General features: G+C 48.2%; 8 non-coding genes and 2 pseudogenes across 8 annotated transcripts; 2 read left to right on the plus strand and 8 right to left on the minus strand.

The window, feature by feature from the left end:
* Positions 1-2,004: 2,004 nt before the first annotated feature.
* On the minus strand, positions 2,005-2,167 carry LOC143405283 (U1 spliceosomal RNA). The gene has a single exon (XR_013092005.1). It is a non-coding gene; the product is annotated as a U1 spliceosomal RNA (small nuclear RNA).
* Positions 2,168-12,784: 10,617 nt separating this feature from the next.
* LOC143405352 (U1 spliceosomal RNA) lies at positions 12,785-12,925 on the minus strand (annotated as a pseudogene).
* An 11,775-nt stretch (positions 12,926-24,700) lies between these two features.
* On the minus strand, positions 24,701-24,774 carry Trnan-guu (transfer RNA asparagine (anticodon GUU)). The gene has a single exon. It is a non-coding gene; the product is annotated as a tRNA-Asn (tRNA).
* A 5,160-nt stretch (positions 24,775-29,934) lies between these two features.
* On the plus strand, positions 29,935-30,005 carry Trnag-ccc (transfer RNA glycine (anticodon CCC)). The gene has a single exon. It is a non-coding gene; the product is annotated as a tRNA-Gly (tRNA).
* A 4,731-nt stretch (positions 30,006-34,736) lies between these two features.
* On the plus strand, positions 34,737-34,808 carry Trnaq-cug (transfer RNA glutamine (anticodon CUG)). The gene has a single exon. It is a non-coding gene; the product is annotated as a tRNA-Gln (tRNA).
* Positions 34,809-39,412: 4,604 nt separating this feature from the next.
* On the minus strand, positions 39,413-39,486 carry Trnan-guu (transfer RNA asparagine (anticodon GUU)). Its single transcript has one exon. It is a non-coding gene; the product is annotated as a tRNA-Asn (tRNA).
* Positions 39,487-43,265: 3,779 nt separating this feature from the next.
* LOC143405294 (U1 spliceosomal RNA) lies at positions 43,266-43,428 on the minus strand. The gene has a single exon (XR_013092014.1). It is a non-coding gene; the product is annotated as a U1 spliceosomal RNA (small nuclear RNA).
* Positions 43,429-56,591: 13,163 nt separating this feature from the next.
* On the minus strand, positions 56,592-56,732 carry LOC143405363 (U1 spliceosomal RNA; annotated as a pseudogene).
* Positions 56,733-57,264: 532 nt separating this feature from the next.
* Positions 57,265-57,336, minus strand: Trnae-uuc (transfer RNA glutamic acid (anticodon UUC)). The gene has a single exon. It is a non-coding gene; the product is annotated as a tRNA-Glu (tRNA).
* Positions 57,337-68,185: 10,849 nt separating this feature from the next.
* Positions 68,186-68,348, minus strand: LOC143405317 (U1 spliceosomal RNA). The gene has a single exon (XR_013092030.1). It is a non-coding gene; the product is annotated as a U1 spliceosomal RNA (small nuclear RNA).
* Between the last annotated feature and the right edge of the window lie 2,447 nt (positions 68,349-70,795).

Consider the following 70,795-nt stretch of genomic DNA (forward strand, 5'->3'; position numbering starts at 1 on the left):
GCAGGGGTCAGATGTGGATTTCCATTGCACCAGACGGGTGGGAGCTGAGTGTTCACCCCTGAGTGGGGCTGAGTGCTCACCCCTGAGTGGAGCTGAGTGCTCACCCCTGAGTGGAGCTGAGTGTTCACCCTTGAGTGGAGCTGAGTGTTCACCCTTGAGTGGAGCTGAGTGTTCAGCTCTGAGTGGGGTAGAGCGTGCAGCCTTGAGGCAAACAAGTGATAAGGAAACAGGAGGGTGGGGGTCCAGTGTCCAGCCTACTCTACAGCTAACAAGAAGCCTATGCACTTTTCTTTTGTATTTCATAATTAAGGGGAGAGAACTTAGCTTGGAGGTTCTTTCCTTCCAGCCTAGGTTTAATGCAGGCTACACTAGATTATCACATTTGAGTCATGCAATAAATCCACGAAGTACTTCATATTGTTTTTTCATAAGACATTTGCAAAATTGAGGCATAGTACATTCATAGAGCCAGCCCACGGTCAACTGATGGATCCAGGACCGAAAGAATGAGCTTCCCAAAGGGAGAGAAAACCTAATGCTTTTGTAGTAATGTCAGTTTGTCTGAGAGTATCCAAGTGAGGCAGGAGAAAGGGTTAAAATGGGCAGGTAGGAGAGTTGGACTCCTTCAGGTCAGGTTTTTATTCAGCAGGGCTGAGAAACTACAGACACAAGACAGGCTTCATCCAGGCCAGGCCTACTTCTGGGTTAGCAGAGAAAAATGAAACAAAAACAAACTAACTGGTAAGATACCTGCTGTCTGGTTCTTAGACCCCCAACACAAAGGGACACAGAGTAACCAGACTGGATCAAAGAACAGGTGAGGAGGCCATGGACATGAATGCCTTCCTCAGGATTGGGTGGGGGCTAGCTCAAATAGCTCGTGTAGATTCATATAAATCACTAGATAATAGCCATTTTCTGGCATGTCTCTCCCTTTGTGAGCCCCATCTTCTTTCTACTACTCGAATGAATCCTGTTACTTCTCTCTCTCTCTCTCTCTCTCTCTCTCTCTCTCTCTCTCTCTCTCTCTCACACACACACACACACACACCCCATGTCAGTGTATTTCATTCTTCAAATTCCTAAGACTCTAGGGAACCCAATCCCACACTCTGTGCTACTCACACCATTTCCAGCGGCTGCATTGGAAGGCTGCTTTTGTTCAGAAGCTCCTCCATCAAGGATCTAGAGCCTTGGTAGTGAAAACAGCTTTGAGAAAAGGAAATTCCTAGACTCTTTAAAATTCAAGTATTCTCAGTAAGGCGCTAAAAGTTGACCTGTCCTGGACCACGATCTTATATGAGGAAGGAAACCTCCACGCTGTTGGAAAGGAGTAGAGAAGGCTTTTCATCAAGCTAGATCCGTCTGTAGAACTCCAGACCTGTACTTGCAGCGTTCTGAATTCTCGGCTGGTAACCTCGTGCACCTAGGTTTTGGGTGGTGGTGGTGTTATTTTTTGAGGGGGAGGGGGGATGTGGAGAGAGAGCCGCGCTGCCAGCTTATGCCACTTAAGTATCCTATCAGGACTATCTGGGAGCTTGAAGGTCTTGGAATTGGTCCCGGAGGTACCAACAGAGGGGGCCAGTGTGGTAGAGAACGCGCCTTAGAAGAGTATCCTCCATTGGGCCAGGTAATTCGTATTCGATAGAAATACAGAAGTCAAAACGAGAATGGGATCATCAGCCGTTTACAAGACAGAACGACCAACCGACAGCAAGCAGCATAAACCACTGGTGATTTTCTTGAGAAAGGTTGACCAACCCAGACGCATCCCCATCTTGAGTAAATGGAAGGAAAGGTGACAAGTGTAATTACTTGCGGGCAGACAGGTATTTGTTTGGGTAGGAAAAACTCCTTTGAAAACCAAAGCAAAAGCTCTCCTTAGCTTACGGAAAAACCATTACCACTCTTAACAAACACCTTCATTTGATAAGAAAGATGTCGAAAGAGAGTGCTGCAATATATGCAAGAAGAGTTGAGACCTGCTTTTCACCAGTAAACGTGTCAGGGAGAGCGCGAACGCAGTCCCCACTACCACAAATTATGCAGTCGAGTTTCCCACATTTGGGGAAATCGCAGGGGTCAGCACCTCCGCAGTGCAATGGAGAAGCCTCGCCCTGGGAAAACCACCTTCGTGATCATGGTATCTCCCCTGCCAGGTAAGTATGACTTGCCCGCCCGCCCGCCAAGCACAGCCTCATTGCCCTCCACTGTACACACACGGTCACTTCTCACCCGCAATCCCGGGCCTCCTTAGTCCTCACGCACAGCGAGTGTACCCTGTTTAGAGTCGTGCGCTTGCTCCCAGGCACAGCAAAAGGATCGCCTTTCTGCTGCAGGTGCCCGCTCAGCAGCCCCCGCGCCCCCTTATCTACATACGACCGCCCCTGCGATGACGTCACGGAAGTAGCCCCGCCCCGGACCTGCGCCTGGCCTTCGGTCGGTCCACCGCTCCCTGCCCGAAGCGGTCCACTCGGCCGAAGTGCGCCCCCGCAGCCGCTGCGGGAAGTGCGCGGCCGCTCCCTCCTTCACTCGCGTCCCGTCTGGGACTCGGACGGTGCGCGGCGCCCCTTCTCCCGGAACGTGGGTTCGTTGTAATAGAACTTCTCTCCCCAACCCCGACCTGCGCCCGAGGATGTGAAGGAGAACCGGCTCCCTGGCACCGCCCCTCCTCGGTGACCCTTTGTCTCTTCCCGGCGGGCCCGGGTCCTGTGGCCCAGGACCCAGGAAGTCCACTCGTGTCGGACAGGACTTCCCCTGGCCAGTGGAAACGCGGAAAGGCCACGAAGGAAAACGAGCGGTGCAGCAATCCCCGCTCAGCAGGGGAACTGGCCACCGAGGCAGGGACCGCGGCCTAGAGGGAGATCGGAGGCCCCCCCGAGGGACCCCACAAAGGACCCCGGCACCAGCCCTGTCGGCGGACCCTCCTGCGCTGAGAAGGCGGCGGCCACCACCCCCGAGAAAGCCCGGGGCGCTGTCGGCACGACGCCTCAGCTCCGCCGGGGGAGCGCCTCGCACTCGGAGGGTGGACGGCTGGGCCTTTGCTCCAGGGCTGTGCTTTATCCAGAGGCTGCTTTTATTCCAGGCGGTCACTGGTCGGCACTGGTGTCCCCGTGGATACCGAAGGTCGCGGTGACAGCCGCTGTGGAGTTGACTTCGGGAAATCTCACTCCGGGTCCGAGCTGGGCACAAAGCCCGACCCCTCCGGCGAGCGGTGTCGTGGACGTCCTCGCCCGCGGTCTGCAGGCCTCTGTGCGCAGCCGCTGGGCTCCAGCGAGAGGATGCGTCCGGCCACCGCAGGGTGGGAAGGCGACTTCCTTCTCGCTGGCAGAGGAGCCTGGAGCCTGGCGGAGCCCATCACTGCGCAGAGCGTTCTCCAGGAGCGAGACACGTGGTTTCTAGGGCTGGCAATCTGCAGCTCCCTTGAGGAGCCAGCCTACCCTACGTTGAGGGGTTTCCTGCAAGTAGATCCCTGCTGCGCGGAGAGGAGGACTGTTCTCTCCCTTTGAAATCCCCTGCCTTAGAAAAGTGATGAAACTTAAACAAAATCATCAGGTTAGTCAGCTTTTAGGATCTGTGATGGTTTCAGTCCGTGGTCAGTGGATTTTTTTTTTTTTTAACCTGAAGAAGGCAGAAACATTGCTGCAGAAAGGTGAGGCAGAGAGAAGTTGCTCACCCTCTGGCAAACAGAAACAGGAAATTGTCAAGGACATGGTCCCCAAGGGCATGCCATCAAGGACTCTCTCCTTTCTACTAGGTGCCACCTTCTACACGTTCCGCCACCTCCCAATAATGCCATTAAGTGATGAATCCATCAATGGATCCCTCCACTGAAGTTAGAGCCCTCGCAATGCAGTCACTTCCCCCAAATTGGTTCACCTCTGAACACCACTGCTTTGGGGGGCCAAGCCTTCAACACATGAGCCTTTGGGGCTGTTCCAGATGCCAAGTAACCATCGGTTTTCATCACTTCCTATGTTCTTGCGCTGTTCCACCCACAGAGCCAGAGCTGAGGCCCAGTGCCTAGGTGCAGAGGACCTTGTCGCGGCCACAGCCCACGAACTGTACACCAGAGCCCATCGTTTGACCCCTACAACAGGTCAGTGGCCTCAGAGTCCTCATCTTACATATGAGAAAACAGACAAAGACGTTAAGTAACCTATCCAGGCCACTCAGACGGTGAGTCCAGAATTCAAACTAGGAATTTGAACCTGAGGCAGCCTGCTCCAAAAGACATGTTCAGAACCACTGTGTGGGTACTGCTCTGAAGAAAAGAGAAATTATCTTGAAAACAAATGTAACTATACATGTTATTCCCTTTGTATAAACACCAAAGAAGAATCATAAGACAGGAATAAAATTTCCCAAATATGCTCAAGGTCCACCTTCCTCCCTACAATGGCTTTCTTATCCTGGTTACTGCTCCTCAAAAGTCTTCAACCTGGGGCTGCGGTGGTGGCTCAGCGGAGAGCGCTCACCTCACACGGGTGGGCGAGACCCTGGGTTCCATCCTCAGCACCACATGAAAATAAATGAGTGAAATAAAGGTATGGTGTCCAACTACAATTTTTAAAAAATTAAAATCTTAAAATTCTTTCCAGAACTGTTTTCCCTCCTCTTTACACATTCTGCTCACCTGCAACACTCCTCCCATAACTATTCTGTTCTTTCATTTATGGGTCATTCATATTTTTTTTAACTTTTTTTTAGTTGTAGATGGACCCAATATCTTTATTTATTTTTATGTGGTGCTGAGGTTCAAACCCAGTGCCTCGGGTTTGTGAGGCAACTGCTCTACCACTGAGCTACAACCCCAGCCCTATGGATCATTCATTTTTAAATTTTAAAAATATGTAAATTTATTAAAGAAGACAACAATGTAAGCTGGGGTTGTGGCTCAGTGGTGGAGCACTTGCTTAGCATGTGTGAGGCCCTGGGTTCAATCCTCAGCACCACATAAAAGGAAAGAAATAAAATAAAGGTATTGTGTCCATCTACACCTAATATGTGTGTGTGTGTGTGTGTGTGTGTATGTGTGTGTATAATAACCACATATCCGTATCCCCACCAGTAACTACTGTTATGTTAACATCTTTATATGTTTCTCTTTAGCTTCCAATCTTTTTTTTTTTTTTTTTAAGTTCTGGGGTTTGAACTCAGGGACACTCAACCACTGACCCACATCCCCAGCCCTTTTTTGCATTATATTTAGGGACAGTGTTGCCTAGTACCTGGCTAAGTTGCTGAGGCTGCCTTTGAACTTGCAATCCTCCTGCCTCACCCTACCCAGACACTGGGATTACAGGCCTGCATTACTGCACCCAGAATTCATTCACTTTTTTTTCTTTTTTTTTTCTTTTGCCTTTCCTCCTCCTCCTCCTCCTCCTCCTCCTCCTCCTCCTCCTCCTCCTCCTCCCCCTCCTCCCACTCCTCCCCCTCCTTCTCCTCCTCCTCCTCTTGACAGGTCTTTATTTATATGTGCTGCTGAGAATGGAACCCAGTGCCTCACACATGCCAGGCAAGTGTGCTATGGCTGAGCCCCAGCCCGGCCCCTTATTCACTTCTTGAAGAACATTTGAATTGCTTCCAGTATGGGGACTATCACAAAGAAAGCTATTAACAAGAAATCCTTTTTGTGGACACGTTTTTTAAATACCATTTTAAATTTCTTTTTAATGCAAACTTAGTTTGTGAATGGATATTTTATTCATAAACACAAAATTCATGTGAATATTATGAAACCCCAAGGTGAAAGTCTATTCACTTTTTTTTCTTTTTGCTTTCTAAATTTTGTTCATTTTAGTTATGCTTGTCAGTATTTGTCAGTATGCATTTTGATATATCCTGCATACATGGAGTATAACTTTCCATTCTTGTGGTCGCATGAGATGTGGGGTTTCACTGGTCCTGTATTCATATATGAACATAGGAAAGTTATGACCCATTCATTCTGCTCTCTTTCCTATTCCTATTCCCCCTTCACTTCCCCCACCTACCCCTGTCCAACCCAGTGAACCTCCACTCCTCTCCCAACCCACCCTGCCTATTGTGAGTCAGCATCTGCATATAAGATGTTTTTGGGGGGTTGGCTTATTTCACTTAGCATGATAGCCTCCAGTTTTATCAGCAAATGCCATAATTTCATTCTTCTTTAAAACTGAGTAATATTCCGTTGTGTATATGTATCGCATTTTCTTTATGGATTCATCTCTTTAAAGGCACCTAGGTTGGTTCCATAGCTGTTGTGAATTGAGGGGCTATGAAGATTGATGTGGCTGCATTACTATAATAGGCTGATTTTACGTCCTTTGGGTATATGCAGAGGAGTGGGATAACAATGTCAAATGGTGATTCCTTTCCATGTTTTCTGAGGAATCTCCATACTGCTTTCCAGAGCCATTGAACCAATTTGCAGTCCCACCAGCAGTGTATGAATGTACCTTTTCCCCCACATCCTCGCCAACACTTATTGTTACTTGCATTCTTGATAATTGCCATTGTGACTACAGCAAGATGGAATCTCAGTGTCATTTTAATTTTCATTTCTCTAATCATGACCATTTTTCATATATTTATCACCCATTTGTATGTCTTCTTATGGGAAGTGTCTGTGAACAGACACTTTGCCCATTTATTGATTGGGTTATTCATTTTTAATGTTGTTTTTTATATATATCCTGGAGATTAATGCTCTATCTGAGGTGCATATGGCCCATTCTATAGGCTCTCTCTTCGTGTTCTTAATTTTTCCTTTGCTGTGAGAAAGTTCTTTAGTTTGATACCATCCCATGTATTGATACTTGATTTTACTTTTTGTGCTTTAGGAGTCTTGTTGAAGAAGTTGGTTCCTAAGCTGATACGATGGAAACTTGGGTCTACATTTTCTTCTAGCACATGCAGGGTGACTGGTCTAATACCTAGGTCCTTGATCCACTTGGGTTGAGTTTTGTGCAGGGTGAGAGATAGGGGTCTCATTTCATTGTATTACATATGGATTTCCAGTTTTCCCAGCACCGTTTGTTGAGGAGGCTGTCTTTTCTCCAATGTATGTTTATGGTGCCTTTGTCTAGTGTGAGATAACTGTATTTACGTGGTTTCTCCCTGTGTCTTCTATTCTGCACCATTGGTCTTCAGTTCTGTTTGGGTTCCAATACCATGCTGTTTTTGTTACTATAGCTCTGTGGTATGATTTCCTAATGTCTCTTTCAGTCAATTCATCGATTGATGTATTGCTTTACTTTTCTTGATGAGGATTGCTTTGGCTATTCTGGGCCTATTATTTTTCCAAATGAATTTCATGACTAGTTTTTCTATTTCTGTTAAGAACATCATTGGAATTTTAATAGGAATTGCATTAAATCTGTCATGCTTTTGATAGTGTGGCCATTTTGAAAATATTAATTCTGCCTATCTGAGGGCCTGGGAGATCTTTCCATCTTCTAAAGTGCTCAATGTATTTCTCTAGTGTTCTGTGGTTTTCATTGTAGAGTTCTTTCACCTCTTTTGTTGATGTGGCTGCATTACTATAATAGTAATATCTAATATTATTCCCAAATATTTTATTTTCTTTGAGGCTACTGGCAATGGGATAGTTTTCCTAATGTCTCTTTCAGTCAATTCATTGACTGATGCACAGGAATACAGTTGATTTATGGGTGTTCATTTTATATCCTGCTACTTTGCTGAATTCATTCATGAGTTCTAGAAGTTTTCTGGTGGAGATTATTTTGTCTTCTAAATATACAATCATGTCATCAACAAATAGGGCTAGTTTTGTTTTTCTTTTTCTATTTGTATCCCTTTAATTTCTTTCTTTGGTCTAATTGCTCCAGATAGAGTTTCCAGGATTATGTTAAGCAGAGGCCTTGAAAACGGCAGTCCTGTCTTGTTCCAGGTTTTAGAGCAAATGCTTTCAATTTCTCTCCATTTAGAATGATGTTGACATTGAGTTTAGCATGGATAGCTTTTACAATGTTGAGGTGTGTTCCTACTATCCCTAGTTTTTCTAGTGTTATGAACATGAATGGATGCTGTATTCTTTAAATGCTTTTTCTGCATCTATTGAGATAACCATGTGATTCTTGTATTTAAGTCTATTGATGTGATGAATTATGCTTATTGTTTTCCATAAGTTGAATCAACCTTGCAACCCTGGGATGAACCCCACTGGATTGTGGTGTACTATATTTAAATATGTTTTTGTATGCAGTTTGCCAGTATTTTATTAAGAATTTTTGCATCTGTGTTCAGCAGGGATATTAGTCTGAAATTTTCTTTCCTCGATGTGTCTTTCTTTGATTTGGTATCAGGGTAATACTAGCTTCATAGCATGAGTTTGGAATGGTTCCCTCTTTATTTCATGGAATCATTTGAGGAAGACTGGTGTTAGTTCTTCTCTGAAGGTCTGGTAGAACTCAGCTGAGAATCCATCTGGTCCTGGGCTTTCCTGTCTTGGTAGGCTTTTGATGGCGTCTTCAATTTCATTGCTTGAAATTGATCTGCTTAAATTTTCTATGGCCTCCTGATTCAATTTGTGTTGATCATATGTCTCTAGAAATTTGTTTATGTCTTCAAGATTTTCTATTTTATTGGAGTATAAATTTTCAAAACAGGTTCTGAATAATAGATTATTTTATTTCAGTAGTGTCCATTGTGATATTTCCTTTTTTATCACAAATAGTAGTAATTTGAATATTCTCTGTCTTTCTCCTTCTTAGTTTGGCTAAGGATTTATCAATTTTATTTACTTTTTCAGAGAACCACTTTTTTGTTTGGTCAGTTTTTTAGATTATTTTTTTTTTTTTGTTTCAATTTCATTGATTTCAGCTCTGATTTTAATTATTTCCTCTCTTCTTCTGCTTTTGGTGTCCTTTATTCTTTTTCTAGAGATACAATGTTAGGTTATTTATTTGTTGACTTTCTACTCTTTATTTTAATATTTATTTTTTAGTTGTAATTGGACACAATACCTTTATTTTATTGATTTATTTCTATGTGGTGCTGAGGATCAACAATACCTTTATTTTATTGATTTATTTCTGTGTGGTTCTGAGGATCAATCAAGGCCTTGCACGTGCTATGCGAGTGCTCTACCTCTGAGCCAAGACCCCAGCCCCAACTTTCTACTCTCTTAATGAGTGAGCTCAGTGCAATGACTTTCCTCTTAGCACTGCCATCATAGTGTCCCAGGGATTTTGCTATGTTGTGTCATTATTCTCATTTACCTCTAAGTATGTTTTAATTTCATCCCTGATTTCTTCTGCTATCTATTGATCATTCAATAGTGTACTTTTAGTCTCCAGGTGTTTTATTTTATTTTATTTTAGTTGTAGTTGGATACAATGATTTTAATTTATTTATTTTTACGTGATGATAAGAATGGAACCCAGGGCCTTGCCCATGCTAGGCAAGCACTCCACACTGAGCCACAACCCCAGCTGGAGTGTTGTCGGATTCTGTTGTTGGAATATCTTGATTTATTTGTGGTGATTTGTTCCCTTGATTTTTGGGGTTGTTTGTGTGTCTACCCATCTAACAGTGTGGATCTGGGGCAGTAGAATTTCTACCGTATGGACTTGGTGTCCCTGAAGGTTCGCAGTACCTATCTTGCTGAGAAGTTGCCTGTCTTCTTGGTTTCACCACAGAGCAGCCAGGAAAGCAATCTCCTCTATTCCTTCATCTTGAAAACCCTCTGCACTTTTCTCTATATTTCATAATTAAAGGGAAAAATTTTATCTCGGTTAGTTTCCTTTTAGCCTATCTTTACTATAGGCTGCACACACTAGGCTAATTGTATTATTACATTGTCTCATTTGATTTATGCAACAATTTTGAAGTACTGATATTCTTTTTCAAATGACCCTTGCGAAATTGAGGCCTGGCAAGTTGAAAGAGTCAGTCCACAGTCAAGCAGAAGACAACGGGTGGTTCCAGGATCACAGGGAGGCCCTCCCTGCCAAAGGCAGACAAAACCTAATGTTTTTGTCATGATATTCGTTGGTCCAATAGGCCTGGAAACCAATATCCACGCAGTTCCCAGAAACGGCATTTGTGGCTGACACTCTAAAAAACTGTTCCTCTTGGTAAGGCAGTAAAAGTTGACTTCAGCTGTGGCTTATGTATCTTACATTTGAGTAAAGAAGCCTCCTCCTGCTGCTGGAGAGAAAAAGATGGCTCTTCTTCAAACTAGATTGCAAGGAAAGCAAAAGGAGGCAGAGAGAAGCAAAGTGCAGAGGCAAAGCAAAGCTGCCCCCCCCCCAGCAGCCAGCCGTATTTATATCAATAGGTTACATTCAGCCACTGGCATCCTTAGTACATATTGTTCATTATGTCACCAAGCAGGTCACAGAGTTGGCAACATCACGCAGCTTATTCCTTAGGTACATACTAAGCTGCAATGTGCAATGTTAGGAGCGTTGTGTAGCTCTCAATAATGTCCATTGTATAAAGTTACTGTTCCGTGGACATGTTCAGACACAGTGAAACCTATGGTTGTCTAACAAGAGAGCTCCTTTATTCCCAGGAGCTGAGTGTTTGAGATCAAGGTTTTGAGGCTGATAAGACTCTAGCAGAGCCTCCTCATGGAGGGCATTGCCACAGCAGCTAGGATTGCACATGCATTAGTTATCTTGCTAGTTCCTGGGAGAAACTGCAGAGTATTCCAACAGTGGAAAACAAAACACCTGTTATTCCTCGGGAATTTGCTCACCAGATGGAGTTCTCTGACTTGTACTTTTCCACAGCCAGAACCCTTACACCAGATCAGTTTGTAGGACTCATGGCTTCTACTGGCAATGTCCTGAATACCTGCTGAGCTTCCTGTGATTCCAAGTGAGTTTCTTTGACGACTGATGTTAGTACTGCCTCCTGCTCTGCCAGGATATCATAACCTTCCGGGACTTTGCAGACCTGAGTTTGGTACTTGAGTAGGCATGGGGGACACCACAGTCCTTCCTGCCATGGTCATGCCTTTCCCATTAGGCTAGGATTCAGAGCAGTGAGGAGGGGGTCACCAAACACCTGAGAGACGTTGACAAAATGCTGGCAACCACCAACACCGAAGTGTAGCTGACCCCTCAGGCATTTTCAGTTGGGGAAAAATAACATTACTCTTTTTCTTCTCTCCTTCTACTTCTCCTTCTCCTTCTTCCTGGAGATTGAACCCAGAGGTACTTAACCACTGAGCCGCATCCTCAGCCCTTTTATTTTGAGACAGGGTTTGGCTGAGTTAGCTAGGACCTCCATAAGTTGCTGAGACTGACTTTGAACTTTTGATCCTCCTGCCATAGCCTCTAGCACTCCTTTCTGACTATGAAGGCAATAAGCAAGGGCTGGGGATGGGAAGGAAAAAGAAACCTTAAATTTGAAGAGGTGGCTTTAGGTGTAAAAGTGTTAAGGTCTGTAAACAAGTCTGGATGGCACCTGGCATTTTGCCAGAGGGAGTGGTTTGTGAGGTAGTGCCATTGAGCCATTAAGTGTGGAGATTTCTTATTGGTTAACTGCTGTATCTAGTTTATGCTAATTAAGATAAGCAGTGTGGAATGTATAAATACCCCTCCTGTCCTACAATAAAGGGCTCCCACTCCTGCTGTATCAATGTACACAAGTTGCTCCTCACCCCCTCGGTTATTTTGCTGCAGCCGGACTGTGGCAGTAAAGGATGGTTAGAATAATATCTAAAGGCATTTCCGCAAAGGACATAGGATGTGCTAGCAAGGCAGCCATCACTGAAGTCTGCCGAAAGGGAGGAGGTCGGTAGGAAAACTGCCCTAGTGGAAGCCCCAGGAGATGAATGTGGTCATCGCTCCTGCTCAAGAGTTCCTATTATATATTCCTCAGAGGACAGCAGAGAATTGTGACCCGGGTGGCCTGAGAATATGAGCAAGATCGCAAGATATCAGGGCGGAGCTGTTCCTGTACACATGATGAACCTGTTGGTTCTACTATTAGAACCATCACTGCAAGTATCCCAAGTCAATACCTTCTTTCCAAGGAAAGCTAACTATGTCTAGATACAGATTCTACTTTGCTCAACTAGATTAGTTGTGCCCTGGGGCTCCAGTACAATGAGACTTCGGAATGTTCCTGAAGTCTCTACAGATGGGCGTTTCCCCCTCATTGCAAGAATCACACATGCTGCAGTAAAGACCAAGTAACAGCACAACAGAGTACCGTCCATTGCGCAAATTCAAGCTTCTGCAAACGACCCACTCATTTTTTTTTTTTTTTTTTTTGAGAGACGATTTTTTAGTCCTTATTTTATGTGGTGCTGAGGATGAAAGGAACCCAGCGCCCGTCGCATGCCAGGCGAGCTCATTACCGCTTGAGCCACCTCCCCAGCCCAAACGCCTACTGTTTACACCCCGGGAAGGGCAGGGCCCGGCAGGTAGGCCAGAAAGCCTGCAGCTACCGCAGGTCCTTCTGGATCTTAGGTCTAACAGAGCTGCTTCTCATTCTGGGCCTGTGGAGTGTGCTGGCCCAGACGAAAAAGCGCCCCCTGCCGGACTCTCCTTTCACTAAGGCTGGAAGATCGGGAAACGGTGTGAGCAGAGCGGTTGGCGCCGACGCTGGCACCCCTCCCCATCGTCCGCAGAAGCGTCAGCCTCAGCCTCAGGTGACAAGCAGGGAAGCCTAGAAGACGGCACCCGAGGGAGAGCACGAGGGTAGAAATACAAGAAAAAGTTGAAACAAGGAAACACAAAGACAAGACACGGAGCGACGGAGCAGCGAGACGAAAGAGAAACCTAGCTGAAAACACCAGCTGCCTTTTGGTACCGTAATCGCCAGGGGAGAGCGCGAACGCAGTCCCCACTGCCACAAATTATCAGTCGAGTTTCCCACATTTGGGGAAATCGCAGGGGTCAGCACCTCCGCAGTGCAATGGAGAAGCCTCGCCCTCGTCTGCGGGACGCCGCCGCTGGAGCAGCCGGGGCAGGGCGGGGGAGGCCACGCGGGGCTCTTCTGGCCTGGCTTTCGCTGTGGGCAGCGCGAGGCTTGGGCTCAGTCTTGCGGCCTTCTCTGTCCGGGAGAGCGCCGCCGAACGCCCCTGGCGCTTGGCCACCAGCCTGAACCACTGGGTGGGGGGCAAATGAAGGACGGGGGCCTCGAAGGCAGGGTCCTGAAGGCCGTCCACCCAAGGGTGCTGGGCTGTCCGGGAGAGCCTGTCCACGGGTGGGCGCGGGTAACGGCGGGAAGAGGGTGAGGAAGCAGAGGTGGGAAGGCGACGGATGAGGGCCCCGAGGGCCGCGCATTTCGGGGTCCTGGCGATCTCGGCGTCGGAGTCCGAGTGACCTCGGTTTCGGTTTCCTTTCGGAAAAGAGCGATGGGAAGCGCCGCGTTAGGTTGGGGCTGAGGTGAGGCCAGGGAAAGGGAGCGAAGGGGAGGGCTGTGCAGTGGCCGCCCCGCAGGCCAGCCGCAAGCCGCCAGCCGCCGGCCAGGGCCTTCAGGTGCGACGAGGCCCGGACAAAAGATGTTCTCTGACCGGGAATCGAACCCGGGCCGCGGCGGTGAAAGTGCCGAATCCTAGCCACTAGACCACCAGGGAAACGGGTGGCCGGCCCAGGTGCGCCTCCTCGTGCTGGCTGCTGTCCGCGGAGGCACTTGCGAGACCCAAGGCTCCCCCTGGGAAGGCTAGAGCCGCGGGAACCGGGCGGCTCCCCACTGCCCCGATCGCGTCAGCCACCGCCTCCCACGCGCCCAGGCCTGGGCGAGTCTCTGGGCGGAGGCCAAGCACAAGGAGCCCGCCCCGGTTCCGCCCGGTCCAGCTTTCGCACCGCCCGGCGCCAGCGCTGAGCGAACCCTCGTCGCCACCGCGGCTTCTGGCCCGGAATCGGCCTCCCCGGCCCTCGGCGAGCGCGAGCCCACAGTCCGCGCCCTGCGGAGGTCGGGGCTGCTCGGGGCTCGCCGGCTCCGGACGCCCACCGCGCGGGGGGCTCCTTGCCGTAGGCGCCCGCTCAGGGGCGCGGAGCCAGACGCCGGCGCAGGACGTCTCTGCCGCTCGAGTCCCTGCGCTCGGCCTTCGCGCGTCCCCGTCGCGCGGACCCGCCGGTCCTCACCGAGCCCGAAGTGGGGAGAAGCCCTGGCGCCCCAACGCCGGTCAGCTTGGGGAGGTCCCGGGGCCGCGGGCGAGGGCGCGATCCCCAACCGCGGCTCCCGCCGGTCCGCCCGTCCCGCGCCCGGGTCTCCGCCGGACTCACGGCCAGCAGGCGGGCCTGGGTGCCAGTGCTGGGCGAGGCTGCAGGGAGCGGTGGCTCCCTCCCCGCCGCTGCTGGACGCGGACGCCGCCGGTCCCGCGGCCTTCGCCGGCCTCCCGGGGCCTCCTTCCCTTCCTCCCGCTGCCTCCCCTCCCCTGCCTCCTCTGCCTCCGGCTCCCGGTTCGCCTTCTGTTTCCGGAGAAGTTCCTGTCGGGAAAACGAGCACGTCCCCTCCCGGAGTCTCTGGGCCAGGACACCTAGGCCAACGAGCCCTTCGAGGGCTCCCCCGCCGAAACCCAGGCGCTGCCTGTGCCCGAGTGCGGCTGCCCACGACAGAACAAGGGCGAGTGCCCTTCGAGGTTCTGCCCCCCGCAGCAACGCGTTGGTGGCCAAAGGCCCGACGAAGCACCCGCGATCGCCGCAGCAAGGACAACGATGGGCTCCGGGGGAGCCCTGGTGTAGGGCTTCCCCAAGGACCCGGGGAGCCCGGATCCTGCTGCCGGGCTTCCAGGTCCTCCCGCGGGGCGTCCAGCTCTGGCTGCGGGGCTTGCAGCTCCTCCTGCGGGGCGTCCAGCTCCTCAGGCGGGGCGTCCAGCTCCTGCAGCGGGGCTTCCAGCTGCCGAGCATGCCCCGTGCGCCCGGAGCTCCGGGGCCCACTCTCCTCCCCCTGTCGCCGCTGCAGGAGCGGGTGGCTTCGGGGCTCCCGGAATGTGTAGGGCACCTCTGCGAGCTGCGGGCCTCACAGGCCGGTTCCCACAGCGTCAGCCCTCGGTACTCTTGGTCTAGCCAAAGGCTTGTCCTTCCCAGTCCAACCCCGCACCGCTGGGTCCTCCGTCCCCCGCCCTCTCCCGCACTCCCCAAAGCCTGTGCCCGCCCCTCCGCGCCTCCTCCCCGTCCTCCTGGCAAAGGAAACCCCGACGAGTTCCTGCCACTGTCACTTATTCTTTCCGACTCAGTTGAAGTCTGAGACTAAATTGTGCCTTGGCGGTTTTGGACACCACGGGCAGCAAAGGGGTTTGGCTGCTTTTAAAGATTGCATGAGATTTCAACATTTCAAAAATTAGAGGAGGGAGCTAAGGCGGGGGGGGGGCGGGGGGGGAGGTGGAAGGGGGAATTTAAGGCATTGGGCGCCCAGGCTAGAAAAGCTGGACCCTCTCAGATCCACAGGCTAAGCCCCCACCTCCAGAAACAACGCGCGGGGAGAGGAAACACTATCCAAAGCTAAGGCGAGGGAGGAAATAATAAAGGTCAGAGCAGAAATCAATGCCCGGGAAAAGAGAAAAATAATAGAGAAAACCAAAGAAACAGAGTTGGATTTTTTGAAATGAGGGATAAACTCAGTTAGAGAAGGAGAAGGAGAAGGAGAAGGAGGAAGAGGAGTAGGAAGAGGAGGAGGAAGAGGAGGAAGAAGAGGAGGAAGAAGAAGAAGAAGAAGAAGACCACCACAGCCATTAAGAGAATCAGAAATGAAACAGAGACTCCAGGCACTATAGACTTGTAATACTAACAAAATAACAAGGAGAAACTTTGGAACATTCTCTGTACTCATAAATATGACGACCTAGATGAACTGGGGGAATTGCTCAAAACTACAAACTACCGCATCCCACACAATACCAAAGAGATCATCTGGGGCACTCCACCATGATGGAAGAAATTGGATTCTGACTTTCAAAATAGCCAGAAAAGCATCTCCAGGTCCAGGTGATTTCACTGGAGAATTCTGCCAAGGGTTTATGAAGAATACCACCAGTTCTGTGTAGTCTCTTCCAGAAGATGGAGGTGCAGGAACACTTCCCAACTATTTCTTTGAAGCTTTCTTGGCCCTGAATCCAAAACCAGACAAAGAAATATACAACAACAAAAACTACAGAATATCCCTAATGAATATCGATGTAAAAACAACTTAACAACATATTAGCAAATATGACTCAGCAATATAGAAAAGGAATTATAAACCATGACCAAGTGGACTTTATTCCAGGGATACAGAAGAACTTGAAAACTGTCTCCAGAAGAAAACCCACATAAATCTACCAACCCACGAATAGAAAGCCAGTGGCACTCAATCCCAGCACCACCAAAAAGAAAAAAGAAAAAAAGACAATGCTGTTGACAGAGTTCGACACCCCTTTCCTGGTGAAAACCGCTTTGACAAGTGGGAAGAGAAAGGAACTTTTTCAAGATTATAAAGAACAACTGGCAAAAAGAAAGAAAGAAACCCCAATAGTCTGACCTCACACTTAAAGGAGAAAAACTGAATGTCTTTCCTTTAGTGACATAAAATGGGCCCCCACGAGAGAAAGGACCCTGTTGCAGTAATAGTAACGCAGTTATATCTGATTCTCTACAGGACCCCTTAGGACTAAGGGGAAAACACCTCTTGATGGACAGCCACGCCAGCTCTCACTCTTATGGGGCTAACAGCCATACTAGAGAATCGGGAGTTAAAAAGTACATCAGGACTGGGGCTGGGGCTCAGTGGCAGAGCATTTGCCTGGCACATGGGAGGCACTGGGTTCCATCCTCAGCACCACATAAAAAGGGAAATACCTGAAATAAAGGTCCATCAACAAGTAAAAAATAATAATAATAATAAATAAAAGTGCATTGGTCGTCAAGACTGTGAGTGTGAGATGACACACCAGGAGACAGGAGGCTGGGAAAGTCAGTTCAGCCTCCTGAGACTAGGGGGTCAGCAGACGGGCCAGCGGAATCCAGACTAAGCAGAGTCTACACTATCCTGAAGCTAATAATAGCAGAGACTTTCCCAGGTGATAAGTGCGTTTCCAGGTGGTGAGGGGAAAACACGTCCCTAGGAGAGTCACTGAAGTCACTTCTACCCTGTTAACCTAGTAAGTTTTCCAGTCCTAGGTGGAGGCTCCCCATGGTCATGAGAGATGTGAGGCACAAAGGAGCCCCATGGAGAAGAGGACAGTCGCCATCCAGATCCCGCCTCCATGTGTGCTGACATCAAGAGGTGATGTTGCCGCCTGGCCCAGAGATGCCACGGAGGCCTCTCCCCTTTAGTCTTTGCCTGAGTCCGTCTGGGGCCTCTGTCCTCTGTGTGCGGTCTCCTTTCTGCTTGGACAGTCTTGCCCCCTTCCTTGCTGGAGTCCACCTGAGGTCTCGGTCGCCCCAGTGCTGTCTCGCTTCCGGCTGGAAGGAACAGAATTCCCTAATAAAGCCTCGCCTGTGTTTAAATCCTTTCTGGATCCATCGTTGACCTCTACAGCTCTGGTCCAGGGAGCCAACGTGGGCCACCTGAAGACTGAGGTCCGAGCACTTAAGTGCATTCTCACCACTGGGCTTTCAGGTGAGCACTTACGGAGAGCAGTCGGGAAAGACAGGGAGAGAAAGGGCCTGCAAGGAGAAGACGGGACAGGTGAACTCTTCCCCATTGTCCTTGCCAATGACAATAGACAGACAGACAAACAGAAGCCCCTGGGCACTGCCTAGAAAACAAACCTAGAAGGCTCTGACCCTTGGTGAGGAGAAAAACAAAACAGATCACCAAAGGATCTCAGGACCCAGAAAGTTCAGATGGAATGTCCACAGGGCTTTCTTCTTCTCACTGGTATAGCTCAGAGGTACAGCTGCCCCAGGAACGCCAAAGGGTGCAGATCAAAAGTCCCCCAATGATCCTGTCTCTGTAGCCAAAAGATCAGGAAGAGGGAGGGCAGCCGAGGAAGGCAGAAAACATTGACAGAAGGTGTTGGTCGCCTCTCTGCCACATTTTGTCACAAAATACCTGGGATTATCAACTTACAAAGGGGCAAGATTTATTATGGTTCACGGTTTTGTAAGTTTCACTCCTTGATTGGCTGACCCCATTGCTTCTGGGCTGTGGGGAGGCCGTGCATCCTGGCCACATCACCTACAGAGCAAAGCTCCTCAGCTCGCGGCAGGGAAGTGTAGAACAGGGCTTTCACCAGGATCTCATGATCCCTGATGGAGGGCATGCCCCAGTGACCACAAGACTTCCTGCTGGACCACGCCTCTTCAGGATTCCCCTCCACTCCAACAAGGTGGGGACTAAGTCCAGCTTCTCAAAAATTAAAGACAAAGGAAAAACGGAACAATAACACTTTTTCCTAGAAGGTAAAAATAATTCCAATGACAGCAGACTTCTTTTCAGAATCCAGTCAGGAGTGAGTGACACAGATTTCCCATGCTAAAGACAGCAAGGATCAAGTCACGCTCCTATGTAGCCACAGGCAACTTTCAGCAACTAAAGGAAAATTAAAAGATTCTCAGATTGAGGAAAACTAATGGAATCTGTCACCCACAGTTCTACCACAAAAGAATGGCCGCTAGGAGCTCTCTAAACAGAAAGGAAAACAAGAACAAACAAACAAACAAAAACAGAAGAAAATTTGAGGCATCAGGAAGGAAGGGGAAAAACACAGTAAACAAAATAATATTCCCTTCTCCTCTTGAGAGCTCTGAATTATGTTTGATGATTTAAGAAAAATTCATACACTGTTTGGCATGGTTCCAAACTGGTGTAGAGGAAATATTTAAAAGAATGACATTACAAATGGGGAGGGCAAAGAGATATAAAAGGCAGCTAAGTTCTCTATAGCTCACTCGAACTGGTAAAATAATGCCACTAGTGTACCGTGTTAAAATATAGACGTAGATATAAAAATATATCCATCTCGAGAAACCAAGAGAGCTCCACAAACAGATGGTATTAACACCATACATATACTCCAATATGCAATTCAAAATATATTCCAGTCCCCACAAGAAGGTAGCAAAAAGAAAACGGTCCCAGAACACAAAGGAAACTTTACACACAGAAAATGAAATATAAAATGGCAGACTTGAGCCCTCTCCTTTCAATAAGTATTGTTATTATTTACATTTTTATTTATTTATTTATATGTGGTGCTGAGAATTGAACCCAGTGCTTCACATATGCTAGTAGGCAAGCGCTCTACCCCTGAGCCACAATCCCAGCCCTAATAAGTATTCATTTTTAAATGCATGTTTTCTGATTACATCCATTCAAAGACAGACTGTGGAGGAATGGAGTAAGAGGTATGACCCACCCGAGTGCATGCTGGTTACAAAGAAGCCAAAGTCAAATATAATGATACAGGCAGGTGGGAAAGAACGGATGGACAGAGCTATACCATGCAGTATTAAGCAAAGGCAAGCAGAGCTGGCTGTATTAATATTAGATAAAGTGAAGTTCAGAACAAAGACACTAACCAGAGACCCACAGGGACATTAGGCAAGGGTAGAAGGGTCGGTCCAACATGTGCAACAAAAACGGGTGGAACTGAAGAGACAATTTCACAATTACAGCTGGAGACTTCAATAATACAGAGAACACCTAGTCAGAATCAGCTGGGATCTTGAATAACCCAACTACACAATCAATAAGCAGGAAATAATTGTCAAGTTTAGAAACCTCTGCAAGAGCAGAATGCATACAGACGTGGGCCCAGATTCACAGGTTGAAGGGCTAACTTCGTCAGCCACCAGGCATATGATAATTAAAGTCCCAGCGAGATATCAGTGCACACCTATCAGGATGTCCTCAATAAAAGCCTGACGACATCAGGTGCTGATGAGGATTCAAGGAAGCCTGGATCACTCATATATTGCTGGGGTGAAGAGGAAGCATCAAAGCCACCTTTGGTCAGCTCCGTCCGTGTTGCTGTGATCAAAATACCTGACTAAATCTGAGGAGAACTCAATCTGGGGCTACAGTTCCAGAAGTCAGTCCATAGTGGCCAACTCCTTTGCTCTGTACAATGAGCAAAGGCCCGGCAGAGATAAGTACTGGGCTCCCACAAATACCTGTATCGTAAATTTCATAGCAACTGTATTCTTAATATCTGGCGGCAGCGGGAGGGAATGTGCACGACCTTTGGGTAAACAAATGATGGTTTCTCTATCCATAGCATGGAATAGTACGCAGACAATTGAATACAAAAAGAACAACCCATTCATACCCTCAGCCACCAGAATGACTCTCCAGAGAAACTCACAGTGAGAAACTGTAATCCCAAAGGCTAAACACTGGGTTCCGTTCATACATCATGTTGAAAAGAATAAAACACAGCAATGGAAGTCAATTAGAGGTGGCCAGGGGTTAAAGAGGAAAGGAGGGGCCGTCCTGAAGAGATGAGACTATCATTCCAAAAGGGCCTCTAGGGGGCTGGGGTGGCAACTCAGTAGTAAAATGCTTGCCTAGCATGTGTGAGACTCTGGGTTTGATGCTTAGGTCCACATATAAATAAACAAAAATAATGTTCTATCAGCAACTAAAAAAAAAATAAAGTTTAATTTAAAAATAGGGGGCCTCATGGTGGACTTTTGTGGTGATGAAAATATTCTTGCTTATATCAATGTCAGTGTCCCAGTACTATACTACATGCGATATTTTAAAAAACACCACCATTTTGTAAATACCACCAAATGTTACAATTTGAGGAAACTGGGTAAAAGCTACAAGGAATCTTTCTGTATCAGTTCTTAAGATAGTATGTGAATTACTTTTTAAAAAAACACATGTACTAAATGAAATCTAAGTACATTTCTCCTTGTTTGTCCTGGATGTTGTTTAGAAAACATTAAGGCAAACAAAACTTCCCAGCACCCTTGATACCCTTGAAGATAGCGCCAATAACACCAGGCTTTGCACCCTTTTTAAAATGAAGAGTACAAAATGTTCACTGATCCCTACTGTTCTTCTGTGAGGACTGTCCACAATTTCTTCTTTTCTCCTCTGCATTTTTCAAAGGCATGGAGAACAAAACTACTCTAAAAGATTGTACCGGTCTGAGTTCTTTAGAGGAAACCCATATGGTTCAAACATTATTTGTATAGAGAGGCTTACAAGAAGGCTTTGGCTCACGTGATCATGGACACTGAGGAATCCTAGACCTCATCTGATCCAGGAGAGCCCATGCTGTCCTTCCAGTCCAAGCTCAAGTCCCAAGGCAGAAACTGATTTCTCAGCTCAAAGACGGTCTAGAGAGAGAAAGAGGAGCTGGGCTTGTGGCTCAGTGGTGGGCACTTGCCTGGCAACTGTGAGGCACTGGGTTTGATTCTCAGCACCACCTATAAACAAATCAATTTTAAAAAGGTCCATTGACAACTAAAGATGTGTATTTAAGAGAGAGAGAGAGAGAGAGAGAGAGAGAGAGAGAGAGAATTCTTCCTTAACCTTGTTTTTATTTCTTTCTTCTTCTTCTTCTTTTGTTGTTGTAATCCAGGGCTTCCAGTTGACTGAATGAAGCTCATAGACGTGGAGGAGGGCAATCTGCTTTATTCAGTTTATGGATTCTGTCGGGAGCCATTCTCACACGTGACTGGGTGACTCCCGGTTAGGGTCTGAGGCGCTCTGGCTGTGTAGGAGCTTTCCCGGCCCTCTCCTGTTGAGAGAACCTGTCCGTGTGGGGGTGTAACTGACCACTGACCCAGGAGGCCCAATCACTGACCCTGACCTTGAAGTGCGGCCCCCCTTCAACCTTCATTGGATGGAATTCTCCCCTGAATTTCTTGCTCCCCAATAAAAGGCTACTCCCTGGCGTGCTTGCTCTCTCTCTCTCCTGCTAGCCCTGAGTAATCCTTGCTGCCCTGCAGGGCGGTTAGAGGAGGGAACCAGAGAGGGGAGCCTTCTCGGACCTGGTCATAGAAAAAGGTAACTGAGTCTGTGTGTTTATTTCGATCTCGCTAGCTAACTTTTATGCCAAGAACCTCATTAATGAAACCATTGCGCTGGCCGCATGGTAGAGGATTCAAATGTTAATCTCATCCAGAAACACCTTTGGAGACATACTCAGAAGTGTTTTACCAAATGTCACAGCACCTTCTGGTCATTCCAAGCTGACATGTAAAATTAACGACTCCTATACCCTCAATCACTCCGAGTAATACATTTAGCATAACGTCTTACCCTACTATAAAATACAGCTACTATATTTCAGCATAACGTTGGCTTCTCCTTTGCAGTAGTAATATGTTGGTTTTTCAGTGAACACGGGGTTCATTTTGACCTCATGTAGTCTCACCCCAGCCCCTACCATCATTACCACCAGTGAATTGTTGGCGTGGCTTTGGTTTTTCAAAATATCAATACACTCCGGACTTTGCTAATGTCAGTTTGAACTTCAGGCCAGTTGCACAAGTGACTTTCCATCTTGACCAAGCCTTAAAATGCTTTTTGGTCCAGATCCCTGGGTATGGATAAGACGTACCTATTATGGTGTCCACTCTTCATCTAATGGTGTCCTTCATACTTCCATACAGGTCTCACCAGATCTGCCTGGCCTCTTAATGTCATTCACGATGGCCTTGTGGCCATGACCATCTGAGGGAGTCTGGTCAGCATCATGGCCATGGAACAGAGGGTGGGGAGGTGGGAATTGCTGAAATCTCAGCACACGTGACTCTGTACAAACCTCTGTGCCCAGGGCAACCAAACAATCCCAGCATAACTTCCAGCAGCATTCGGCCACCTTCCTAAGACGACTCCAGAGCGTCCTCCCTTGAGAATACCTGCCTGAGAAAGGTTCAGCCTGACGGGAGAGGTGATGGGTGGTTCTACCAACACCTGAGTGTGAGTCCACACAGCATCTTTCCCAAAGCTCCTACTGAACACCAACTCCTTCCTCTCTTCTGGTGTGCATCTTCTGGAGTCTCAGCGTGTTTTTCTCCAGGATCTCTATGCCCGTCTTTTAAAATGTCTTCACCAGGAGGGAGCGAACCTCTTTCTCCCGGTCTCTGTGGGAGGACAGAATCCTAAGTTCCCAATAATTGCCAGGTGGCCCAGACACAGCTGGCCAGATAAGCCAGACAGTTACAGTGACCAGCCCTTTGTCATTTCTCATATGTGCTCCCGGCTCTCTCTCTAAGTCACTGTCCCTTTAGAATGCCCTGTCACCCCTGCACTAATCTGAGGGGAGCTCAGCTCTGTCCTATGCTGTCAGTAATCAAAGAAATATGTCTTCCCTGCTTCAGCTAATGCCCAGCTTTGTTGCCCTTTGGCAAAGGAAGTGCAAACAATAGCTTTGGTGACACAGTTTCTGCCAAGAGAGGCACAGATAGGACAGGAGAAGGCGGGATCACTTGGCCCTTGTCATTCCATGGGCATCTCTTCCTGCCTGGCATTTCAGAGCCGGACACTGGCCTGGGCCACGGTGCTGTGTCCCATCTGGATAGGCTGGTAGTGACACTCGGTGTGACCACGACCACTGTAATAGATGCCATTAATTGTGGACAAGGTGTAGAAGTGAAATATAGAAAAACTGATTTTGACAGTGGTTGTCCCCCTTCCCCTTCTACCTGGGTACACTATCGCTGCGTGGTGTCATTTGGACTGTGATGTAGCACAACTCATTTTCTCATATATGGAAGTTTCTCAGAAAATTAAAGACACCACTGCCCTAAACACAACCCAGAAATTTTGTTTGGATTTATTTCCCTTGAAATGTGAACACATATATCCCCAATGGATGCTACCAAAATGGTCACACCCATCCAAGAGACCCGCCCCTTCCCTACGTGTTAGATATTCCATTTTCTTCCAGCAGTAAGACCCCCGTTAGCTACAGCAATTTATGAGGGCTATGAGTTTGTACATTGCATATTGGATCATCCTCACCATAGGAACTGTACCCAAGTTTGGCAGGTATGGACAACGTTGCAGATGTGTGTGTGTGTGTGTGTGTGTGTGTGTGTGTGTGTTTAGGTCACTACCAAGAAACGATCATGGTTATTGGAGGACTCTAAAATATCTTGGAAGTTAAGCTGTGCAACACATGCAACAGCATATCTGTGTGTGATGTCCCCTGGGGCCTTCTGATGTGGCCCTCCCCCCAGACCGTAGCACTGCCCTTACTGGAAAATCGTGGATAGGTAGATGAAGAGAAAGTCTGCCACCCTGGCAAGTTCACAAAGAAAGGGCGATTGATAGAGCTGGAAGTACCGTGGAATATGATTTGTCATCATTCCTGGGGGAGATCAATTTTTAAAATATACAAAAATTAGAAGTATCAGGTAAACACTGTGATGTAGCAATTGCACGGCCAGTTCTCTGCACCACGGAAATGATGTAGTGGTACAAGAATGATGGGCAGCATTATTTTTCAACATAAAATCTCGAACCAACCCAATTTCAAAACCATTTGGAAAAGGTCAATGAAAACTGCAAAAACTAAGAAAGAAAGGTTGTTGTTTTCCTTTTCTAAAGGAAGTGGACAATCATATTGGGGATGGCACTGGTGACCCCCTCCTGGGGCTAGGGTACTGGTGTACCTGTCCACTATGCTGCTGATGAAAAACAAGAAGAGAACCATCCCAGATTTGACCTCAGTTATGGCAGCCTGTCCAGAAAGGCAGAAAGGCAGAACAAGGATGAGATGGCCCTGCACTGCAGGGTGGCGAGGTCCCTAGCACCCTGCGGTTGCTAGAGAGCTGATTGCTAAGGCGCTGAACTGAGGCTAAAACGACCGGGCGAGAGCTGTTTGCTAAAGAAGGAGGCTAAGCGTCCCTGGGTGGGCTCGAACCACCAACCTTTCGGTTAACAGCCGAACGCGCTAACCGATTGCGCCACAGAGACACAACAGGTCCTCCGGCGGGAGTCCATAGGGACCAGGGCGCACTAGGCCGTTTTCCCCCAGGCTACGCGCTGCGGCTCCAGCAGAATCCGGGGCAAATTCCCACAGCTCAGAAAAGCCGCCCGATCAGCGCGGCGAGTTGGAAACCTGACCATCGGCGGATTCCGAGGCCAGAGGGCAGCAGAATGGCCTCCACCCCGAGCTGCCAGGCGCTGATTTCAAAAGCCGACGCCCGGGAGATGCCCGCTGGCTCCGGGGTCGAGGCTTCTTCCTCGTCCTGCCCTGAGGGGGCCTGTCCCCACCGTAGCGCGCCGCCCGGGGACGGGCCGCAGGGTCAGTGCTTTAAAGGACCCTGAGAAGGGAAACGCGAGCGTTTTATCCCAGGCCAAGGTCTCTGCACGAAGCCTCGGCTCGGCCAAGTTTCTAGGCCTCCACGGAGGCGGAAGCCGGGAAGGCCCGGTGCACCCGAGCGCCCTCGAGGTCCCGGGGCTCACGGAGGCTGGGGCGGGCGCGGGGTGGGCGCGGGGAGAGCAGCGACCTGCGGCCGAAGGCCTCGGCCTGGAGCACGAAGGGGCGGAGGGGCCCGACCGGCGGGAGACTTCAGCGAGAGGGCAGGCTGCGTCACGGCCGGGTCCCCAGGGACCAGAACCGAGTTTCACTGTGGCCGAACGAGAGCAAAGGAGGGGGAAACGGACGGTGGCCAGCAAGACAGGCGACGACCTGCTGCTGTGAACACGGAGCCGCCGAGTAGCACCCCTGAGCGACGTCCACCATAGGGACCCAGGGGGGGCCGCCGAGCTGCGCCCACCACCTGGACCGAGAAGGCGCCGCCCGTCCTCGCCCGCGCGGCGCCGTGACCGTCTAGTGGTCAGTACTCTGCGCTGTGGCCGCAGCAACCTCGCTTCGAATCCGAGTCACGGCCGGCCCTGCACTCACGTGGCCCCCTTGACTTTCAATCCTCACCGCAGCGTCCAGTGCCAAACTTGCAGGTGGCTCCAGAGCTCTCTGGTCTGGAGGAAGAAAGGAAGCCCCGTCCTTAGCCAGGGCTCGGTCACCAAGAACCGGAGGATTGAGGTGCTGCCCTGATGCAGTGGTTGTGGTCGACCTCCTTTTTCTGGTTCACGTATTGCAGTCATCCGTGGGGTGAGATTTGCACTCCAACGAGGCTTTGGAAACAAGGTCGAATAACCGTAGTAATGTGCACTTAGTGAATGACATTCCCCAACCAAGTGTGTGTGTGCGTGTCCCTGTGTGTGTGTGTGTGTGTGTGTGTGTGTCGGGGTGGGGGGACAATAAAAACCGAAGTGCAGCTCACAGATTAAATTGCACCCATCCTCAGTTCATGGCCCAGTGGATCTCGTCCAACAGGAACCCTCTTCTAGGGCAAGTGACAGAAAATTTCCATCAGCTCAGGAAGTCCCTGGAGTCTGTTTTCCGTCCATCCCCACAACCTCACTGAAGGAAATCACCACTACCTTTTCTGTCTCCAGGTTTATTCTTGAAATTCTCGATCAAACACCATACTTTTTGGCCAGTGGTTTGCATGTGGGTTTTTTTTGTTTTTTAATGCAGCATCAAGTTTCTGCTATGCATCCATTTGTTGTCACGATAAGTGTTTTGGTGTTGTCCCAAAATGTGAATAAAGTAAAGAGGATGGAGACCGGTTATGTCTAGTTGCAGCCCTGGAGAAGAAGGAGGCTATGAACATTCCCGTAGGGGTCCTCTGAGGCCTTGTGCATTCATTTCTTTAGAGTACAAACCTAGTGAGGGAATTGTTAGGTCATGGGGCAGGTGTATTTTAAACTTCATGAGAAGCTAGCAAAGAGTTTCAGGATGTTTGCACTGTTTTACTCTCTCACCACAAGAAAAGATACTAATTATTTTTGTTTTCATTTTTGATACTTTGTGTTCTTTTTAGACATACATGATGGTAAGAGTGTTTTTTACATATTACACATACCTGGAGTATGACTTCCCACCATTGAGGTCGTCCATGACCTGGAGTTACACTGGTTGTGTATTCATATGTGAACAAAGGAAACTCTCCTCTTCCCATTCTCCTCCCTTCCCTTCATTCCCCTTGTCTAATGCTATACATATATATATTTTTCACCTTCTTTTTACCCATTCATTTGTTGAAGGGCGCATTAGGCTGGTTTCATAGATTAGCTGTTGTGAATTGCTGTCAAATTGATGTGCCTCTGTCACTGTAGTATGCTGATTTTAAGTCCTTTGGACGTATACCAAGAGTGGGATAACTGGGTCAAATGGTCTTTCCATTCCAAGTGTTCTGAGGAATCTCCATACTGCTTTCCAGAATGGTTGCACCAAATTGCAGTCCTGCCAGCACAATATGAATGTACCTTTCCCCCCACATGCTCACCAACATTTGTTGTTACTTGTATTCATGATAACTGCCATTCTGCCTGGAGCAGGAGGGAATCTCAAGAGAGGTGAAAGACCCCTCCTGCATGTCTTTTGGTAGTATGGCCATTTTGACAATATCAGTTCTGCAAGTCCAAGAACATGGGAGAACTTTCCATCTTCTAAGGTGTTCTTCAATTATTTTCTTTATTGTCCTGTAGTTTTCACTGTAGAGGTCTAATGTATATGTATATGCATATACTTGGGAATCTCTCTCTATTTTTTGAAGGTAGTTTTCCTAGTGCCTCTTTCAATTGATTCATCATTTATGTATAGGCCTACAATTGATTTGTAGGTGTTAATTTTATATCCTGTTCCTTTGCTGGATTCATTTATGAGTCCTAAAAGTCTTCTGGTAGAGTTCTTTGGGTCTTCTGTGCATAGAATCATGTCCTCAGCAAACAAGGATAATTTGAGTTTTTCTTTTTCCCATTGGGAGAGAAGATACAAATTCTTGTAAGCTCATGTTTTGAACTATCTCTTCAAAGTGACCCATTCGGGTGGGTGTGTAAGAGTATATCACCGTTGTTTTCCTGAATGAGCAATGATATTGAGTTCCTTTCTTATTTCTTTGGTCATATAGAAATGTTGTTGGAGAGATGCTGATCAGTGTCTTTCCACCTTCCCTTTCTTTTTCTTTTTCTTTTCTGTCACCAGAAATTGAACCCAGGGTGCTTTACCACTGAGCCTCATCCCCAGCCCTTTTTATGTTTTAAATGTTGAGATAGGGTCTCACTAAGTTTCTTAGGGCCCTACTGAGTTGCTGAGGCAGGGCTCAAACTTGCCATCCTCCTGCCTCATCTTCTAGTGTTGCTGGGTTTCAGGCCTGGGTCCCCACACCAACCATGTTTCCCCTCTTTTTTCATAACCTTTTACTATTAGACACATTTAGATTTGTGAAAGATAGAGTAGATAGTACACAGGATTTCTATACACTCCACACCCGGCTTCCCCTAGCCTTTAACATCTTACATTAGAATGATACCTTTGTCCCAAGTAAAGCATAAATACATTTGCTACTAGGAGTAGGATACACTCAGGAGATAATGGAAGACAAAGAGGGACTTGCGCAGAGAAGCCACTGTCATGTGTCCTGAACTAAGGAGGATTGCCTTTGTCCTTTCCACCCAAGATCCAAGAAATATCTTAACTGCTCAGGGATATGGAATTGAGAACTGACATAGAAAAACATAAAGTCATTTGAAGTAGAACAGTCTAGTTATAAAAGGCAGAAAGAGATTTAAGAACATACAAAGAAATTTTACATTAAAAAAAAAAAAAAACAACAGGAACCACAGGATGAGGTGGAAAAAATGGGTCTAAGTAGACCACAGATCCTTAAGACAAAGCCTGCCCAACAGAATAGACCTTGTTCACTCATTTTGAATATAAAAGCAAATTCCAGCTGTAGAAGTTAATCAGACAGAAAAAGATCAGACCATAAGACGGTGCTATTCTGTGCCAGGCTGCTTGTAAGCACAAGTGTGGACACTGGACAAAAGCAAATGGCTGGTAGAAAGAGGAGCAACATCCTATGGCTCCACCATCCACTGTTCCTCCCTGAACCAGCCTCTTGGGTGGCCAAAGAGGGTGTGGGGGAGGGCAGAATTCCTGGGAACTGTCCCTTATTGGCGCTTGTGTAAGTCTCTGTAGACATGAGAATTTCAAAGCAAGATTCAATCCTTGGTCCTTTCCAGGGATGCAGAAGGGAAGGAGAGAGGAGAGAAGCTCCATTACCGCTCAGATGCAGAATGACCCAGGGACATACCCAAGAGTGCAGCTGGGTTCTGAAGGTCTTTGGGGAAAACTCCTGACATGGGTCTCAAGGTCGGGAGGATGGGGCTTGGGAGGCAGTGTTACAGGGTTGGGGCCTGGTGGGAATTGAGGCCCTGTGAAGACCCCTTCAAACACCCCGGGAGTTTATGGAAGGGAAAGGGAATACTGTCAGGGGAGAGAGGGTGTGGGTCCCCTCAGAGAGGAGAGGGACAGAGTGCCTCTCCTGCTTCCAGGTTCATTGGGGATCCTGAGAGTCCAGCTCAGGTCCACCTCTTCTCTTTTGACTGACAGTAGAATGACATCAGACGGGCACGTCCCCTCTGCCATGACAACTCTAGGTCACTTTGGCCCATGCTGACAGTTTCGAAATGGACCGTGGCCATCAATTTTTACAGATTTTAAGATTAGAGGGAATTATCCTTTACTCCCTGAGTTCTGAGCCTCGCCTGTTGAAAGGGTCAGAAAAGCCTCCCCCTCCAGGGTAACTGGTGCTGCTCTTATGGACTTTACTTCCGACCTGCATTTCTCCTGCAGGTAGGGCAGGTAGTTCGCTGAGAAATTTGACATATCCTGGCCACGAAAGCCAGGCAGGGCTGCAGGGAAATTGCTTCTGGAAAGAGAAAGCCTGTGTGAATCAGCACAGTGGAGCCTGTGGGTGGCATTATTCCCGTACCCTCGTGTTCCCGCCACTCGTCAGCCCCTGGCAGCCGCCAGCCATGGCAGGGCAGGGGCTATGTAGATGAACAAGCGAGGAAATGACCTTTCCGTAGGTTCGCTGCAGATAAAGACCAGGGACCGAAAACGGGTGAATTTCTGACGTTTTCCTATAGCGGGTCTCCACCCGGTTGTCCAGAGCCCGCTGCAGACTTGGGCTTCTTCAAGCCGGATGGTTTTCTTCATAGTGACGTCCTGATATTATGGCTTTCCGCGTCACCAGTATGGAGCGAGTTTCGTGTCCCCGAGCATTGGTGGTTCAATGGTAGAATTCTCGCCTCCCACGCGGGAGACCCGGGTTCGATTCCCGGCCAATGCATCCCTTTTCTTAGCCACGACCTCAGGGTCATTTCCCAATTGCCAACAGGAAGGGATCTCGGCAGGCACAGGGCGGCTACCCAGTGTCAGTTTGCCTGTCCCCCGCCCCCTCTGTGCTCTGCAAACCCGCTCAACCCTTTTTCCTAGGATCTGGAGGCTCCTGCGCAAGGATTCACTTCCTGCACTTGGACAGGGCACTGGGCCGCTTCTCCCTGCAGAAGGGGACCGGGAAGGGGACGCCCGACGGCAGCGCCTTGGGACCCTGTGCGCACGCCGCGCGGGAGGCGCGGAGCCCAGACCCACTCGCGCCGCGGGTTCTGTGTGTGGCCGCCGCCGGCCGCACAGCCGCCCCTTGTGCCTGGTGGTCAGTCCGCGGCGTCTGGGGAAATTCAGGGTGGCCCAGGAGCGCGGCGAGGGGGACGCCCTTCTAACCCTCCTCGCCCTTCTAACCCTCCTGCTTTCGCCCCCCGACGGGCGCCCTGCCTTCTGCGCAGAGTTTGGAACCCCTGGGGCTCTGCAGCCCAGGCCCCCGCCCCAGGGCCTCGGGCCGCATGGGATTGGAGGAGGAGCCTGGGACGCGCCCAGCTGCGTCCTGTCTGTGGAGCCCGCCTGTTTTGACCCGCTCTTCGCAGCCAGTCCAAGTGCTGCCCACTCCAGCGCACTGGCCAAGGGCCACCGGTCCATTACTCTCTTGAAAGGGCCTCAGGAAGAGTTCGGAGGGAGACGCCAGGAAAACAGAACTGAGTAGGCTTCTCCCCTTTCTGTGTCCTCTGTCCTGCCTCTGAAGGTCAGCCGCAAGCACACCGCAGTGCATAATTGGCTCCAGTCTGCAGGTGTCTCCCCTGGCCTGCTCCTCCTCCTCCTCCTCCTCCTCCTCCTCCTCCTCCTCCTCCTCCTCCTCCTCCTCCTGACCCTGCTGTTCCTGCCCCTTCCCCTCCTCCTCCTCTTGCCTCAGCTCCCCTGCCCTTCCTTCTCCTGCTCCTCTTCCTCCTCCTGCCCTCTTCCTCCCCTTCCTCTTCCTCCTACTCCTCTTTTCTCTGGTCCTCCTCCTCCTCCTCCTCCACCAGCTCTTCCTCCTCCTGCCCTGCTCCTCCTCCTCCTCCTGCCCCTGCTCCTCCTCCCCTTTCTTCCCCTCTTCCTCCTCCTCCCTTTCCTCCCCTTGCTCCCCCCTCCTCCTCCCTCCCATACTACTCCTCTTGCTCCTCCCCTTCCCCTCCTTCTCTTCCTCCTCCTCCTGCCCCTGCTCTTCCTCCCCTTCCTTTCCCTCTTCCTCCTCCTTCCTTTCCTCCCCTGCTCCCCCCTCCTGGGATTAAATCTGCTCTTCTGCTTAGAGTTCTTGAATGGAAGCTTAGATGATACTTTGGGATTTTTTTCATTGTTGATGTGTGCATTCATTGCTGTGAATGCACCTGTGAGCATTGGCTTTGTTCTATTGCTGTTGATTTACTTATTTACTTAACGTCATTAGAGATTGACCCCGAAGCACTTGACCACTGGGCTACATCCTGAACCCTTTTTTCACTTTTTATTTTGAGACAACTTCTCCCTAAATTGCTAAGGCTCTCCTGAACTTGTAATCTTCCTGCCTCAGCCACTCAAGTGTCTGGGATTACAGGAGCACCACTGGGCCTGACTCTATTGACACACTTGTATTTTCATTGTCATGGATTACAAATATCCAATATCTCCTGAGATATTTTGTTGCATCTATTGTAATGAAGGGTTATGTTTCATGTGCAAATTTGGGCCTTTCCAGCTACCTTTCTCTTAGAGATTTCTTGTTGAGTTTCATTGTTCCTGAGAGCATGCTTTGTATGATTTCTATTGCTTTCTATCTGTTGAAGTGTGTTTTATGGGCCAAAATGTGCAGATCGTGGTATTTCACATGAGCTAGAGAAGAACATGTTTCTTCCTTGTCGAATGAGGTGATCTATAAACCTCTGGTGGTGCTGCCAGTTCAACCTTATCCTCTTTGATTTTCTACCTGCCAGATCTGTGGACAACCAATTGAGTGAGGCTGAAGTCTCCAACTATAGCCATGCATTTCTCTATACCTCCTTCCTCTTCTTTCAGGTTTTGCCTGACATATTCGGACACTCTCCTGTTGGAGACCCTATTATTAAGAATTGCGTCATCTTCTTGGGGGAACTGACCACTTTATCATTAAGTAATATCCTTCTTTACCCCTGGCGATTTTCCTTGCCCTGAAGTTTTCTCTGTCTGGAATCAACATAGCTCCTCCAGGTGTCTTTCAATTAGCATGGGCCTAGTGTATCTCTCTCCTTCTCTTGGAGGCCTTGTGACCCCTCAGGACCCAAAGGCTCTCTGATCCCATTATAGGGCTGCCTGCTGTCTGTGGGTCAGGAGGTCCTGTTTGGCCTGTGGGGGTTGGGTTTCTCCTGCTCCTTGGGGCTGGCTCTGCACAGCATGTGCTTCAGGGCCTGCACATTCTCAGTCCAGCTGAGCCAGGGACTTGTCCTGAAGGGCTGGCCCAGTGTTGGAGTTGGGGCTGCTGTCCACACCACTGTTGGTGGTCCTGGAGAGGATGTGGGTCTGAGGAGGGGGCTGTGGGAAGGCTATCCTCTTGAATCCCAATGGGCACTTGGGCAGAAGTTCTGGATTTCCTGCCCTCGGCCTCCTCCCAGCTCTCAGGGAGAGAGCTCATCTTCCATCTTACTTGTTGCTTTCTCACTTTCCCCGTTTTTACTTATAATTTATCTTTGCTTCTTTACATTTAAGTAGGTTCCTTGCTGGGCAGGTTGACCTATGCCTTAGTTCTGAAGTCCAATCTCCTCTGGAGGCTGAGGCAGGAGGACTGCTTGATCCCAGAGGTTTGGAGCTGCACTGGACAACACAGTGACAACCTATCTCCTAATTTGTTTTAAAAGTAGGTTTCTGTTGGTTTGGAAGTTGCTCAGTATACCAGCAAGTCTCCTTGTGATTAGAGCAAGAAAAATCAAGATGAACCTCTAAAGGAATATCTCTTCAGTGAGTCTGACATGGTCCCTTATGATTTCCCGAGATAGAGAGAAACCAGGCATCATGATGATAGAGAGTGTTGCCTATGCTCAAACTTTTGGTCCATGCCTCATAAAGTAGAGTCTGGGGGACAGGAAGGAGGAATTGTTTTGTCGGCATGCTATTAGGCTGAAGGCCTAGAGATTTGGATTCACACACAGGCAAACAACAGTCAAACTGAACTTGAGGCCTGCCAGCCAGAAACCATCAACTAATCGCTAACCTTCTTCTGGGACCATCAAATACGATTTCTTTATTTTGTTTTCCATGAGCATTTTATCAAGTTTCCTTTCTTGTCCCCTCAGCAGATTGCTAACTTGCTTGTACAGTAGGATCCAATTTTAAATCACTGAATGTTCAAATATTGATGCACTATAATTGTACCTAATAGCAGGATTCATTAGGCCATATTTGTACTTACAGTTAATTTAATCAACCTCATCGTTAGTACCTTTCATTTATTTCCCTCCTCCTCCCACTCTTTAAAATGTTAAGGGTCCAGGTTTATGGTTCACAAACGAAGGCCACCCAGAGAACTTTCCTGCGATGCGCGCACATTGTTATTTTGAGATGTCATATCCATCTTTATTGATCATCTGTGTAACTATTTAACTTTATGCAGTACTCATGAGCACATAAGTACTGTGTAAACTGTGAGGGAACCTGGGAACACACACCCTAGGCACAGTAGTGAGTGCTCTCGGGTACTCTGATTGGTGGAGACTCTTTAAAAACCACCCAACTTTGGGGGTTCCGGCAGAGACACTGGAATGGATTCAGTTTGGCCACCTCTCAGGAAACAGTGTGTCTAAGTGTCAGGGCCCTGCCCCCTGGCGAGGCCGCGTATGGTGGAATTTGAGTCACAGGCAGGTATGTTCTTGTTTCAGTATTAATACAAACACTGGCAGGGTTTGGCACAGACCTGTAAAGCCAGTGGCTCAGGAGGCCCAGGCAGAGGGAGGTGGCAAGTTCCAGTCCACTCTTGGCAACTTAGTGAGGCCCTAAGGAATTTAGGGGGACCTGTCTCCAAGACTAAAAAGGGCCAGGGGTTTCACTCAGTGGTTCTATGCTCCTGGGTTCAATCCCTGGGAACAAGGAAAAGCAAAAACAGACATTAAACATGTTTGAGGGCTGGGGTTGGGGCTCAGTGGTAGAGCACTTGCCTCACATGTGTGAGGCACTGGGATCAATTCTCAGCATCACTCATAAATACATAAACAAACAAATAAATAAATAAAGGTCCATCAACATCTAAAAATAATTTTAAAAAAACCATGTTTGACTGGTTTTTATTTTAATTCAACAAATCTGCATTCATTGTGAAAAAGAATATATCCCCTTCCCAGACAAACAAACCCATCTTAATTATATGAAAAAGAGATGATACACCTTTACCTAATTGCGTCCTGTAAGCCAAGGCACTTGGGAGTCCTGGTCCCATCTTGACAATCCTGGGGTTTCCCTGGGTCAAGGGAAAAGTGGAAAGACCAGGAAAAGGAAAATCACAGTATCGCCTGCAGAACTTCCACCTGAGGATAGGAAAGTGGTCACCCGAGGAGAGAAAGATGGGGGCGCTCGGGTACTTCCTCTGCCTGAGCCTAAAGAGCATTTGGCCCCGCTTCTCTGTAGCGCAGACGAAGTCCCTGGCACCGGTCCCTAGGCTTGCCGTTCGTCCCTGGGCACCTCTGAGCACGATTCAGGGCCCGCCCTCGTGGGTTCCATGGTGTAATGGTGAGCACTCTGGACTCTGAATCCAGCGATCCGAGTTCAAATCTCGGTGGGACCTTTCCCTTTTCTTTGTCGGAAGTCCCCAGCCGGCCTCCCAGGGACCCAGTAAGGACCCAGCACCAGCCCCGTCCTCCGCGGACCCTGAGCTGGGCAGGCGGCGGCCACCACCCCGAGAAGGCCTTCGCTGCGAGGCCTGTGCTCGATGCAGGCGGCCACTGGTGGCTCTGCATAGGCGGATTCTGTCCAGAGTTTCTGGCTCCTCTGCGGAGGTGACCCCTCCAGCGAGCGGCGGCGTGGAGGTCCCGTCGCCAGGGGACCCGAGCTGCAGCCCGAGCGGCGAGGCGAGGCCGCGGTGCCCTGGCGCAACCCGCCGGGCCCCAGGGAGAGGCGGCGTCGCGCCGCGGCCGGGGCCCAAGTGCGGTGCTCTCTAAAGCCGAGCTGCGGGCCAACTCGGGCCCTGCCCACTGCCCACAGTGTTCTGCGGCTCTGCGGCGTCCAGCCACGGAGGGGGCTGACCCCGGCCGCGCCGCGGAGCCCCGGGAGGCCACACGGCTGGTGCCGAGCAGAAACGGGAAGGGCAGGGCGCCGGGGGCGGCGCAGCCCAGCCCAGGTCGCCGCCTGTGGCTCCTCCCGGCTCAGGGAGGCTCCCTCTGGTAGCCATCCACAGGGCACGCCGCCCCGGACGCAGCCCAGCACTTGCGGGGCCTGGGTTCCCGCACCTTCCTTTCTGGGCCGGCGGGAGGGGGTCGAGCGCAGGGAGGCACAGACCCACGGCTTGCTGGCTCCCTGGTTTGGACTGCAGGAAGGAAACGCACGAAGCCCGCTCTCCCTGAGGCCGGTCTGCAGGGCCTGGGATGGGACACTACCCCAGCTCCAGGCAGGGCCACACTGAATGACAGAAGTCAAAGCAATTTGGGGACAGAGTGGAAAGTTCACCACGTGCACCCCCCTTCTCCATGGAAGCAGGTCCTAAGACCCTCACGTGAGAGGGATCCCCCTGTACCCAGAGGAAAGAAGCATCTTATCTCTGAGCCAGGGACACGTCATGAACCGAGGGGGCCTCCCTTGGCTTCCTTGCTGATCACCTTAGATCCCTCTCCTTTTGTGGCATCGTCTTCCTGAACTGCCGTCCACTCTCAACAATGCAATCCAGATAACACCTCTGGGTCCACAGCTTACTCCCGTCTCTTCCTTAGGACGGAGGGCACTGTGGCAGGAAAAGCTTGTGACTAAATAAACATGCAGGCTTTCCTCTTGTTACTCTGTGTCTTCCTTATAGAGGCCTCGGCCATGAGCTGGGGATGGGCGAGGAATCAGCATTTCCCCTGCCCTCCATGTAAAAATGCCATCCACCGTGCAACTATGACACGTGATGGAGGCAGTTTTGAAGCCATAATTTGATTCAATATCCCCCTTTAAACGAGAGAAAATTCCCAGGTACGATGAAGTCTATGGCTCATTCTCTACAGCTCCTTTCAGGGCAAACCTACTATAGGTTGAGGGGTTTTCCTGGACACTCCTGGGAGCAGGAGTCCCTGCTGCTCAGAGAGGAGGACTGCACTCTCCCTCTGAGGGTCTTCCGCCTCCAAAAAGCTCCAGTGATGAAACTTACATTTAAATAAAATCAGCATGAAACCTTTATATTGTCTCACAGTGTCAGGTTTCAGTCCATGGTCAGCTGAGTCTATTTTTGATTCTTTTTTTTTTTTCTTCTTCCTTTTTAAAATTTTGTGCTGTGGGGAGGTAGAAACATCACCCCAGAAGGATGAGGCAGAGGAAAGTTGCTCACCCTCTGGCAAACAGGAAGCAGGAAAGCGTCAGGGACAAGACACAGTCCCCAAGGTCATGCCCCCAAGGACTCACACCCTTCTACTAGGTGCCACCTTCTACAGATTCACCACCTCCAAATAATGCCGTTAAATTGTGAACCCCTCAATGCATCAATCCAGTGAAGTTAGAGCCCTCGCAATCCAACCACTTCCCCCAAATTGGTTCACCTCTGATCAGGACTCCACTGGGGCCAAGCCTTTGTGGACTGGATGTTCCAGATACCAACCTAACGATTGGTTTTCATCATGTCCCATGCTTTTAAAAAATTTTACATTTTACCTGTACATGGACACAATATCTTCACTTAGTTATTTTTATGCAGCGCTGAAGATTGATCCCCCGGCCTCGCACGTCTAGGAGAGCACTCTACCACTGAGCCAGAATACCAGCCCACGATCTATTTTTGTGCAGTTTCACCCAAATACTGTCACTATAAGTTGCTTTTGCCTGTTGTTGCAGGGTAGTGTTGCAATGGATGGATGCATCATTCTGTATCCATTCCTTTCTTGATGAACATTTGAATTGCTTCCAGTTTGGGGACGGTCACAAAAGAATGTATTAAAAAGAAATCATTTTTTGTGGATATGTAATGTATGAATTCTGTCTTAAATGTGGTATCCTTCAATACTAACTTACTTGTTACTTTGTGAAATGGATATTTCATTTATAAATGCAAGTTCATTCAGATGTTATGAAAGCCCAAAGTGGAAGTCTATGCACTTTCTTTTATATTTCATAATTACAGATAAAAACTTTATCTTGGATATTGTTTCCTTTTGGCCTATTTTTAATGTAGGCTGCACACATCTAGGTCTATTACCAGATTATCTCATTTGATTTTTTTTAATATTTACTTTTTAGTTATAGTTGGACACATATTTGTATGTGGTGCTGGGGATCCAACCCACTGCCTCACACCTGGTAGGCGAGCACTCTACCTCTGAGCCCCAGCCCCAGCCCATCTCATTTGAATTATGCAAAAATTGCACGAGTAATTAACATTCTCTTATTATTATTGTTATTTTTTTTCCATATGACTCTTGCAAAACTAAGACCAAGAAAACTGAAAGAGCTGACTGTAAGATAGAAGGCAACTGGAGGTTCCAGGACGATCCTTACTAATGAGAACTGTCCAAAATTTCTTCGTTTCTTTTCCTTTTTCAAAAGAATGGTGAACAAAAATGCTGCCAATTCTGTGTTTGGTCTGGGTTCTTCAGAGAACAAACCCAATAAGGTCCAAATATGATATGTATAGAGAAACTTACTGAAAGGAATTGGCTCACATGATTATGGAGACCAAAAGTCCTAGATGAGAAGTCGGCCAGCTGGAGATCCAGGAGAAGTGATGGCCAAGTTCAAGTCCTCTTATGGCTTGGAGATGGGGAATCCCCAAAGCTCCCGTGTGAGCAGGACATGAAATGATCAGATTACGAGAGCTGTAACCTGCATTCATCATTTGATGCCAAGAGAAGAGAGAGACAGACTCCTTGTTCATTAACCACACGTAGTATGTAAAATCCAAGAGCTCAAATATTGAGGAGAGCTGAGGAAAGTCATCCAACAGCCCTCAGGTACCTGTTACAGGGGGCAGGATTCTCTTGGCGCCAATGATGTGTACTGGATGGGCTAATTTTGAGGCCATCTCTACTTCTGTTAAAGAAAAATATAGAGACACTTGTCTGGATGCTAATTCATTGCATTGTACAGGAGGGAGCACCGGCGCTGTCTTGTACCCAAACCCATATTGATAAAGAAGAGAGGAATGGTGAGGAGGAAAACCATGGCTGGAAGCACCAAGATATTCCTCCTGTTGAGGCTGGGATCTGGGTTAAACTCTTGGTCCCCAGGGCAGCAACGTTCAGACATGGGGCTTTTGAGAAGCAACTGGATCACGAGGACTCTGGCTAATCCATTGATAGGTCCAGGATCCAATGGACATTGGCAGGTGGCAGAAACTAGGAGTTAGCCAGAGAAACATGCCCTGGAAGGGTATGTTTTGTCTCTGACCCTTCATAATACTCTCTCATTCTTTCTGCTTCCCAGCACCTTTGGGGTGAAGAGTTCTGCTCTGTCAAGCGTTTCCCACTGGGATGTCCTTCTTCCTCACCATAAGCCAACAATGATGGGCCCAAGCAACTATGAACTGGAACGTCTGAAACTCGGAGCCAAAGATAAATGTTTCCTTCTCTAAGTTGATTTCTCAGGTATTTTGTCAGAGCAATGTAAAGCTGACTAACAGACTTCCTTTGCATAGGTGGCTTGTCAGAAAGCTCTTACAGTGGTCACTTGGGCCAGAGTTCTCCAGCCCTGACTAGGCCACCACAGAAAACAACTAGTTATAGGAGGACTTTAAAGCATCCAGGAAGTTCAGCTATTCAGAAAATGCGACGGAATATGTGTATGTGTCATGTGCACTGGGCCTTCTGATGGAAAGCCCCTTGGCTAGGCACTGCACCTACTAGACTCTCAGAGTGATAGCACACTCGAAGGAAGACAGGCTTAAAAATTTTTTAAAAATTAAAAAAAAAAAAAAAAAAAGGAGAGGATTGATTATCTCATGATGCCACGGTGGGGGCATTTTTGACAGAGCAATCAGCAAATCCAAATCTAGGGTCCCAGTGCAGATAGCATACTAATGTCTATCTCAAGTCGCCCCTGAAAGGGTTCACCTTGGTCGTCCTGGCGGGTCCCTGGGAATTGAATGTCTAAGTGTGTCAGGTGCCAGACTGCTATGCCATCAAACATTGTAGGAAGGCCTGGTGGCATAACGGTGGCAGGCAGGAGGAGGTCCTGCTGCATGAGAGCAGGAAGGAGGTTAAAAGAGCTCGCTGGCGTCCCTGGGTGGGCTCGAACCACCAGCCTTCCGGTTAACAGCCGAACGCGCTAACCGATTGCGCCACAGAGACGCGGTCCTGGGGCGGGAACCTAGGCGGTGGGCAGTAATGACCACGCGCCCTAGGGTTTGCAGGGCGCCCGGCTCAAGTTCCAAAGCCAAGAGCATCCAGGGATTCAAACCATAAATGGCTGTGTTTGTCGCCTAGGAGACTTGGCGACTGCGGGATTCCGAGCCAGAAGGGCTGCGGAACGGCCTTGGCCCGGCGCTAAGTCACCCCGTCTCAGAAGTCGCAGCCCGGGGAGGCGCCGGGTGGGTCCTAGTGGTGGCCTTCTCTGCTCTTGGCGCCACGATCACCCTGGGAAAGTCCTGTGCCCACACGACCGGCCGCTCGCCCCTGCATTTCGGATTTCTGTGTCCATCAGTGGGGCTCCACGATGGCAGAGGTCGAGGACGCGGTCCTGGGTCCCCTCGCCGACTCCCGGACTCGGCCCTCTTCGGGCGCTCACTTAGGACTTGCTGGACCAAGCCATGGACGTCGTCAAGTTGGAGTCCCCCAAGAACCCCGAGGGCGGATTTCTCAGAGCTCAGCAAAGGCGAGGTTCTTTATGGAAGGCTCCCCTGGCGGTGGTTTCCCGGTAACCCCGGGAGGCCGGGAAGCCGTGCGCACGGCCTGTGCGGTCCAGCCGGAGCTCCCGGGGCTGGGGTGGGCGAGTGGCCGCGCCGGGAGCGGGTGGCCTCAGGAGGCGGCGGCGTGGCGCTGCACCCCGCCACGGGAGCTGGGCCGAGGTGCGCGTCGCCTAGGGCCGACGCTCCGGAGACGGGAATCGGTTTCCACCGCAGCCGAGTGAGAAGAAAGGGGAAAGCAGAGGCTTGAACGGGCGGTAAAGGCGACGACCGGCGGCCGTCCCCGCAGAGCTGCCGCATATTCCAGCTGCTCGGCGTGGACAGGCCTCGGAGAAGCAGCCCCGCGGCGTCTCGCGCGGTTCTCCGTAGCGCACCGAGGCCGGCGCTCCGCGCGCTCCGCGGGACCCTCGGCCGGGATCCCAGCGCGCAGGGCCCTCCGCGGACGTGGCCTCCCTTTTCTTTCCATCCACTCCGACCTCCGCGGCGCTGGGCCACTTACCTGGACGCCAGTGCGACACTTGCCTGGGCTCCAGAGTTCTCTGCGGTCGGGGACAGGAAAGCCTACCCTGCGCATCCTACCTAGAGGACAGGTTGGAGCGGTCCTTTCCCTGCCCGAGAGGTGACAGGGCCAGTCCTCCCCAAAGCGCAAGCCTCAAAACGTGAGGCGCTGCCCCTGGATCGTCCGAAGGTGCCAACCAGCTTGTTCTGGTTCGGGTTTGCAACCTCAGGGGGGCTTTCTTAAACCAAATGAGAAGTGAGAAGAGATTCAAGGCTACCTGGATATTCTAGGTCAGCTCTGACCCACGTCCACTGTAACATTACTGATCTCTGTGTGGTGCTGCGGACGGACCCGGCGCCTCACACGAGCCAGGCACCGCTCTACCACCGAGCCCAGCGCCAGCAATTTTTAGCATTTATTTTGCTAACAGTAAATGACTCTCTCTCTCACACACACACACACACACACAAACACAAACACACCATGTATTAACAAGAAATCCTGTTTGTGGGCATGTTTTGTAAACTCCATTTTAAATTCCTTATTCTTCAATACTGTGAATGAATATTACATTCAGAAATACAAACTCATTCAAATGTTGTGAAAGCAGAAGTGAAAGGAAAGTGACCCACGACACTGAGAACAACCAAGAGGTCTTTATTGCTGTGGTATCTGATTAACAGGGGAGAGAGAGAGAGAGAGAGAGAAAGGGGGAGAGGGATGGGGGCAGGGGTCAGATGTGGATTTCCATTGCACCAGACGGGTGGGAGCTGAGTGTTCACCCCTGAGTGGGGCTGAGTGCTCACCCCTGAGTGGAGCTGAGTGCTCACCCCTGAGTGGAGCTGAGTGTTCACCCTTGAGTGGAGCTGAGTGTTCACCCTTGAGTGGAGCTGAGTGTTCAGCTCTGAGTGGGGTAGAGCGTGCAGCCTTGAGGCAAACAAGTGATAAGGAAACAGGAGGGTGGGGGTCCAGTGTCCAGCCTACTCTACAGCTAACAAGAAGCCTATGCACTTTTCTTTTGTATTTCATAATTAAGGGGAGAGAACTTAGCTTGGAGGTTCTTTCCTTCCAGCCTAGGTTTAATGCAGGCTGCACTAGATTATCACATTTGAGTCATGCAATAAATCCACGAAGTACTTCATATTGTTTTTTCATAAGACATTTGCAAAATTGAGGCATAGTACATTCATAGAGCCAGCCCACGGTCAACTGATGGATCCAGGACCGAAAGAATGAGCTTCCCAAAGGGAGAGAAAACCTAATGCTTTTGTAGTAATGTCAGTTTGTCTGAGAGTATCCAAGTGAGGCAGGAGAAAGGGTTAAAATGGGCAGGTAGGAGAGTTGGACTCCTTCAGGTCAGGTTTTTATTCAGCAGGGCTGAGAAACTACAGACACAAGACAGGCTTCATCCAGGCCAGGCCTACTTCTGGGTTAGCAGAGAAAAATGAAACAAAAACAAACTAACTGGTAAGATACCTGCTGTCTGGTTCTTAGACCCCCAACACAAAGGGACACAGAGTAACCAGACTGGATCAAAGAACAGGTGAGGAGGCCATGGACATGAATGCCTTCCTCAGGATTGGGTGGGGGCTAGCTCAAATAGCTCGTGTAGATTCATATAAATCACTAGATAATAGCCATTTTCTGGCATGTCTCTCCCTTTGTGAGCCCCATCTTCTTTCTACTACTCGAATGAATCCTGTTACTTTTCTCTCTCTCTCTCTCTCTCTCTCTCTCTCTCTCTCTCACTCACACACACACACACACACACACCCCATGTCAGTGTATTTCATTCTTCAAATTCCTAAGACTCTAGGGAACCCAATCCCACACTCTGTGCTACTCACACCATTTCCAGCGGCTGCATTGGAAGGCTGCTTTTGTTCAGAAGCTCCTCCATCAAGGATCTAGAGCCTTGGTAGTGAAAACAGCTTTGAGAAAAGGAAATTCCTAGACTCTTTAAAATTCAAGTATTCTCAGTAAGGCGCTAAAAGTTGACCTGTCCTGGACCACGATCTTATATGAGGAAGGAAACCTCCACGCTGTTGGAAAGGAGTAGAGAAGGCTTTTCATCAAGCTAGATCCGTCTGTAGAACTCCAGACCTGTACTTGCAGCGTTCTGAATTCTCGGCTGGTAACCTCGTGCACCTAGGTTTTGGGTGGTGGTGGTGTTATTTTTTGAGGGGGAGGGGGGATGTGGAGAGAGAGCCGCGCTGCCAGCTTATGCCACTTAAGTATCCTATCAGGACTATCTGGGAGCTTGAAGGTCTTGGAATTGGTCCCGGAGGTACCAACAGAGGGGGCCAGTGTGGTAGAGAACGCGCCTTAGAAGAGTGTCCTCCATTGGGCCAGGTAATTCGTATTCGATAGAAATACAGAAGTCAAAACGAGAATGGGATCATCAGCCGTTTACAAGACAGAACGACCAACCGACAGCAAGCAGCATAAACCACTGGTGATTTTCTTGAGAAAGGTTGACCAACCCAGACGCATCCCCATCTTGAGTAAATGGAAGGAAAGGTGACAAGTGTAATTACTTGCGGGCAGACAGGTATTTGTTTGGGTAGGAAAAACTCCTTTGAAAACCAAAGCAAAAGCTCTCCTTAGCTTACGGAAAAACCATTACCACTCTTAACAAACACCTTCATTTGATAAGAAAGATGTCGAAAGAGAGCGCTGCAATATATGCAAGAAGAGTTGAGACCTGCTTTTCACCAGTAAACGTGTCAGGGAGAGCGCGAACGCAGTCCCCACTACCACAAATTATGCAGTCGAGTTTCCCACATTTGGGGAAATCGCAGGGGTCAGCACCTCCGCAGTGCAATGGAGAAGCCTCGCCCTGGGAAAACCACCTTCGTGATCATGGTATCTCCCCTGCCAGGTAAGTATGACTTGCCCGCCCGCCCGCCAAGCACAGCCTCATTGCCCTCCACTGTACACACACGGTCACTTCTCACCCGCAATCCCGGGCCTCCTTAGTCCTCACGCACAGCGAGTGTACCCTGTTTAGAGTCGTGCGCTTGCTCCCAGGCACAGCAAAAGGATCGCCTTTCTGCTGCAGGTGCCCGCTCAGCAGCCCCCGCGCCCCCTTATCTACATACGACCGCCCCTGCGATGACGTCACGGAAGTAGCCCCGCCCCGGACCTGCGCCTGGCCTTCGGTCGGTCCACCGCTCCCTGCCCGAAGCGGTCCACTCGGCCGAAGTGCGCCCCCGCAGCCGCTGCGGGAAGTGCGCGGCCGCTCCCTCCTTCACTCGCGTCCCGTCTGGGACTCGGACGGTGCGCGGCGCCCCTTCTCCCGGAACGTGGGTTCGTTGTAATAGAACTTCTCTCCCCAACCCCGACCTGCGCCCGAGGATGTGAAGGAGAACCGGCTCCCTGGCACCGCCCCTCCTCGGTGACCCTTTGTCTCTTCCCGGCGGGCCCGGGTCCTGTGGCCCAGGACCCAGGAAGTCCACTCGTGTCGGACAGGACTTCCCCTGGCCAGTGGAAACGCGGAAAGGCCACGAAGGAAAACGAGCGGTGCAGCAATCCCCGCTCAGCAGGGGAACTGGCCACCGAGGCAGGGACCGCGGCCTAGAGGGAGATCGGAGGCCCCCCGAGGGACCCCACAAAGGACCCCGGCACCAGCCCTGTCGGCGGACCCTCCTGCGCTGAGAAGGCGGCGGCCACCACCCCTGAGAAAGCCCGGGGCGCTGTCGGCACGACGCCTCAGCTCCGCCGGGGGAGCGCCTCGCACTCGGAGGGTGGACGGCTGGGCCTTTGCTCCAGGGCTGTGCTTTATCCAGAGGCTGCTTTTATTCCAGGCGGTCACTGGTCGGCACTGGTGTCCCCGTGGATACCGAAGGTCGCGGTGACAGCCGCTGTGGAGTTGACTTCGGGAAATCTCACTCCGGGTCCGAGCTGGGCACAAAGCCCGACCCCTCCGGCGAGCGGTGTCGTGGACGTCCTCGCCCGCGGTCTGCAGGCCTCTGTGCGCAGCCGCTGGGCTCCAGCGAGAGGATGCGTCCGGCCACCGCAGGGTGGGAAGGCGACTTCCTTCTCGCTGGCAGAGGAGCCTGGAGCCTGGCGGAGCCCATCACTGCGCAGAGCGTTCTCCAGGAGCGAGACACGTGGTTTCTAGGGCTGGCAATCTGCAGCTCCCTTGAGGAGCCAGCCTACCCTACGTTGAGGGGTTTCCTGCAAGTAGATCCCTGCTGCGCGGAGAGGAGGACTGTTCTCTCCCTTTGAAATCCCCTGCCTTAGAAAAGTGATGAAACTTAAACAAAATCATCAGGTTAGTCAGCTTTTAGGATCTGTGATGGTTTCAGTCCGTGGTCAGTGGATTTTTTTTTTTTTTAACCTGAAGAAGGCAGAAACATTGCTGCAGAAAGGTGAGGCAGAGAAAAGTTGCTCACCCTCTGGCAAACAGAAACAGGAAATTGTCAAGGACATGGTCCCCAAGGGCATGCCATCAAGGACTCTCTCCTTTCTACTACGTGCCACCTTCTACAGGTTCCACCACCTCCCAATAATGCCATTAAGTGATGAATCCATCAATGGATCCCTCCACTGAAGTTAGAGCCCTCGCAATGCAGTCACTTCCCCCAAATTGGTTCACCTCTGAACACCACTGCTTTGGGGGGCCAAGCCTTCAACACATGAGCCTTTGGGGCTGTTCCAGATGCCAAGTAACCATCGGTTTTCATCACTTCCTATGTTCTTGCGCTGTTCCACCCACAGAGCCAGAGCTGAGGCCCAGTGCCTAGGTGCAGAGGACCTTGTCGCGGCCACAGCCCACGAACTGTACACCAGAGCCCATCGTTTGACCCCTACAACAGGTCAGTGGCCTCAGAGTCCTCATCTTACATATGAGAAAACAGACAAAGACGTTAAGTAACCTATCCAGGCCACTCAGACGGTGAGTCCAGAATTCAAACTAGGAATTTGAACCTGAGGCAGCCTGCTCCAAAAGACATGTTCAGAACCACTGTGTGGGTACTGCTCTGAAGAAAAGAGAAATTATCTTGAAAACAAATGTAACTATACATGTTATTCCCTTTGTATAAACACCAAAGAAGAATCATAAGACAGGAATAAAATTTCCCAAATATGCTCAAGGTCCACCTTCCTCCCTACAATGGCTTTCTTATCCTGGTTACTGCTCCTCAAAAGTCTTCAACCTGGGGCTGCGGTGGTGGCTCAGCGGAGAGCGCTCACCTCACACGGGTGGGCGAGACCCTGGGTTCCATCCTCAGCACCACATGAAAATAAATGAGTGAAATAAAGGTATGGTGTCCAACTACAATTTTTAAAAAATTAAAATCTTAAAATTCTTTCCAGAACTGTTTTCCCTCCTCTTTACACATTCTGCTCACCTGCAACACTCCTCCCATAACTATTCTGTTCTTTCATTTATGGGTCATTCATATTTTTTTTAACTTTTTTTTAGTTGTAGATGGACCCAATATCTTTATTTATTTTTATGTGGTGCTGAGGTTCAAACCCAGTGCCTCGGGTTTGTGAGGCAACTGCTCTACCACTGAGCTACAACCCCAGCCCTATGGATCATTCATTTTTAAATTTTAAAAATATGTAAATTTATTAAAGAAGACAACAATGTAAGCTGGGGTTGTGGCTCAGTGGTGGAGCACTTGCTTAGCATGTGTGAGGCCCTGGGTTCAATCCTCAGCACCACATAAAAGGAAAGAAATAAAATAAAGGTATTGTGTCCATCTACACCTAATATGTGTGTGTGTGTGTGTGTGTGTGTGTATGTGTGTGTATAATAACCACATATCCGTATCCCCACCAGTAACTACTGTTATGTTAACATCTTTATATGTTTCTCTTTAGCTTCCAATCTTTTTTTTTTTTTTTTTAAGTTCTGGGGTTTGAACTCAGGGACACTCAACCACTGACCCACATCCCCAGCCCTTTTTTGCATTATATTTAGGGACAGTGTTGCCTAGTACCTGGCTAAGTTGCTGAGGCTGCCTTTGAACTTGCAATCCTCCTGCCTCACCCTACCCAGACACTGGGATTACAGGCCTGCATTACTGCACCCAGAATTCATTCACTTTTTTTTCTTTTTTTTTTCTTTTGCCTTTCCTCCTCCTCCTCCTCCTCCTCCTCCTCCTCCTCCTCCTCCTCCTCCCCCTCCTCCCACTCCTCCCCCTCCTTCTCCTCCTCCTCCTCTTGACAGGTCTTTATTTATATGTGCTGCTGAGAATGGAACCCAGTGCCTCACACATGCCAGGCAAGTGTGCTATGGCTGAGCCCCAGCCCGGCCCCATACTGGAAGCAATTCAAATGTTCTTCAAGAAGTGAATAAGGGGCTATTAACAAGAAATCCTTTTTGTGGACACGTTTTTTAAATACCATTTTAAATTTCTTTTTAATGCAAACTTAGTTTGTGAATGGATATTTTATTCATAAACACAATATTCATGTGAATATTATGAAACCCCAAGGTGAAAGTCTATTCACTTTTTTTTCTTTTTGCTTTCTAAATTTTGTTCATTTTAGTTATGCTTGTCAGTATTTGTCAGTATGCATTTTGATATATCCTGCATACATGGAGTATAACTTTCCATTCTTGTGGTCGCATGAGATGTGGGGTTTCACTGGTCCTGTATTCATATATGAACATAGGAAAGTTATGACCCATTCATTCTGCTCTCTTTCCTATTCCTATTCCCCCTTCACTTCCCCCACCTACCCCTGTCCAACCCAGTGAACCTCCACTCCTCTCCCAACCCACCCTGCCTATTGTGAGTCAGCATCTGCATATAAGATGTTTTTGGGGGGTTGGCTTATTTCACTTAGCATGATAGCCTCCAGTTTTATCAGCAAATGCCATAATTTCATTCTTCTTTAAAACTGAGTAATATTCCGTTGTGTATATGTATCGCATTTTCTTTATGGATTCATCTCTTTAAAGGCACCTAGGTTGGTTCCATAGCTGTTGTGAATTGAGGGGCTATGAAGATTGATGTGGCTGCATTACTATAATAGGCTGATTTTACGTCCTTTGGGTATATGCAGAGGAGTGGAATAACAATGTCAAATGGTGATTCCTTTCCATGTTTTCTGAGGAATCTCCATACTGCTTTCCAGAGCCATTGAACCAATTTGCAGTCCCACCAGCAGTGTATGAATGTACCTTTTCCCCCACATCCTCGCCAACACTTATTGTTACTTGCATTCTTGATAATTGCCATTGTGACTACAGCAAGATGGAATCTCAGTGTCATTTTAATTTTCATTTCTCTAATCTTGACCATTTTTCATATATTTATCACCCATTTGTATGTCTTCTTATGGGAAGTGTCTGTGAACAGACACTTTGCCCATTTATTGATTGGGTTATTCATTTTTAATGTTGTTTTTTATATATATCCTGGAGATTAATGCTCTATCTGAGGTGCATATGGCCCATTCTATAGGCTCTCTCTTCGTGTTCTTAATTTTTCCTTTGCTGTGAGAAAGTTCTTTAGTTTGATACCATCCCATGTATTGATACTTGATTTTACTTTTTGTGCTTTAGGAGTCTTGTTGAAGAAGTTGGTTCCTAAGCTGATAAGATGGAAACGTGGGTCTACATTTCCTTCTAGCACATGCAGGGTGACTGGTCTAATACCTAGGTCCTTGATCCACTTGGGTTGAGTTTTGTGCAGGGTGAGAGATAGGGGTCTCATTTCATTGTATTACATATGGATTTCCAGTTTTCCCAGCACCGTTTGTTGAGGAGGCTGTCTTTTCTCCAATGTATGTTTATGGTGCCTTTGTCTAGTGTGAGATAACTGTATTTACGTGGTTTCTCCCTGTGTCTTCTATTCTGCACCATTGGTCTTCAGTTCTGTTTGGGTTCCAATACCATGCTGTTTTTGTTACTATAGCTCTGTGGTATGATTTCCTAATGTCTCTTTCAGTCAATTCATCGATTGATGTATTGCTTTACTTTTCTTGATGAGGACTGCTTTGGCTATTCTGGGCCTATTATTTTTCCAAATGAATTTCATGACTAGCTTTTCTATTTCTGTTAAGAACATCATTGGAATTTTAATAGGAATTGCATTAAATCTGTCATGCTTTTGATAGTGTGGCCATTTTGACAATATTAATTCTGCCTATCTGAGGGCCTGGGAGATCTTTCCATCTTCTAAAGTGCTCAATGTATTTCTCTAGTGTTCTGTGGTTTTCATTGTAGAGTTCTTTCACCTCTTTTGTTGATGTGGCTGCATTACTATAATAGTAATATCTAATATTATTCCCAAATATTTTATTTTCTTTGAGGCTACTGTCAATGGGATAGTTTTCCTAATGTCTCTTTCAGTCAATTCATTGACTGATGTACAGGAATACAGTTGATTTATGGGTGTTCATTTTATGTCCTGCTACTTTGCTGAATTCATTCATGAGTTCTAGAAGTTTTCTGGTGGAGATTTTTCTGTCTTCTAAATATACAATCATGTCATCAACAAATAGGGCTAGTTTTGTTTATCTTTTTCTATTTGTATCCCTTTAATTTCTTTCTTTGGTCTAATTGCTCAGGCTAGAGTTTCCAAGATTATGTTAAGCAGAGGCCATGAAAAGGGCATCCCTGTCTTGTTCCAGGTTTTAGAGCAAATGCTTTCAATTTCTCTCCATTTAGAATGATGTTGACATTGAGTTTAGCATGGATAGCTTTTACAATGTTGAGGTGTGTTCCTACTATCCCTAGTTTTTCTAGTGTTATGAACATGAATGGATGCTGTATTCTTTAAATGCTTTTTCTGCATCTATTGAGATAATCATGTGATTCTTGTATTTAAGTCTATTGATGTGATGAATTATGCTTATTGTTTTCCATAAGTTGAATCAACCTTGCAACCCTGGGATGAACCCCACTGGATTGTGGTGTACTATCTTTTAAATATGTTTTTGTATGCAGTTTGCCAGTATTTTATTAAGAATTTTTGCATCTGTGTTCAGCAGGGATATTAGTCTGAAATTTTCTTTCCTCGATGTGTCTTTGTTTGGTTTGGTATCAGGGTAATACTAGCTTCATAGCATGAGTTTGGAATGGTTCCCTCTTTATTTCATGGAATCATTTGAGGAGGACTGGTGTTAGTTCTTCTCTGAAGGTCTGGTAGAACTCAGCTGAGAATCCATCTGGTCCTGGGCTTTCCTGTCTTGGTAGGCTTTTGATGGCATCTTCAATTTCATTGCTTGAAATTGATCTGCTTAAATTTTCTATGTCCTCCTGATTCAATTTGTGTTGATCATATGTCTCTAGAAATTTGTTTATGTCTTCAAGATTTTCTATTTTATTGGAGTATAAATTTTCAAAATAGGTTCTGAATAATAGATTATGTTTTTTCAGTAGTGTCCATTGTGATATTTCCTTTTTTATCACAAATAGTAGTAATTTGAATATTCTCTGTCTTTCTCCTTCTTAGTTTGGCTAAAGATTTATCAATTTTATTTACTTTTTCAGAGAACCACTTTTTTGTTTGGTCAGTTTTTTAGAGTATTTCTTTTGTTTCAATTTCATTGATTTCAGCTCTGATTTTAATTATTTCCTCTCTTCTTCTGCTTTTGGTGTCCTTTATTCTTTTTCTAGAGATATAATGTTAGGTTATTTATTTGTTGACTTTCTACTCTTTATTTTAATATTTATTTTTTAGTTGTAATTGGACACAATACCTTTATTTTATTGATTTATTTCTATGTGGTTCTGAGGACCAATCAAGGCCTTGCATGCGCTAGGCGAGTGCTCTGCCTCTGAGCCAAGACCCCAGCCCCAACTTTCTACTCTCTTAATGAGTGAGCTCAGTGCAATGAACTTTCCTCTTAGTACTGCCATCATAGTGTCCCACGGATTTTGCTATGTTGTGTAATTATTCTCATTTACCTCTAAGTATTTTTTAATTTCATCCCTGATTTCTTCTGCTATCTATTGATCATTCAATAGTGTATTTTTAGTCTCCAGGTGTTAAGGGTAGCTTCTGTTTTATTTTATTTCATTTTATTTTATTTTAGTTGTAGTTGGATACAATGATTTTAATTTATTTATTTTTATGTGATGCTAAGAATGGAACCCAGGGCCTTGCCCATGCTAGGCAAGCACTCTACACTGAGCCACAACCCCAGCCCCTCTATTTTTTATTTTTATTTTTTTATTTTATCATTGATTTCTAATTTCATTCCATTATCTGATAGGATGAAAGTTCTCTCTCTCTCTCTCTCTCTCTCTCCCCCCTCCTATTTTTTTTTTATTTGCTAAGAATTCCTTTGTGGCCTAAGATGTTCCATTTTAGAGAAGGATCAATGTGCTGCTGAGAAGAAAGTGTATTCCATCATTGATGGATGAAATATTCTATATGTATCTGATAAATCTAAATTATTAATTGTATTTTTTAGTTCTACAGCTTCTTTACTTAGTTTTTTTTAGAGGATCTATTTAGTGGTGAGAGAGGTGTGTTAAAGTCACCCAGTAATATTATGTTGTGGTCTCTTTGCTTCTTGAAATTGAGAAGGGTTTGTTTGATGATTGTATGTAGATGTTCCATTGTTTGGGGCATAAGTATTCATGATTGTTATATCTCGCTGATAGATGATTCCCTTAAGCATTATGAAATGTCCTTTTTTATCTCTTCCCTTCTAATTAACTTTGGCTTGAAGTCCACTTTATCAGATATGAGGATAAAAACCCAGCTTCTATATGAGATCCACGTGATTCTGTTTTTTCCCCATCCTTCTACCTTCAGTCTGAGGATGTCTTTGCCTGTGAGGTGAGTCTCTTGAGACAGCATATTCCTGGGTCTTGTTTTTCAATCTAATCTGCCAGTCTGCATCTTTTGATTGATGAGGTCAGGGCATTTACTTTTAATGTTATTATTGAGATATGATTTTTATTCCCTGTCATTTTATTTTAATTTGAATTAGTTTATCATTGACTCATTGTTCTTTTAGTGTAGTTCCTCTCTTTGCTGGTTTCACTTTTAATTTTTATTTCTTCTTCATGAAATAACTTGAATGTGTTTCATAGTGCAAGCCTTCTAGTTGTGAATTCTTTAACATTTGCTTATCATGGAAGGTTTTTATTTCATCATCAATTCTGAAGCTTATTTTTTCTGGGTATTCTTGGCTAGCATCCATTTTCTTTCAGAGATTGGTATTTAAGACCTCCTTGCTTTGAGGGTCTGTGTTGAGGGTATTGGGATTTCCTTTAAATGTTACCTGTTGTGTTTCTCTAGAAGTCTTAAAAAATTCTATCCTTATTCTGTATGTTAGGCATTTTCATAATAATGTGCCTTGGTGTGGGTCTGTTGTAATTTTGTATATTTGAGGTCCTGTAAGCCTCCTGTATTTGACTTTCCATTTTACTCTTAGTTTTAGGAAATTTCCTGATATTATTTCATTGAAAAGATTGTGCATTCCTTTTTTTTTTAATATTTATTTTTTAGTTTTTGGCGGACACAACATCTTTGTTTGTATGTGGTGCTAAGGATCGAACCCGGGCCGCACGCATGCCAGGCAAGCACACTACCACTTGAGCCACATCCCCAGCCCTGTGCATTCCTTTTCTTTGTATCTCTGAGCCTTCATCTATCCCAATAAATATTAAATTTTGTTTTTTCAGTTTATTCCATATTTTTTTAAAAATATTTTTTAGTTGTTGTTCGACCTTAATTTTATTTATTTATGTTTGGTGCTAAGAATTGGACCCAGTGCCTCACACATGCTAGGCAAGTGCTCTACCACTGAGTTACAATCTCAGCCCTTATTCCATATTTCTAAGCCATTCTGTCCATGGTCTCTTAACATCTTTTCTCCACGGTCAACTTTGTTTTCAATACACACACACACACACACACACACATGTACATAAACCATGTTTTTTATAAAGTATATATATGCATAGGGCTGGGGTTGTAGCTCAGTGGAAGAGCACTTGCCTAGCATGTGTGAGGCACTGGGTTCAATTCTCAGTACCACATACAAATAAATAAAGATCCATCAACAAGTAAAAAATATTTGAAATATATAAAAATATATATATATGCATATTTTTTTCCTATACCAGGGATTGAACCCAGGGGTGCCTAAGCACTGAGCCACATCCTTAGCCCTTTTTAGTTCACATGTTATATTGAGAGAGTCTCGCTGAGTCTCTTAGGGCCTAACTAAGTTACTGAGGCTGCTTTTGAACTCTTAATCCTCCTGCGTCAGCCTCCCAAGCTGCTGGGATTACAGGTGTGCATCACCATGCTTGGCAAGATCATATATTTTGTCTTCATTGCCTGAAACTCTGTCTTCCAAGTGATCTAGTCTGTTGGCAAAGCTTTCCATTGAATTTCTAATTTGGTTTATTGATATCTTCATTTCAAGGATTTCTGCTTGTTTTTATTTTCCTAGAATCTCTATTTATTCAAGTGATGTTGCACTTCCTGTAGTTTCTCTGATTTCACTCCTTGTACCATCCTTTGTTTGGTCGTTAAACTATGTACATTCTGATCTCCTTCTCTGAACTTCCTCCACTGGGGTGTTGTCGGATTCTGTTGTTGGAATATCTTGATTTATTTGTGGTGATTTGTTCCCTTGATGTTTGGGGTTGTTTGTGTGTCTACCCATCTGACAGTGTGGATCTGGGGCAATAGAATTTCTACCCTATGGACTTGGTGTCCCTGAAGGTTTGCAGTACCTAACTTGCTGAGAAGTTGCCTGTCTTCTTGGTTTCACCACAGAGCAGCCAGGAAAGCAATCTCCTTTATTCCTTCATCTTGAAAACCCTCTGTACTTTTCTCTACATTTCATAATTAAAGGGAAAAATTTTATCTTGGTTAGTTGCCTTTTAGCCTATCTTTACTATAGGCTGCACACACTAGGCTAATTGTATTATTACATTGTCTCATTTGATTTATGCAACAATTTTGAAGTACTGATATTCTTTTTCAAATGACCCTTGCGAAATTGAGGCCTGGCAAGTTGAAAGAGTCAGTCCACAGTCAAGCAGAAGACAATGGGTGGTTCCAGGATCACAGGGAGGCCCTCCCTGCCAAAGGCAGACAAAACCTAATGTTTTTGTCATGATATTCGTTTTCCGATAGGCCTGGAAACCAATATCCACGCAGTTCCCAGAAACGGCATTTGTGGCTGACACTCTAAAAAACTGTTCCTCTTGGTAAGGCAGTAAAAGTTGACTTCAGCTGTGGCTTATGTATCTTACATTTGAGCAAAGAAGCCTCCTCCTGCTGCTGGAGAGAAAAAGATGGCTCTTCATCAAACTAGATTGCAAGGAAAGCAAAAGGAGGCAGAGAGAAGCAAAGTGCAGAGGCAAAGCAAAGCTGCCCCCCCAGCAGCCAGCCGTATTTATATCAATAGGTTACATTCAGCCACTGGCATCCTTAGTACATATTGTTCATTATGTCACCAAGCAGGTCACAGAGTTGGCAACATCACGCAGCTTATTCCTTAGGTACATACTAAGCTGCAATGTGCAATGTTAGGAGCGTTGTGTAGCTCTCAATAATGTCCATTGTATAAAGTTACTGTTCCGTGGACAGGTTCAGACACAGTGAAACCTATGGTTGTCTAACAAGAGAGCTCCTATATTCCCAGGAGCTGAGTGTTTGAGATCAAGGTTTTGAGGCTGATAAGACTCTAGCAGAGCCTCCTCATGGAGGGCATTGCCACAGCAGCTAGGATTGCACATGCATTAGTTATCTTGCTAGTTCCTAGGAGAAACTGCAGAGTATTCCAACAGTGGAAAACAAAACACCTGTTATTCCTCGGGAATTTGCTCACCAGATGGAATTCTCTGACTTGTACTTTTCCACAGCCAGAACCCTTACACCAGATCAGTTTGTAGGACTCATGGCTTCTACTGGCAATGTCCTGAATACCTGCTGAGCTTCCTGTGATTCCAAGTGAGTTTCTTTGACGACTGATGTTAGTACTGCCTCCTGCTCTGCCAGGATATCAGAACCTTCCGGGACTTTGCAGACCTGAGTTTGGTACTTGAGTAGGCATGGGGGACACCACAGTCCTTCCTGCCATGGTCATGCCTTTCCCATTAGGCTAGGATTCAGAGCAGTGAGGAGGGGGTCACCAAACACCTGAGAGACGTTGACAAAATGCTGGCAACCACCAACACCGCAGTGTAGCTGACCCCTCAGGCATTTTCAGTTGGGGAAAAATAACATTACTCTTTTTCTTCTCTCCTTCTCCTTCTCCTTCTTCCTGGAGATTGAACCCAGAGGTACTTAACCACTGAGCCGCATCCTCAGCCCTTTTATTTTGAGACAGGGTTTGGCTGAGTTAGCTAGGACCTCCATAAGTTGCTGAGTCTGACTTTGAACTTTTGATCCTCCTGCCATAGCCTCTGGAGTTTCAAGAAATTATAGGCATAAGGCATGAGCCAGGATGCCAGCTCCCACCCACACCCACCCCCAGCCCCCCAAAAGACTTCCAACAGTTAACAATAGCTGTTTACAATATGTACTGCCATTTGAGGAGAAGGGATATCAAGGAACATCCACAATTTGTCAGGCCAGTGATGCATGTCAGGGGAAAATGAGACTGAGAGGGTAGCACTCCTTTCTGACTATGAAGGCAATAAGCAAGGGCTGGGGATGGGAAGGAAAAAGAAACCTTAAATTTGAAGAGGTGGCTTTAGGTGTAAAAGTGTTAAGGTCTGTAAACAAGTCTGGATGGCACCTGGCATTTTGCCAGAGGGAGTGGTTTGTGAAGTAGTGCCATTGAGCCATTAAGTGTGGAGATTTCTTATTGGTTGACTGCTGTATCTAGTTTATGCTAATTAAGATAAGCAGTGTGGAATGTATAAATACCCCTCCTGTCCTACAGTAAAGGGCTCCCACTCCTGCTGTATCAATGTACACAAGTTGCTCCTCACCCCCTCGGTTATTTTGCTGCAGCCGGACTGTGGCAGTAAAGGATGGTTAGAATAATATCTAAAGGCATTTCCGAAAAGGACATAGGATGTGCTAGCAAGGCAGCCATCACTGAAGTCTGCCGAAAGGGAGGAGGTCGGTAGGAAAACTGCCCTAGTGGAAGCCCCAGGAGATGAATGTGGTCCTCGCTCCTGCTCAAGAGTTCCTATTATATATTCCTCAGAGGACAGCAGAGAATTGTGACCCGGGTGGCCTGAGAATATGAGCAAGATCGCAAGATATCAGGGCGGAGCTGTTCCTGTACACATGATGAACCTGTTGGTTCTACTATTAGAACCATCACTGCAAGTATCCCAAGTCAATACCTTCTTTCCAAGGAAAGCTAACTATGTCTAGATACAGATTCTACTTTGCTCAACTAGATTAGTTGTGCCCTGGGGCTCCAGTACAATGAGACTTCGGAATGTTCCTGAAGTCTCTACAGATGGGCGTTTCCCCCTCATTGCAAGAATCACACATGCTGCAGTAAAGACCAAGTAACAGCACAACAGAGTACCGTCCATTGCGCAAATTCAAGCTTCTGCAAACGACCCACTCATTTTTTTTTTTTTTTTTTTTTTTTGAGAGACGACTTTTTAGTCCTTATTTTATGTGGTGCTGAGGATGAAAGGAACCCAGCGCCCGTCGCATGCCAGGCGAGCGCATTACCGCTTGAGCCACCTCCCCAGCCCAAACGCCTACTGTTTACACCCCGGGAAGGGCAGGGCCCGGCAGGTAGGCCAGAAAGCCTGCAGCTACCGCAGGTCCTTCTGGATCTTAGGTCTAACAGAGCTGCTTCTCATTCTGGGCCTGTGGAGTGTGCTGGCCCAGACGAAAAAGCGCCCCCTGCCGGACTCTCCTTTCACTAAGGCTGGAAGATCGGGAAACGGTGTGAGCAGAGCGGTTGGCGCCGACGCTGGCACCCCTCCCCATCGTCCGCAGAAGCGTCAGCCTCAGCCTCAGGTGACAAGCAGGGAAGCCTAGAAGACGGCACCCGAGGGAGAGCACGAGGGTAGAAATACAAGAAAAAGTTGAAACAAGGAAACACAAAGACAAGACACGGAGCGACGGAGCAGCGAGACGAAAGAGAAACCTAGCTGAAAACACCAGCTGCCTTTTGGTACCGTAATCGCCAGGGGAGAGCGCGAACGCAGTCCCCACTGCCACAAATTATCAGTCGAGTTTCCCACATTTGGGGAAATCGCAGGGGTCAGCACCTCCGCAGTGCAATGGAGAAGCCTCGCCCTCGTCTGCGGGACGCCGCCGCTGGAGCAGCCGGGGCAGGGCGGGGGAGGCCACGCGGGGCTCTTCTGGCCTGGCTTTCGCTGTGGGCAGCGCGAGGCTTGGGCTCAGTCTTGCGGCCTTCTCTGTCCGGGAGAGCGCCGCCGAACGCCCCTGGCGCTTGGCCACCAGCCTGAACCACTGGGTGGGGGGCAAATGAAGGACGGGGGCCTCGAAGGCAGGGTCCTGAAGGCCGTCCACCCAAGGGTGCTGGGCTGTCCGGGAGAGCCTGTCCACGGGTGGGCGCGGGTAACGGCGGGAAGAGGGTGAGGAAGCAGAGCTGGGAAGGCGACGGATGAGGGCCCCGAGGGCCGCGCATTTCGGGGTCCTAGCGATCTCGGCGTCGGAGTCCGAGTGACCTCGTTTTCGGTTTCCTTTCGGAAAAGAGCGATGGGAAGCGCCGCGTTAGGTTGGGGCTGAGGTGAGGCCAGGGAAAGGGAGCGAAGGGGAGGGCTGTGCAGTGGCCGCCCCGGAGGCCAGCCGCTGGCCAGGGCCTTCAGGTGCGACGAGGCCCGGACAAAAGAGGTTCCCTGACCGGGAATCGAACCCGGGCCGCGGCGGTGAAAGCGCCGAATCCTAGCCACTAGACCACCAGGGAGGGACGGGTGGACGGCACAGGTGCGCCTCCTCGTGCTGGCTGCTGTCCGCGGAGGCACTTGCGAGACCCAAGGCTCCCCCTGGGAAGGCTAGAGCCGCGGGAGCCGGGCGGCTCCCCACTGCCACGAGCGCGTCCGCCACCGCCTCCCACGGGCCCAGGCCTGGGCGAGTCTCTGGGCGGAGGCCAAGCACAAGGAGCCCGCCCCGGTTCCGCCCGGTCCAGCTTTCGCACCGCCCGGCGCCAGCGCTGAGCGAACCCTCGTCGCCACCGCGGCTTCTGGCCCGGAATCGGCCTCCCCGGCCCTCGGCGAGCGCGAGCCCACAGTCCGCGCCCTCGGAGGTCGGGGCTGCTCGGGGCTCGCCGGCTCCGGACGCCCACCGCGCGGGGGGCTCATTGCCGTAGGCGCCCGCTCAGGGGCGCGGAGCCAGACGCCGGCGCAGGACGTCTCTGCCGCTCGAGTCCCTGCGCTCGGCCTTCGCGCGTCCCCGTCGCGCGGACCCGCCGGTCCTCACCGAGCCCGAAGTGGGGAGAAGCCCTGGCGCCCCAACGCCGGTCAGCTTGGGGAGGTCCCGGGGCCGCGGGCGAGGGCGCCATCCCCAACCGCGGCTCCCGCCGGTCCGCCCGTCCCGCGCCCGGGTCTCCGCCGGACTCACGGCCAGCAGGCGGGCCTGGGTGCCAGTGCTGGGCGAGGCTGCAGGGAGCGGTGGCTCCCTCCCCGCCGCTGCTGGACGCCGCCAGTCCCGCGGCCTTCGCCGGCCTCCCGGGGCCTCCTTCCCTTCCTCCCGCTGCCTCCCCTCCCCTGCCTCCTCTGCCTCCGGCTCCCGGTTCACCTTCTGTTTCCCGAGAAGTTCCTGTCGGGAAAACGAGCACGTCCCCTCCCGGAGTCTCTGGGCCAGGACACCTAGGCCAACGAGCCCTTCGAGGGCTCCCCCGCCGAAACCCAGGCGCTGCCTGTGCCCGAGTGCGGCTGCCCACGACAGAACAAGGGCGAGTGCCCTTCGAGGTTCTGCCCCCCGCAGCAACGCGTTGGTGGCCAAAGGCAATTTCACAATTACACCTGGAGACTTCAATAATACAGAGAACAACTAGTCAGAATCAGCTGGGATCTTGAATGACCCAACTACACAATCAATAAGCAGGAAATAATTGTCAAGTTTAGAAACCTCTGCAAGAGCAGAATGCATACAGTCGTGGGCCCAGATTCACAGGTTGAAGGGCTAACTTGGTCAGCCACCAGGCATATGATAATTAAAGTCCCAGTGAGATATCAGTGCACACCTATCAGGATGTCCTCAATAAAAGCCTGGCGACATCAAGTGCTGATGAGGATTCAAGGAAGCCTGGATCACTCATATATTGCTGGGGTGAAGAGGAAGCATCAAAGCCACCTTTGGTCAGCTCCGTCCGTGTTGCTGTGATCAAAATACCTGACTAAACCTGAGGAGAACTCAATCTGGGGCTACAGTTCCAGAAGTCAGTCCATAGTGGCCAACTCCTTTGCTCTGTACAATGAGCAAAGGCCCGGCAGAGATAAGTACTGGGCTCCCACAAATACCTGTATCGTAAATTTCATAGCAACTGTATTCTTAATATCTGGCGGCAGCGGGAGGGAATGTGCACGACCTTTGGGTAAACAAATGATGGTTTCTCTATCCATAGCATGGAATAGTACGCAGACAATTGAATACAAAAAGAACAACCCATTCATACACTCAGCCACCAGAATGACTCTCCAGAGAAACTCACAGTGAGAAACTGTAATCCCAAAGGCTAAACACTGGGTTCCGTTCATACATCATGTTGAAAAGAATAAAACACAGCAATGGAAGTCAATTAGAGGTGGCCAGGGGTTAAAGAGGAAAGGAGGGGCTGTCCTGAAGAGATGAGACTATCATTCCAAAAGGGCCTCTAGGGGGCTGGGGTGGCAACTCAGTAGTAAAATGCTTGCCTAGCATGTGTGAGACTCTGGGTTTGATGCTTAGGTCCACATATAAATAAACAAAAATAATGTTCTATCAGCAACTAAAAAAAAATAAAATATAATTTAAAAATAGGGGGCCTCATGGTGGACTTTGTGGTGATGAAAATATTCTTGCTTATATCAATGTCAGTGTCCCGGTACTATACTAATGCGATATTTTAAAAAACACCACTGCCGCAGTCTGACTGCAGCAAAATAACCGGGGGGGTGACGAATAACTTGTGTACGTTGATGCAGCAGGAATAGGAGCCATTTATTGTAGAATAAGAGCGGTATTTATACATTTTACACAGCTTATCTAATTAGCATAAAATAGATACAGCAGTCAACCAATAAGGAATCTCCACACTTAATGGCTCGCTTTTGTTACTTCACAAACCACTCCCTCTGGCATTTGGCCAGGCGCCATGCAGACTTGTTTATAGACTCTAACATTTCTCTGGCAAAATAACAGGTGCCATCCTGACTTGTTTACAGACCTTAACACCTCCTCCTCCTCCTGCTCCTCCTCCTCCTCCTCCTCCTCCTCCTCCTCCTCCTCCTCCTCCTGCCCTCCTCCTCCCTCTTCTCCTGCACATCCTCGTCCCCCTCCTATAAAGTCCTTCAGGCTTGTTTCCTTCTTGCTCTTATACTCCCTCCAGGGTTGATTCTGAAGAGCTGGGCAGCAACCCAGATTATTTCAACACCCCGGGTCATTTGTTGGTTTTGGTACTGAACTAGAACTAGCCTCATAAAATAGTTAAGTTGTTCCTTGGTTTATATTTTCTGGAAGAAATTGTACAGGGAATTGGTATCACACACACACCGGTCTCTCTCTCTCTCTCTCTCTCTCTCTCTCTCTGTGTGTGTGTGTGTGTGTGTGTGTGTCTCCTCTCTTATTTAATAGAATTAATAATAATTAAAAAAAACTACCTAGACTTGGTGCTTTGTTTACCAAGCTTTTGAGTTGTTGATTCCAGTTTTAAATACGTGAAGACTTAAGTAGACTATGTCTCCTTTTGTATATACTGCTTTGATTCTATTGATAAATTTCTATAGATTGTATTTATATTTAGTCCAAAATATTTAATTTCTCTTGAAATGTTATTTTGATGCATCTGTTATACTTAAGTATGTTGTTTAATCACCCAATTCAGGGTCTCCAGCTGTCTTTCTGTTAGTGATTGCTTGTTGAGCTCCATTGTGTATGGTTTTCCTTCCTTTAACTTGGTTGAGATATATTTTATGGGCCATTTAGGGCAGATCATGGTTGGGTGCCGCAGTCCGGCTGCAGCAAAATATCCGGGGGGTGACGAATGACTTGTGTACCTTGATACAGCAGGAGTGAGAGCCGTTTATTGTAGGACAGGAGTGGTATTTATACATTTTACACAGCTTATCTAATTAGCATAAAATAGATACAGCAGTCAACCAATAAGGAATTTCCACACTTAATGGCTTGCTTTTGTTACTTCACAAACCACTCCCTCTGGCATTTTGCCAGGCACCATGCAGACTTGTTTACAGACTCTAACATTTCTCTGGCAAAATACCAGGTGCCATCCTGACTTGTTTACAGACCTTAACAGTTGGGAATGAAAGAAGTAATCTCTAAACCTCAGGTGGATCCTATCACCTGGTGGCGCTTCCACTTTAACCTTACCCTCTTTGACTTTCTACCTGCTGGATCTGTCAATTAGAGTTTGAGAGAGGCTGAAGTCTCCAACTAGAGTGTGCATTTGTCTATATCTCCTTGTAGTTCTTTCAGGTTCTGCCTGACACATTCTGACAATCTCCTGTAGGGACATGCTTATTAAGGATTGTTATATTTATCTTCTCGGGAAACTGACCCCCTTATTGTGATATAATATCCTTCTTTACCCCCAATGATTTTCTTTGTCTTGAAGTTTTCTCTATCTGAAACTAACATAGCTACAAATGTTATGTTTCAATCAATATTGGCCTAGTATATCTCTCTCCACCTTTTTACTTGTAATTTATCTTCCCATTTAAGGGAATGATGCTTGCTGGGCACGTTGGCCCATGCCTTAGTCCTGTAGTCTGAGCTCCACTGGAGGCTGAGGCGGGAGGATTGCTTGATCCCAGGGGTTTGGAGCCACACTGGACAATGTAGTGACAACCTATCTCTTAACATTTTTAACAAGTCAGTTTCTGTTTTGGAAGTTGCTCTGTATGCCAGAAGGTTCCACTGTGATTAGAGCAAGAAAATTCAAGATGAACCACAAAAGGAATTTTTCTTCAATGAGTCTGACATGGCAATTTATGAATTCCTCACTGAGACAGAGAGTTACCAACCGTAATGACGACAGAGAGTGGTGCCTGTGCCCAAATTTTGGTCAATTTCTTATCAATGAGAGGGGGAAAGGAGGAATTGTTTTCACTAAGTTGTTTTGTTGACATGCAATTATTAGGGTGAAGGCCTGGAGCTTTGCCTTCTTACATGAGCAAGCCCACGCCAGGTGTGGACAGTGACACAGAGCTTGAGCCCTCCCAGCCAGAAACCGCCAACTCATCTCTAGCTAGGCAGCTTCCTGGGAAACCAACCAAACATGTTTCTTTCTTCTGCTTCCCATGAACATTTGTCACCTTTCCTTTGTTTCTACTCCCAGCAGAGTGCCAAGTTGTTTATAGTCAGCCCCATTTTTGAAGCACTAAATGTTCAAATAAGCTCTTTAAACTGTTTATTGATGCACTAGAGTTATCCCTAGTAGAGAGGTTCATTATGGCACATTTGTACCTGCACATAACGCCATCAATCTCACTCCCCAGTACCTTTCTTTTACTTCTCCTGCTCTTTAAATTATAATGTGCTCAGGTTTCTTTTTAACATCTGAGGCCAGAGAAGCTTTCCTGCAATACATACAGATTATTTTGAGATGCCTTATCAATTTTTATTGACTATATTTGTACCTATTTAATATTGCAGTGTTTTGTTCACATAAACACTGTATAAAATGTAAAGGAACTTGGGTACACATACCCTGGAATAAGTGCTCTTGGATTCCTTTACATTAGGGGATTTTTAAAAACCACCCAGCTTGTAAAAATAAATAAATTTCATAAAAATTGCCGCAGTCCGGCTGCAGCAAAATAACGGGGGGGGGGGGGGGAGGACGAGCAACTTGTGTAGATTGATACAGCAGGAATGGGAGCCCTTTATTGTGGGACAACAGAGGTATTTATACATTCCACACTGCTTATCTTAATTAACATAAACTAGATACATCAGTCAACCAATAAGGAATCTCCACACTTAATGGCTGGCTTTTGTTACTTCACAAACCACTCCCTCTGGCATTTTACCAGGCTCCATCCAGACTTGTTCACAGACTCTAACAAAAATAAAATAAAAACCATCCAACAGTAGGGTGTTTGTTTGTTTGGGGCAGAGTGGTACTGGATATTGAACTCAGTGGCACTCCACCACTGAGCCACAACTTCAGCCCTATTTTGAGTTTTATTTAGAGACAAGATCTCACTGAGTTGCTTAGCTTTTTGCAGAAGCTGGCTTTGAACTCACTACCCTCCTGTCTTAGCCTCCCCAGCTTCCTGGATTGCAGGTGTGGGCCATCATGCCCAGCCCAACTGTAGGTTCCTGATACAGACACTGGAATGGAGTCAGCTTGGCCAACTCTCAGGAAAACAACGTGTCTAAGTGTCAGAGCCTTGCTCCCTGTTGAGGCCATGTATGGTGGATTTTGAGTGACAGGCAGGTGAGTATGGTCTGGTTTGAGAATCAATATAAATATTAAAGATGTTTGATTGCTTTTTATTCTAATTCAACAAATATTCATTGTAAAAAAAAAAAAAACCATATTCCCCTCATCTTAAAAAGAAACAATCCCAAACATACATGAGAGTTTTCCGGCACCCCAATCTTGCATTGATGACACATCTTTATCACAGGTTGGCTCAGGTGAAGTGTAGTACGTACTATGTGTCCAAGGAACTCAGGAGTCCCAAGTGTCACCCTGAAAACCATGGGGTCACGGTGGGCCCAGAGAGTTGTATAAAGGCCAAGAAAAGGAAAATAATATGATAGTTTGCATAAAATGTCACCTCAGGATGAGAAACTGGTGAACTAAGGCAGCGAATGTGGCCCATGTTGGAAATTTGAAGGGAAGGTGTCCTCTGCTGCTCTGAGCCAAAAGGTGACTTGATCACATTTTCTGGGGTGGGAGTGAGATCCTTGGGTTAGTCGGCAGTCAGCCGCGTGACCAGCACGCTAGCTTCATACTAGAGGTTCTAAGCACATGCCGCAGTCTGGCTGGGCACAAAATCACGAGCCACTCACAGCTTTGTAGATTCAAACAGCAATTCTTTATTCCCGAACTCACACCGACACTCTACAAACACGTTCTGGGGAAATCCACGTTCTCTGCCCAAATACTCTCTGAATCCCGGGAGAACTCAATGGGAACTCCAGGAGCGGGCACGCCTGAGGCAGCAGGATACGCCCTATTCCCAGCAGGGTACACCTTAAACCTGGAACCGCCCTAAACCCAAGGAGAGCCCTAAACCCTGATCCGCCCTAAACCTGGATGGCCCTGGTCCTTGAGCAAGGTCACCTTACATGCAATGTCACTGCAAAATGTCCAAGGCAAGTCCATTTTACCACGAGTCCTTCTTCTAAGCAACATGGGGTATGCTGGCAAGGAAATTGTCATACCTACTTGGCTAATGGCTCTCAGCAAGCATAGAAGTTAACTAGTGAGATCAAAATAAACACATATAAACTCAAATTACCTTTTTCTTTGACCAGGTCTGAGACGGCTCTCCCTCTGGCTCCTGCCTCGAGCCACCCAGTGGGGCAGCGAGGTTACACAAGAGACTATCGGAGAGAGAGAGAGACCACGCCAGAGGATGGTCTTTTATTGGGGAACAAGAAATTCAGGGGAAAATTCCATCCAATGAAGGTCGAGGGGGACAGCATTCCAAGGTCAGGGTCAGTGATTGGTCTCAGGGTGAATGGTCAGTCACACCTCCACACGGATGGGCTCTCACACCTAGAAAGGGTGGGGATTAGTTCTGGCACAGTTTAGCCTCACACCCAGTCAGGGAGGTGCCCAATCACGTGCGAGAATGGCTTCCCACAAGGCAGTTTCACTGGATGTCATTACACATCTCTGATGATGTTTGAGTGTTCCCTGCGAGTGTGTTCCAGGGAGTCAGTGTGCGCACTCTGTATTCTGAATCCTGTAACCTGACTTCAAGTCTGGGTGGGACGTTTTGTCTAGCTTGGATAAAGTTCATTTTCTGGATTTCTGCTTCCACATCATGATTTTTTGGTCCAGGGAAGAAAGCTGCTCTGAGCAGGGTCTCCACCAGATCCTCATTGTTCCTCCTGGTCCCCAGTCATTTGTGCTAGGCATCTGTCACCTGCGTTGACAGCTCCTCAAGATTTGGAGTCCCTGTGGCCAGGTTCTGGGAAAGGCCGTGTCCACAGGGGATTGGACATATCGAATTTGGGTGACTAAACCATCCTCAGATATCTCCCTATCCCTGCCACCAAGGTACCCAGAGAGCCAACAAGGACCCCTACTCATCCCTGCCAAACCCAGTCTTCTTGTGAACCTCAGCATAAAAGATCTCTTGCACTGAAAATGTGGTGGCCACCAAATCCTCTGCCCTGGACACCTTGTAATCCCACTATCTTTTGGGTACATGGTTCATTGGAGAAGTTGTGATGGCATCAGCGTAGGCGTGATTGTGTCCTACTATGGGAGGGATAGTTTTCCAAGTCCTGTAGTTTGGGCGGAGAGCTTATTTAATTCTGGATGGTATTTTTTCCCCACGTGTTCTTTTTAGTCATTCATGACAGTAGAGCACATCTTGGCATATTTATTCAAACCTGCAGTGCATCTTACTCTCACTGCATCCCAGTCTTATGCTTATACATGCTGTGGAGAGTCACTGTGGTGTATTCATATATGTACATAGGAAAGTTGTATCAGGTTCATTCCACTATCTTTTGATTCTTTATATTCAGAATTTCTAGCTCTGACGTCCCCATCTTGGACACTGAAGGCCATGGTGACAGCTGCTGTGGAAGTGACTCCAGGAAATCTCAGAAAAATTGATGTTCCATTCACTTCCATGGAGCACACTAAATGTACTCTTTTTGTGATGTTTTGGGATCCACGTTGTTGAATGTCTCATTAATCTCTTTTATTGCATGGTTGTGTTTTACTGGCTGAATGCATCACAGTGTAACCATTAGTTCTCTATGAACATTTAAGTTACTTCCAGCAACTCACTCTCTCTCTCTCTCTCTCTCTCTCTCTCTCTCTCACACACACACACACACACACACACACGCCATGTATTAACAAGAAATCCTGTTTGTGGGCATGTTTTGTAAACTCCATTTTAAATTCCTTATTCTTCAATACTGTGAATGAATATTACATTCAGAAATACAAACTCATTCAAATGTTGTGAAAGCAGAAGTGAAAGGAAAGTGACCCACGACACTGAGAACAACCAAGAGGTCTTTATTGCTGTGGTATCTGATTAACACGGGAGAGAGAGAGAGAGAGAGAGAGAGAGAGAGAGAGAGAAAGGGGGAGAGGGATGGGGGCAGGGGTCAGATGTGGATTTCCATTGCACCAGTCGGGTGGGGGCTGAGTGTTCACCCTGAGTGGGGCTGAGTGCTCACCCTTGAGACAAACAGATAAGGAAGCAGACAGATGGTGAAAGGTTAATAAAATAGATACTTGTCACTCCGTTTTTCTGTATGCTTAACAAAACACTGTTGAAATCTGGAGAACTGTTTGCTAATCTTGTTCCCAGAATGTGCTGTCCCCAACTGCCAAACTGCAGAATGCACTCCCTCACTGGGTTGCAGGCAAACCGCCCACTCACCCTGACCCGACAATGAACTTCCCTCCCTGCCCTCTCCAAGAAAAGTATATAAGCTCTGCTTACGCTGTTCTCAGGGCTCTCTCTCTTTGCTCTATTCAAGTGAGCTCTGGGCCCCAGCATGCTGGACCCCTAATAAACCCTTTGCTGTTGCATGAGACAGTCTCTTGGTGGTCTCTTTCTCTGACGCTCGACCTTTACAATGGGGGTCCAGTGTCCAGCCTACTCTACAGCTAACAAGAAGCCTATGCACTTTTCTTTTGTATTTCATAATTAAGGGGAGAGAACTTAGCTTGGAGGTTCTTTCCTTCCAGCCTAGGTTTAATGCAGGCTGCACTAGATTATCACATTTGAGTCATGGAACAAATCCAAGAAGTACTTCATATTGTTTTTTCATAAGACATTTGCAAAATTGAGGCATAGTACATTCATAGAGCCAGCCCACGGTCAACTGGTGGATCCAGGACCGAAAGGGAGACCTTCCCAAAGGGAGAGAAAACCTAATGCTTTTGTAGTAATGTCAGTTTGTCTGACAGTATCCTAGTGAGGCAGGAGAAAGGGTTAAAGTGGGCAGGTAGGAGAGTTGGACTCCTTCAGGTCAGGTTTTTATTCAGCAGGGCTGAGAAACTACAGACACAAGACAGGCTTCATCCAGGCCAGGCCTACTTCTGGGTTAGCAGAGAAAAATGAAACAAAAACAAACTAACTGGTAACACACCTGCTGTCTGGTTCTTAGACCCCCAACACAAAGGGACACAGAGTAACCAGACTGGATCAAAGAACAGGTGAGGAGGCCATGGACACGAATGCCTTCCTCAGGATTGGGTGGGGGCTAGCTCAAATAGCTCGTGTAGATTCATATAAACCACAAGATAATAGCCATTTCCTGGTATGTCTCTCCCTTTGTGAGCCCCATCTTCTTTCTACTACTCGAATCCTGTTACTTTGCTGTCTCTCTCTCTCTCTCTCTCTCTCTCTCTCTCTCTCACACACACACACACACACACACACAATGTCAGTGTATTTTATTCTTTAAATTCCTAAGACTCTAGGGAACCCAATATCACACTCTGTGCTACTCACACCATTTCCAGCGGCTGCATTGGAAGGCTGCTTTTGTTCAGAAGCTCCTCCATCAAGGACCTACAGCGGGTCTGGGGAGGTGGCTCAAGCGGTAATGCGCTCGCCTGGCGTGTGCACATCGCTGGGTTCGATCCTCAGAACTACATACAAATGAAGATGTTGTGTCCGCAGAAAACTAAATAAATATTTTTTTTAAATTCTCTCTCAAAAAATAAATAAAAGAATCTAGAGCCTAAGTAGTGAAAACAGCCTTGAGAACAAGGAAACTCCTGGACTGTTTAAAAACTCAAGTATTCTCCTCAGTAAGGTGCTAAAAGTTGACCTGTCTTATATGAGGAAGGAAACCTCCTGCTGCTGGAGAGGAAATGAGACGTCTCTAATCAAGAATTCCAGACCTGTACTTACAGTGTTCTGAATACTCCATTAGCATCTATTGCTGAAGCCGGGCTGCAGCAAAATAACGGGAGAACAGAAGTATTTATACATTTCACACAGCTTATCTTAATTAGCATAAACTAGATACAGCAGTCAACCAACAAGAAATCTTCATACTTAATGACTCTATAGCATTACTTCACAAACCACTCCCTCTGGCATTTTGCCAGGCGCCAACCAGACTTGTTTACAGACTAACAACGTTTTTGGTGTTATTTGGTGGTATTTGGTGGTAGGGAAGAGTTTGGAGAGACATCCGCGCGTGTGGTAAAGGACACACCCTAGTAGATGTCCTCCATTGAGCCAGGTAATTTGTGTCCAACAGAACTTAAAAGTAGCTAACAATACCATTGAGGATTTAGGATTTAATTGACATAACCCGTTGATCAACCCAGCGACATCACAAAGAAATTAGCTTTCTAAAAAGCCATTCTTACTCTCAGACCCACAAAAAGACAGGTTGAAACCTACTCTTCACTAGTAAACGTGTCAGGGAGAGCGCGAACGCAGTCCCCACTACCACAAATTATGCAGTCGAGTTTCCCACATTTGGGGAAATGGCAGGGGTCAGCACCTCCGCAGTGCAATGGAGAAGCCTCGCCCTGGGAAAACCACCTTCGTGATCATGGTATCTCCCCTGCCAGGTAAGTATGACTTGCCCGCCTGCCCGCCAAGCACAGCCTCATTGCCCTCCACTGTACACACACGGTCACTTCTCACCCGCAATCCCGGGCTTCCTTAGTCCTCACGCACAGCGAGTGTACCCTGTTTAGAGTCGTGCGCTTGCTCCCACAGCACGGCAAACGGATCGCCTTTCTGCTGCAGGTGCCCGCTCAGCAGCCCCGCGCCCCCTTATCTACATACGCCCGCCCCTGTGATGACGTCACGGAAGTAGCCCCGCCCCGGACCTGCGCCTGGCCTTCGGTCGGTCCACCGCTCCCTGCCCGAAGCGGTCCACTCAGCCGAAGTGCGCCCCCGCAGCCGCTGCGGGAAGTGCGCGGCCGCTCCCTCCTTCACTCGCGTCCCGTCTGGGACTCGGGCGGTGCGCGGCGCCCCTTCTCCCGGAACGTGGGTTCGTTGTAATAGAACTTCTCTCCCCAACCCCGACCTGCGCCCGAGGATGTGAAGGAGAACCGGCTCCCTGGCACCGCCCCTCCTCGGTGACCCTTTGTCTCTTCCCGGCGGGCCCGGGTCCTGTGGCCCAGGACCCAGGAAGTCCACTCGTGTCGGACAGGACTTCCCCTGGCCAGTGGAAACGCGGAAAGGCCACGAAGGAAAACGAGCGGTGCAGCAATCCCCGCTCAGCAGGGGAACTGGCCACCGAGGCAGGGACCGCGGCCTAGAGGGAGATCGGAGGCCCCCCGAGGGACCCCACAAAGGACCCCGGCACCAGCCCTGTCGGCGGACCCTCCTGCGCTGAGAAGGCGGCGGCCACTACCCCCGAGAAAGCCCGGGGCGCTGTAGGCACGACGCCTCAGCTCCGCCGGGGGAGCGCCTCGCACTCGGAGGGTGGACGGCTGGGCCTTTGCTCCAGGGCTGTGCTTTATCCAGAGGCTGCTTTTATTCCAGGCGGTCACTGGTCGGCACTGGTGTCCCCGTGGACACCGAAGGTCGCGGTGACAGCCGCTGTGGAGTTGACTTCGGGAAATCTCACTCCGGGTCCGAGCTGGGCACAAAGCGTAGTCGCCCGACCGCTCCATGGAGCGGAGTCGTGGAGATCTGCAGGCCAAAGTGGACACGTGCCTACAGCCGGGCTGTGGCCGGGCTCCAGGGAGAAGATGTGACCGGCCGCCTCCGGGGGGGTGGGGGGGGGAGGCGACTTCCTCCTCGCTGGCAGAGCCTGGGACTGAAGCCCGGAGGACCCCAGCACTGCGCAGAGCGTTCTCCAGGCCTCAGGGCCTCGCAGGGCTTCATCTTTCCAAGTGAGAGCGCTTACCAGGGCTTGCCTAGCAGCCGTCCACGCGGGGAGCGCCCGTGGAGCTCGCGAAGGACTGACAGCTGAGGGTGGGAGACGAGTCTGGGGAGGATGGGAGACAGAGAACCGAAGTGCGAGAACCGACCGCACCGCCTCGCCGGGTTTGGGAGGCCAGGGCTCCTGCCCCTGGAGCCTCCATCCCGTAGGCACCCACCTGGCAACGCAGTTACACAGGACGCAGCGAAGCCCTAGTCTGGCCTGTGTTCTTGCACTTTCCTTTCTGGGTCGGAGGGAGGTGGGTTGGTGGTTGCAAGCGCGTGAAAACGAGGGCAGGTGCCTTTTTGGCTCCCTTGGCGTGAAAGGGCGGGAAGGAAAACACACAAACCCCTCTTTCCCTTGAGGAGGGGTCTGCAGGGATGGGATGGATAACAGAACACCAAGGAAAAGCACTTTTTATTTAAGAGGTTGCATGAGTTGAACGTGGCTATCCTTAGAAGAAAAGTAGGACGGGAGAAGGAAATTTCTATTTTTCTCAAGCTGCTTCAGACATGTAATTGAGAAAAATGTATTGCCCCAGCCGGCTGGCTGGGCAAAATATCCGGGGGGAGTGACGAATAACTTGTGTACGTTGATGCAGTAGGAATAGGAGCCCTTTATTGTAGAATAAGAGCGGTATTTATATATTTTACACAGCTTATCTAATTAGCATAAAATAGATACAGCAGTCAACCAATAAGGAGTTTCCACACTTAATGGCTTGCTTTTGTTACTTTACAAACCACTCCCTCTGGCATTTTGCCAGGCGCCATGCAGACTTGTTTACAGACTTTAACATTTCTCTGGCAAAATAACAGGTGCCAATCTGACTTGTTTACAGACCTTAACAATGTATAGTGAGTAAAAAGCCATATTTTGTATATGTGAAGTGATTGAAGTCCTTCATTTGTACTTTGCATTTATACTTTTGTAATTATATGTTTTGCTCCTTACAGATTCACTTATTTGACTATTTGACCATCATAAGAAATTTAGGAAGTAAATTTGATTGTCAAGCCAAAATAAACCCAAGCCTTATATATGCCAGAATATTATGGTATTATTATTTTCTACATTAGGAGAGAATCTGAAATGAAATATACAGTGGTTTTTAGATCAAATCAAACAACTATTCTAATTTGTCTAAG

This window comes from Callospermophilus lateralis, chromosome 7 (genome assembly GCF_048772815.1).
Source record: "Callospermophilus lateralis isolate mCalLat2 chromosome 7, mCalLat2.hap1, whole genome shotgun sequence".
Classification (NCBI taxonomy): domain Eukaryota; kingdom Metazoa; phylum Chordata; class Mammalia; order Rodentia; family Sciuridae; genus Callospermophilus; species Callospermophilus lateralis.